This window comes from Echinops telfairi, unplaced genomic scaffold, assembly GCF_000313985.2.
Source record: "Echinops telfairi isolate 266 unplaced genomic scaffold, ASM31398v2 ScPeMD7_2573;HRSCAF=3158, whole genome shotgun sequence".
In the NCBI taxonomy this organism is placed as follows: domain Eukaryota; kingdom Metazoa; phylum Chordata; class Mammalia; order Afrosoricida; family Tenrecidae; genus Echinops; species Echinops telfairi.
In genome coordinates this window covers 4,243,300-4,302,878 of record NW_022106471.1, presented here as the reverse complement: position 1 = coordinate 4,302,878, position 59,579 = coordinate 4,243,300, and the positions used below count along the sequence as shown (strand labels likewise).

The 59,579-nt window shown below is 40.4% G+C and overlaps 1 protein-coding gene and 1 non-coding gene across 2 annotated transcripts; both read left to right on the top strand.

Annotated features, from left to right (window-relative positions):
* The first annotated feature begins 13,723 nt into the window (after positions 1–13,723).
* Positions 13,724–13,830, top strand: LOC115870910. The gene has a single exon (XR_004046990.1). It is a non-coding gene; the product is annotated as a U6 spliceosomal RNA (small nuclear RNA).
* Positions 13,831–22,260: 8,430 nt separating this feature from the next.
* ETAA1 (ETAA1 activator of ATR kinase) lies at positions 22,261–39,624 on the top strand. The gene is made up of 6 exons (XM_004710254.2): positions 22,261–22,459; positions 23,549–23,677; positions 24,157–24,233; positions 31,458–31,570; positions 31,778–33,807; positions 38,084–39,624. The coding sequence occupies exons 1-6, from the start codon at positions 22,261–22,263 to the stop codon at positions 38,200–38,202; spliced, it is 2,667 nt and encodes an 888-aa protein (XP_004710311.1). The 3' UTR covers positions 38,203–39,624.
* Positions 39,625–59,579: the final 19,955 nt, after the last annotated feature.

The window sequence follows — 59,579 nt, the reverse complement described above, 5'->3', positions numbered from 1 at the left end:
TCGCCTGCATCCTCCTCCTGCCACTGGCTCGTTTTTTCCAGTCTCTCCTCGGGCCTCTGCTCTTCCAGGCTCTCACTGGTCAGCAGTGCTCGGTTTCTCTCCAGGAGAAAAGTAGTAGGGAAAAAGAAGAGAAACCATTTTAAAAGGACACTCAATACTATTGATGACTTTTTATGCTGGTAATGAAAAGACCTAGTGAATACTTTCTCATAGGTAAACATTTCTTAAAGATTGATTTTTTTTTTAAATCAAGCTTTTTTACATTTGCAAGCCCTTCGTCTCCTGAACTTGTGAGTGTTAAGTAAAACAGATGCATACACAACACATACATACATGCAGTCATCTAAAGTTCCATTTGCTAAAATGCTGGACTATCCAGAGAAAGGGATTTCGTGTGATGCTAACTGCTGGCCTCTTCCCTTGTTGCTCACTGCTGTCAAGTGAGCCCAAACTCAGGGCAGCCTTGTCCCAGGATCAGTGGCAGATCAGACGGTCGTCATCCATAATGTTTTCACTGACAGCTTTTTGGAAGCAGACTATCAGTCAGCTCTTTATCCTAGTCTATCTTGGTCTGGAAGCTCCACTGAAAGCAAATGAACACCATAGGAACTTGCCTCCTTCCAGTAATGGGTGGGGGTTGGGGGTGGACAGGTAGGGGTGGTGGTAGTTACACACGAAGTGCATTGAAATCAACCCCAGGTCTTCCTGCATGAAAGACAAGTGTTGTACCACTAAATGATCACTGCTCTAACTCACCATTTTATGAGTGTCTAAACCATGTAACAAAATGTATTGCGTTCCTCATCAATAAAAATGTACCAAGATTCATCGAAAGACATAAAAAATGACCAGTGGAAGAAAAGGCTGGCCTCGCTACCTACATCAACGGTTCCGGTCCAATCGTTTTCCACACAACATCAGTTGTCAATTTAAATTCACACATAGTCTTATAAAGACACATTTTAACACAAGTATGGGATGTAAAAGTTATATATATATAATGAGCATGCCTTACACCGTGGATGTAATTTTAATTAAAGCTGGCATATTTCTGCTGCTGTGATTTGAAAGATTAACTAAGTTGGACAGGGTTTTAGATCTTTAACTACACCCAACCTGTTTGTGATTTTTGGCACTCTGCTTTTTAGGTGTGTTAAGATGATAATGTGCCAGTCATCCAAGCTGTCAAGCGCCTGCTATAATCTGTTGAAAGCCAGACTCATTTTCACTTAGATGAGCACCTCCCAAGAAGCCCTCACGCAAATACCTACAGTTTCAGGTGCTGCTCATCGCTTGTAAACCAAAATTTACAACCAGCCCAGAGTGATTTTCCCCTGAGTGTTGAAATAATTCTATAGAATAGATTAAAAGTGCATGGGCATTATTCTCAGGATAATTATAATGTGTCAAACACTCATAAGATAAAATGTTGGGTTTGTACATGTATACAGTTATATATTTTAGGACACTCTCCTGGAACAACTCAATTAACAGTATTTGGAAACAGTGATAAAAAGACACCCTCCATTTGGTGGGCAGGATAGTGTCACACACTGCTAGTGGGTCTGAACTGGTATACATTTCTGATGAGTAGCAGAGATATACATCAAAATAGTGTAATGTTTATATACTTTTAGCCAATAATTCCAGAGCGAGGGTCAACCTAGAAAAAGGAAAGGGATAAAGGTGGTGAAATCTCTTTATGGGCAGTGAGAAACGTATGCAAGACATGAAGTGAGAGAGAGTCGGAAGATCTGTTCCAGAACTGCTAATAGAGTCCCCCGGAACCGCTGCTATCAAGTTGATTCCGACTCATAAGAACTCCATTTGTGTCAGAGAAGAACAATGCTCCCCAGGATCTTAAGCAGCTGATATTTTAGAAGTAGATTGCCAGGCCTCTCTTCTGAGGTGCCGCAGGATGGACTCAGATGACCCAACATGTGCTCAGCAGTGGAGCACTTTCCCCATCTAGGCCACCCAAGGATGCACGCAAAACAGAACACACCTGCCTCTCACTTATCAGTTATTTTGTTAGCCGGCATGTTGCATTTAAGACAATTTTGGGGGGGGAAAATCAGGTGGTGCCTCTGAGGTCTAGTGCCTTCGTGAGGTTGCAATCTGGCTTCAGATGCAGTCCGCGAGTCACTGCAAACCAGATACGGGAGGCCCTGGCCACAACAAGGCCGCGCAGTGAAGTGGACAGTCAGCCTCAGGATGCTTTCTCCTGTCCATCTGCAGTGTCTCAGGCGAGCCACGAAGCTCGCAGGATGATGGCAGAATGATGCCAGGTCATGAGTGGGCCGGGAGAGACTGAGTGAGGCCGTGAAGGTGTTGCAGAGGTTGGTGAGTGGAAATGAAAGGGCAGGGAGGGTAGGGGGCTGTGGGGCTGAGGGGGGCCCTGCCCATGGCAGGTAGTTGGCAGTAAAGAGTGGTAGATGGCAGGGCTCAAGGAGCAGCAGACAGTGGGCTCCACCCAATCACCCCCAACACCTTTCTCAGACTCTGAGATGGTAGTGAAGGTGGAGGGAAAGGAGGCCTGAGATGTTCTGGGGCATCTGGCTTGTGTGTGTGTGATTAGGGAGTCGGAGGGGTAGACTCTGATGCCAGAGACAGGGATCATGGCCTCTCAACTCTTACTTAAGGCCAATTTTGCAAAACCACCTGGTCTTTGGAACCTAAACCTGTCATTGAGTGAGGAGTGGATGCAATAGATAACTGAACAGAAAGGCGAATGCAACAACTGAAACCTGTCTACCAAGAGCCGATGGTCACTTTTTCAGAACCCATGGATTGGGAAATCAGGAGTGTGATAGTTAGGTTTATTGTGCCAACTAGGTCAATAGGAAATGTGGGTGGAATTAATCAGGTGGGAACTTGATTGGAGAATGACCAAAATAAATAAAGACAGCCAGCCTCCCAGCTCTCTTTTGCTCCCTGGTGATCAGACCAGCATGCTGCTGCTTTAGCTCATTCTCTGCCTCATCTTGTGTGCTACACCACCTGAAGATCAAGCCAACCCATGGATTGTGTTGCTAGAGCAATGGTTCTCAACCTGTGGGTTGGGACCCCTTTGGGGGTCAAATGACCCTTTCACAGGGGTCACCCAATTCATAACAGTAGCAAAATTACAGTCATGAAGTCGCAACGAAAATAATTTTGTGGTTGGGGGAGGATGTCACCACAACATGAGGAACTGTATTAAAGGGTGGAGACCTTAGGAAGGTTGAGAACCACTGTGATAGAGTTTGAGGATCCTTCTAGACCTCCTTCACCACACTGCAGGTGCCTATATTGGCTGAGCTTGAAATTGGTGGATCCTGTCACCATGCTTAAGTTGCAGAGCCCACCAGGGTCTGCTTTACTAAACTCCCGAGCTACTGACTATTGCTCACCCACTCTGCTTCGGGCAGACTCTGCCTACTTTGCCTGAGGGAAGACTCCTCTGTCTGCTTCCTTGACCTTGGACCCGGCAGCCCACGTGAGTTGAAGGACTTCCAGTATAGTAACTGTTCCCAGAAAGTGAGTTGAACTGAGTCCTCTGTAACGCTGTGTGGACTAATTAGCTGTTTTATTCCTTTTCGCCGTATAAACCTATCCTCTTACATATACATAATCACAAGTGTCGGGGTCTGGTTTCTCTAGAGAACCCTGCCTAACACATGGAACAAACCCAAACAGCAGGCTAGGAAAAGAATCTACCATGAATTCACCACTGTAAATGGTGCCATTAGGCCACACTTGCTGTGGCAGCACGTAAGATCACACAACAAAGGCACATCATAATTTGTTGGAAGAAATGGCTCCATGAACATTCAAAACCACGCATCACAAACCTTTGAATCCCCAGGGATTTCTCCATTTTCACCAGCCCTAAAATAGCAACATTCGAAACAGAGACAGATGTGCGATTTCTGGGAGGTCTCATCATCACTTTTTGATCTGTTGCTATGGTTCCATGAGGAAGTAGCCACACGCTGTAACCATTGTCAGGATGCAGTAAACTTCGTTTTGACATCATTTGAAGTCAAATTTGTAAAATGGGAAGAAAGGCCACAGTTACACTGCACTGCCTTTGAACGCAGATTAAGTTATACCCGCGATAATAATTGTGATGGCATGGGTTACCAGTCCACATACACTTTAGAAGGCTGTGTTTAAAAGCAAATTTGTAATTTCCTGATTTTGATCCTTGTGCTGAGGTTATCCGAGGGGGTAACTTTGTTCTTAGAAATACAACTAAAACGTCTAAGTTTCCAGGGGTATTGTTATGTCTGAACTTCTCTCAAATGTTTCCACATTTTAATAGGATTGTTTGTCTGTGTTGGTGTGTGCCAGTGAGTCGATTCTGATCCAGAGTGACCCTATGTGACAGGGTAGACCTGCCTCCTGGGGTTTCCAAGGTTGTACTTGCGATGGGAGCGATCTGCTGATGGTTTGGAACTGCCGAGCTTGTGGATTGCAGCCCAGTGCATAACCATTCCGTCACGAGCAAAAGACAGGAGGCAAACCTCAGGAACAGATGGCAGGAAAAGGAATTGGGGGTGAGGGATGGGGGTAGCTGAGCAGGAGATACGTTGGCTGAGAATCATCTCGTCTCACACATGGGATGTGAGGATTGGACCTCTGACTGAGGATAAGACCAGCAGGTCATTCTCTGGAGATACATTTTAATCTGATATTCTTAAACGTGAATGGCTACCATGATTCTCAAGCAGGAAGGACACCTGAAACACAAAGAAATGTAAACATAAAAAACAAACAGAAGAACAGCGATTTGAAGGAACCAAAATTATGCATGGACAAAAAACTTGGGAAAGGGAGGAACAATAATCTTAGAATGATAAGAGCAATTAACAAGACAATTGGATCATTCAGAAACTATAAGGCAGATTATGGAAATTAAAGTACATATGAGAGCTTTAAAATGGTGGGAAAGCATACATTTCAGAACAAATAAACAAACACAACTCCATAAAATGCTAGAAAATAAAATTTAGGAAATCTCCCAGAAAGAAAATAAATAACTAAATAAGAGGAATCAAAAACAGTTGAGACAGAGGATGGAAAAAAGGAAGAAAGTTTGTGCATTTGATTTAAGTGATTTCTTAATTTCATTCCAAAATAAATGTACACGTCTTAGAAAGTCAAATTATACTAGAAGTCTTATAACAAAACAGCATACCACTTTTTCCGACGCTTACATGGTAGTTCCAGAAACAATTACTTTGACTTTTCAATATTTCTCTTGACATTTACCTAGCTAAGAAGTAAATATACTTAAGAATAACATGTGCATTTGTAATATTTAAATTTATCCATTTCTGGCATTCTCTAATCATTTCCTATTATGGTAGCTGAGCATTAAACTTTTTAATATCCCTGTCACCTCTGCTCCCTTCTCCATTATGTTAATTGTTAGATTAAATTAGTATTCAACTATGTTGTCAATGTAAATATAAGTCACAGATGAGCTTTGCATGAGGAGTAAATTCCCTTTTTAAATTATATTTTCCCTGAAATTAATTATTGCCATCTCTTTCTTTAATAAGTTATAATTTACACTCCACATAATGCATCCATTGTGTCCGTGTCTTCCACTTGTCTTGTTTGTCATGCTGTGGTGGCTTGTTTATTGCTGTGACCTGGATCCTATGCCACCGGTCCTTCCAAAGCCAGCAGGGTCACTCAAGGGAGGCAGGGCTCAGTGGAGCTTCCAGACAAAGAGAGTTGAGAAACCAAGCTATTAGAGCCCCATGGATCACAACAGAAACTTGTTCCATGCTCTTGCATTGAGGGCTGCCCATTTCTAGAGGGCAAACTGTTAGGGCCAACGACTGGAAGACCCTTGGTTGGTGAAACGGATGGGAGCAGTGGCTGTGTGCAGCTTCAGTGACAGACTTGAACATACTGGTGATTATGAGGATGAGATAGAACTGGACACATGGTGTTCTGTTCTGTATAAAGTTGCCATGAATTGGAACTTACTGGCCAGCAGGCAACCATCTAAGTGTCTAATTCAATGAAGTTCAGAGTTGGATGATCATCATGGCAATCTAGTTTGGGATCGTTTTCATTGCCTACCAATCTCCTGGTGCCTGTAAAGGAGAGAGAGCAGGCAATCCCTGCTCTCACTTCCAGTTGCAGACAACCGCCCATTCTGTTTACTCTATAAATTTGTGCTTTCTGGAAACATTTTATATGGTAAGTGGAATCATGCAATATACAGTCTTTTGTGCCTGGCGTCTTTCACTTGTCCTGTTTTGACTCATCTACATTATAGGTGGATCTGTACTTTGTTCTTTTTTATTGATGAATAGTATTCTAATTTATGGATACGCAACACTTTGTTAATCCATTTACCAAATGACATATTTATATTGTTTCCATATTGTGGCTTTATGAATACTTCTACTATCAACACGTGAATACAAATCTATATGACTTATGTATGCATGTATCTTGGCTAGGTACCGACGCATGGAATTGTACAGTACATTTCCTTTCCAGAAACTGCTAACCCCTTTCCAAAGGAGTTGTGTCATTTTCATTTCCATGAGAACACACAGGAGTTCTAGTTACTCCACAAACTTGCTTCTACTTCATGGTACCACTCTTTTTGTTCAAAGCCAGTCCATTGGGTTTATAGAAGTATCTCATTTTAATTTACGTCTCCCTAATGATTAATTGTGGAGTTGCCATCCATGAGTCAGAATCAACTTAATGACAAGTAACAACAATGACTAACAATTTTGAACATCTTTCAATGGGTTTATTAGACATGAGTATAATCTTTGAATAGATAGCTGTGCAAATCTGTTGCCACTGCATTAGCTTTTTATTGCTGCTATGACAAGTCACCACACCTTTAACATCTTAAAAACTACACACTATCTCACGGTGTCTGTAGTTCAGAAGGCTGGGTGAGCTCAGCTGGGTCTCCTTTGTAGGGTTTATGACTAAACTCAAGCTATTAGAGAAGTCATGTTCCCGACAGCGAAATCTAGAGAAGAATCCACTTCACGCACATTCAAAGTTACCGGTTACATTTAGCTTATTGTGATTTTAGGAATGAGTCCTACTGGCTCTCATCTGGGGTCACACTTGACTTCTAAAAGCTACCTGCTTCCTTCTTGTACTCTCTGCATGGTCCTCTCCAGCAACAGGTGTCAACTCCCTTTCAGACTGCAAATCTTTCTGACATCTCTGACCCTAGCTTTGAAGAGCTAGCAAGATTCGATTGAGACCGTCCAGATAATCCAGGTCCACTGCCAACAAGTGGATTCCCACTCGCAGTGACTCTATAGACAGGACAGAGCAGAACTGCCCCCCACAGGGTCTCCGAAGCTGTCATCTTTATAAAAGCAGATTGTCACATTTCCTCCCAAACGAAGCTAATGGCTTCAAAACATTGATCTTTCCATTAGAAATGGAATGCTTAAGCAATACACCACCAGGGTAAGCTCCTTACTAGAAGGCTTGTAACCTTAATTATGTCAGAAAAGGTCCTTCTGCAGTGTGGCCTGACATACTCAGAGTTCTAGGCAGTAAGTATGGATATCGTTGGGGGTAGTTTTGCCTACTAACTTCAATGTTCCATTGGACCATCTTGTTGTTGTTGTTAAGTGCCTCAGTCATAGTGACTCTCTGTACAACAGAGCGAAACACTGTCTGGTCGTGTGCCGCCCTCACACTCTTGCACCCCCTGTGTCAATCCATCTTGTTGGGGGTCTTCCTCTTTTCCCCTGAGCATGATGTCTTCCTCCAGAGACTTGTGTCTCCTGATAACACATCCAAAACACAGGAGACAAAGCTCATCATCCTTGCTATTACGGAGTATTCTGGTTGATTTTTTTCCCCAAGACAGGCTTGTTTATTCTGGCAGTTCAAGATCCTTTCAACAACACCATAATCCAAAGGCTCTCACGAGTCTGTGAGGCAATATTGTGGCGTGGACGCAGCACACCTTAGTCCTCAAAGGGGTGACTGCTCTTTAGCCCTGTGAATGGATATTATGCACATGTGCCCAAGTGCAATACATAATTCAATCTTTTGACTTGCTTCCATGAATGGCCACTGTGAATCCAAGTAAAATGTGCTCCTTCACACCTTCAAAATTTTCGTTTATCATGATGGTTTCTCTTAGTTCAGTTGTGAAGATTTGGGTTTTCTTTACATTGAGTCGTAATTCACACTGAAGGCTGTATTGTCTGATCTGTATCAGTAAGTGCTTCAGTTCTTCTGCACTTTCAGTAAGCAAGGTTGAGTCATCTACACATCGGAGGTTGTTAATGAGCCTTCCTCCAATCTTAATGTTATATTCTTCTTTATTTAGTTAAGCTTCTCAGATTATATTCTCAGCATACAGATTGAGTAAATCTGGTGAAAGTATACAATCTTGACATACTTTTTTCCTAATTCAAAACCACACATTATCTCCTTGTTCAGTTCAAACTTCTGCCCATTGATTGATATACAAGTTCTTCTTGAGCACAATTAAATGTTCTGGAATTTCCATTTTCCACAATGTTATCCATAAATTATTTTGAAAAGTTGTTTTATTAATGAGTTTTAGGAATTATTTTTATGTTCTGGATATGCCCTTTATCAGCTCCATCAGAGGGTTTCAAATTTTTCTGTAAAGAAACAGACAGTGAATGCTTAAAATTGTGGTGGTTACATAAGATCTGTATGTTACAGATTCATTTTGCAACAAACTTTTGAAATTTAAAAATAATTCCTAGCTAATACACTTTACTATCACCGCCACCCCCCAAAAAAGGCCACCAGGTATATTTGGCTTGTAGGCCATTGTTTGTTGAATCCAGTTATGCGTGATTTGCAAATATGTTCTTCAAATTTGTGGTTTGTCTGTTATATTTTCTTACTGATATCTTTTGAAGAGTGTAAAGGACAAGATTTAAAGTGGCCCTCATGATCCCTACATCCTAGTTCTGTCCCTTGTATGTAATCTTACCCCTTGAATATGGGCTGCTAACCTCAAGGTCGGCAGTTCAAAACCACCAGCTGCTCTGAGAAACAGGTGAAGTTGCCTGGTGTTATGAAGATATACAGTCTAGAAAACCCTACATAGGGCCCTTGGAAGTGGCAATCGATTCAATAGCAGTGAGTTGTCTTTCTTAAGATTTCTTCAGTGTGGTAGGGCCTGAGACCCCCTTCTAACGAATGAATTGCAGCAAAGTTGATTACGTATACATGGTTATAAAAGAATCCGTCACTCTTTTTGTTAGAGGCTTTCTCTTCTGCTAGAATCTCTTTCCCCACTTCTTGGATTTGAAGAAGAAAGTTACAATGATTCCTTCAGCCACAGGAAACTGAGTCCTGCCAATGACTAGTTAAGTGGGTATGTGGACCCTTCCCTACTGGAATCTTGCATATCTCCTCCTGGCCAATATCTAAACTGTAACCTTGAAAGATCCAACGCTCAGCAGTGGGCAAGATCTGCCCTGATTTCAGACTCGGTAAAACTGTGATAGACTAAATGTACATTGCTTTAAGCCACTGGTTTTTTTCTTGTAAATTTATTACATGACGTGTAAAATTAATACAAAGTTCATAGGTTTTATTTATATCCATTTTATTTCTTTTTTCTTTGGCAACATAACAAATTTTTGCTGAACTCAAAGTAACAAATGTTTTCCCTGTGTCTTCTTCTAGAAATTTTATAACTTTCATAGTTCTTACATTTAGATCTATCATCAATTTTTGAGTTAATTTATGGAAGGAAATCGAAATTTAATTTAATTTCTTTAATATGTGAAGATCAAATTTTCTCAGTATCATTCATTGAAAAACTCTCTTTTCTTCCATTGAACTGCTTTAGTACCTTTGCTGAAAATCAATTAAGTGTAAATATAAGGGCTTATTTCTGGATCCTTAATTCTATTTAATTGATCGATATGTCTATCCTACTCAGATGCTTCTTTGTCTCAATTTTTGTGATTGTTGTTAGATGCCACCAAGTTGGGTCCAACTCATAGCAACCCAATGGTCGCTGTGTTTGAGCGCATTGTTTTTGATAGCTTTTGATATACTGGTCAGGAATATATATATATATATATATAATCACTTTATAGAACAGAAACTTATTGTTTCACATTTATGGAGATACAATTCCATGTCAGGGTCTCAGCCTTCCCAGTTCCTTCTGGGGCTCTTCTGCCATCTGGTGTCAATGATCTTGGGCATCACTTTGTTTGTTGATGGATCCTCACATGGCATTTGCCATCTCCCTGTGTTCGCCTCTATGTCAATTCTGCCCTTTTAACGATACCATTAGAAGTGATTAAGAGCCACCCTCCTCCAGTGAGACCCCACGAAGACAGCAAAGGAAAACCCACATCTGGAGGTCCAGAGACTAGGACGTCCACATTTAGTTGTGTGGGACACAATTCAATCCATAACACACAACATCATAAAACGGGACAATGTTCTCTGTTTATTTCTATTCGCCATCTTTTATAAGATAGACATTACCTTTTCCGGAAAAGTGTGGGAAAATCATACAGCAAATGTCTGAGCCTGGAGATTCGCAGGACAAAGGTCTTGGATAGCCATTCAAATTTCTTGAAAGCTTGTATATTACTGTTTCTATGATCAGATAAAAAATGTCAACATGAATTTGTGCTTTCAGTGAAAGTTTACAGAGCAACCCAGTTTTCCATTCTACATGTCATCCACCTTTTGTTTCAAGGCCAGCAGTTTGAAACCATCCGCTGCTTCACAGGAAAGCTAAGACTTTCTACTCCCATAAAGAGTTACCGTCTGGAAAGCCCACAGGTCCTGTTCTACCCTGTCCTCTCGTGCCACCAGGGGTCAGAATCTACTCGATGGCACAGGTTGGTGCCACAGTGAGCTACACTTTGGGCTGCCAGTCCACAGGTCAGCTGTTCAAAGTGACCAGACACCCCACAGTGAGAAAGATGAGGCTTTCTGCTCCCATGAAGGTCTACAATCTCAGAAACCAGCAGGAGCACTTCTACATTTTACTCTGTCCTACGGCCGCTCTATCAGTTGTCATCTTCTGGTTTGGAGTCCTGCATGTGGCAGTGTGAATCACAGAGGTGTGAAAGTTTTAAGAAGTTTTTATTTTTTAATCGCTAAAATAAAAGAAACAGGTAAACATTCCAGACACACTTTTGGAGCATGTTAAGTTTAAACTTTGGTGACAGAGTGAGTAAATTCTAATTTAGAGCTTTAAAAAGAGTGGAGGATAAGCTTTAAAATCAGGCCGTCGCCCTGACACATAAGCTGATTAAATTCTGTTATGGCCAGGCTGGGGGTGTTTTTGCCCCATTTTTGTTGTGTTGTTTTTTTTTACTTCAAAATAAGATATGTGCAGTGGGCATAGGAATTTGTTCAGTTTTTATTTTAAACTCTAGTCCGGCCCTCCAACGGGTCTGGGGACAGTGAACTGGTCCCGTTTAAAAAGTTTGAGGCCCCCTGGAGATTCTAGAATTAGGAAAGTGATGGAGAAACTATCTCTGTTCTCAATTCATGCCTCCCAATAAGAATTGAGGGACAATAAAAATGTAAACCTTTAGTCTCAAGCCTGGTAACTTTTCTTTGCTTTAGTTCAGCATGTTTTGGATATAAGAGGCAGAGACTACTAACATCACCATAAAATCAAGCCACACCCACTGCCATTGTGTGGGGTCTGAGGCACAGTGGCCCTGGAGGACAGAGTCGAGGTGCTGCTTAGGGGTTCTGAGACTGTAAATGTTTATGGGATCACACAGCCTCGTGTTTCTGCCCTGGAATGGCTGGTGAGTATGAACTGCCCACATTGTGGCTAGCAGCCCAGTTTTTAAACCCCTACACCACCTTGACATGAGTATAAGGAATGTACGAAAAGAGAACATATTGAGAAATAATCTAAATCTCATGGAAACCCACAGACTGAGAATTCATTCACAATAGGACTGGGCTAATAGTTTCCTGAAGAACTGAATGGTTTAACTCAGTGGTTCTCAATCTTCCTAATGCTGCAACCCTTTAATATAGTTCCTCATGTTGTAGTGCCCCCCCAACCATAAAATAATTTCTGTTGCTACTTAATAACTGTTATTTTTCTACTGTTATGAATCGGGTGAACCCTGTGAAAGGGTCATTTAGCCACCAAAGGGGTCATGAACCACAGGTTGAGAACCACTGGTTTAAAGGTATAGGAAGCAACAGATGCTCATTACAGTGGTCCTCTGTCAGCATCACAGCCTAGCTTTGCTGTTTCTTTCTGTCCCACATTCAAGAGACATGCTCATAGTTCTAGGCTTCCCCTGGTTTGCACATGGCCCTCTAGGAAATTCTTCATTAAAATATCCAAGAGGGAATATGATTACCTGAATGGCTCATACATTGTCAGCCTATGCACTGGTGCCTAAAGTCAGGTGGCCGCATCCAGTCAAATCAGTTTACCTGACCAGAGACACCTGGTCAGCTAGCCAGTAAAGGCTCTGGGAGCAGCAACCTTGGAAAGGGATGGCCATTGTAGGTGGCTGCAATTATAAGTGCCAGAAGATCAGGACTGAGCAAAAGTTGGTATAGCCCTAACCTGGCTACATGTTGGGTTATAGTTAAGGAAGATAAGAGCAAAGCTGCAAAAGAATCTATACATTGTTTCCTGTTCATTGCATCCTGATAAAATCAGGGATGAAACTCTTTATACACAATTTAGCAATCGCTTTTTATGATTTTTTTTCTTAAAAGAAGGACTTCTCACAGTTAGCCATTGATCCAGCACACAGTAGCATCATAATATTAATGACTGGAGAGTGACTCTGTGGAAAGCAGATACCCCGTGTCACAGTTTCAGCCTAATTAACAGTGTGAGGCTTATGGACACGCTTTGCAAATCAATCAGGTAAGAATTTAACTCCAGCTCATTAAAACATTTTAGTCATATTAAATGTTACATCTATATATATATATTATTCAAAAAATAGAAAGGCTACATTTTGGAGTTTTGACTCCGTTTGCATTCTAATTAAAACCATTTAATCAAGAAGTTAATTTGCTGGAATTATTTTAGTAGTTACAGTCAGGAAGTTACACTGAATTTGAACCACTTTTAGAATTGTCACAAAATATGTAAAGTAACTTTATTATATTTTATTAAATCACTTTATTGGGGCTCGTACAACTCTTATCACAATCCATACATACATCCGTTGTCTTAAGCACATGTGCAAATGTAAAGTAACTTTCATGCTAAAAGGTATGATACTTTTCTACCCCATAAAGATCATAGATTAGAGCCATCCTGGGTGTGGCAAGCTAACAAGTCTGTTCTCTGTGCATTTGTTTTTACTTTTAATAGTGGTTACTTGGGTAAACACTATTAACCTGTGCATAACCTTGAGAAGAATGAGAATTCCAGAACACGTCATGGTGCTCCTTCGGAACTTGGACACGGGTCAAGAGGCAGTTGTGAGAACAGAACAAGGGAATATTGTATGGTTTAAAATCAGAAAAAGTGGGCATTAGGGTTGTATCCTCTCACCAAACATGTTCAATCTGTATTCTAAGCAAATCATCAGAGAAACTAGTGTGCTGCATCAGGATCGGAGGAAAGCTTAGTAACAATCTGTAATATACTGATGACCCAACCTTGCTTGCTAAAGGGAAGGAGGACTTGAAGCACTTGGTCATGGAGATCAAGGATTTTAGCCTCTGAATGGATTATAACTCAATGTAAGAAAGACCAAAAGTGCTCGCTTCGGCAGCACATTTACTAAAATTGGAACGATGCAGAGAAGAATAGCATGGCCCCTGCGCAAGGATGACACGCAAATTCGTGAAGCGTTCATATTTTTTTAAAAAAAGACCCAAATCCTCACAATTGGATCAGTAGGCAACACAATGGGGGAAAAGGTTGAAGTTTTCAAGGATTTTGTCTTATTTGGATCCACTATCAACGCTCATGGAAGCGGCAGTCAAGAGATCAAAAGACAAGCTGCATTAGGTAAATCTGCTGCACAAGAACTCTTCATAGGACTGAAGAGGAAGGATGTTACTTTGAGGCCTAAGGTGTGCCTGACCCAAGCCATGGTATTCTCCATTGCAATCACATGCATGTGAAAGTTGAACATTGAATAAGGAAGACTGTATAAGAATAGATGCTTTTGAACTATGGTGCTAGAGAAGAATACTGAAAGTACCATGAATTGCTAAATGGACAGACAGATCTGTATTGGAAGAAGTGTGACCATAGGTCTCCTTAGGGTCAAGGATGGCAAGACTTATATACTTTGGACATCTTGTCAGGACAGACTGGTCCCTGGAGAAGGAGATGGTGTTTGGTAAAGGGGAGGGGTGGTGCAAGAGGAAGGCCTTCGAGGGATGGATTGACACAATGGGGCTGCATCAATTGGCTCAGGCCTAGGAAGGACTGTAAGGATGGCGCAGGACTGGCAGTGTTTCGTTCCATTGTGCACAGGGTCCCTGTTGGGCGGGGCCAACTTGGTGGCACCAAAAACAGCAACGCGGGTTCTGTGGGATGTGGACAGCTTTGAGAAATAGTTATTTTATTTGCAGCATTAATCTCTTTTAAAGAATCACTTCCTCTTATCACTGAAAAGCACACTCACTGCCATTGAGTCAATACTGACTAAAGACACCATTAAATTTGGCAAACTCCTTTCACTATTTTCTGAGTATTTCTTAGGGGAGAAAGTGTGTGTTAGATAGCAAGGGGAGCATCTATTTAACAAACCGTTGTCATGGACACCTGACATTTTCTTTTTCCTTCTGAGATGCTTGGTGAGCTCTGTAACCCTGATATACACAGTTCAGCTATATAGTCTTCCTGCTATTTTAGACAAGGGTATACTCAAGCAATTCATATGAATTTTGAGATAAGTAGACTTACTTGTGTTCTAAGTATCCATAATTAATTATAAATATATAAAACTATGTAACTGATGGCTTAAAATCTGCATATGTAAGTTGAAAGCCATCCTAGCAAAGGCTAGTACGAGTGAAGAACTGCAGAGAAAGACCAGACTTACTTGTTTTTAATGTTGCTGTGAGGCACTGCGCACTCGGTTCTGACCCATACCAACCCGATGCACAACAGAATGAAACACTGTGGTCAAGAGTCATCTTGGCAATCATTACACTTGAGCCCACTGTTGCAGCCACTGCGTAAATCCATCTTCCTCTTTCTCGCTGTCCCTTGTCCGAAGTATGAGATAAAGTCTTGCATTGCTTGCTTCCAAGTGGCATTCCAGCTGTCCTTCTTACAATACAGTATTTTTGTTCTCCTGCCAGCCCACGGCACTTCCCATATGCTTTGCCAACACCACGATTCACCATGCAGCCATTTCCTTCGGTCTTCCGCGGTCATCATCCAGCAATCCCATGCATAAGAGGCCATTGAAAAGGCCATAAGTTGGGGAAGATACATCTTCTCCCCCAAAGTGCCATCTTGTTCGTTAACTCTTCAAAGAGGTTTTGTGCAGCAGATCTGCCTGATGCACTGTGTCTATTGATCATCATGCTCTTTGTAGAATTGAGGTTTGGGTTTCCTTTCCATTACGTTGCAATTCGCACTGAAGGCTGCAGTTTTTGATTTTTAGCAGCAAATGTTTTGAGTCCTCCTCACTTTCAGCAAGCAAAGTGTGTTATCTACATATCTCTGTTAATGAACCTACCTCGACTCCTGATGCTATAATTTTATTCCTATAGCTCAGCTGCTCAGCATGCAGTTTAAATAAGTGTAGTGAGGCGACGATGCAGCCCTGAGGTGCACCTTTAATGATTTTATACTGTAGAGAAATTCCTTGTTCTCTTTGCAGGACTACCTCCTGGTCCATGTATACGACATGCCCGAGCACAATGAAGTATTCTTGGATTCCTGTAGTTTGGTATGACCCATACTGTGACATGCCTTTGTATAGCTAATATAATGCAAGTAACCAGCTTTCTGTTATTCTTGGTTTTCAACTAAGGTCCATCCGATGTCAGCAATGATAGGCCTTGTGCTAAATCCTCTTCTGAATCCATCTTGGATTCCTGGTAGCTCCCCGTCAGTGTTCTACAGCAAACATTTAAAATTTAGCTTCAGGTAAACGTCACATGCATGTGATATTAATGAATTAATTCAATAATGTGTTTCAATTCTTTCACTTGAGATATCCTGAACATACAAGAGGGTACCCCCGCAAAATCTGAAAAAGTTCCACCCGGCATAGCATTCAAAGTACGCATTTCTCCCACTAGCGGAGCATTGAGCAACTAGCTCTGTTATGCACCCGGTGGCGTTGCCTGGGAAGGTTCTCTGATCACAGTGAATTTTGTCATAAAAGCAGTTTCACTCGAACCTCATTTTTTGTGATGGCTGATTTAAGAGAACAGTGTGCAGCTGTAAAATTTTGTTTCCTGCTTGGGAAAAATGTCACAGAAACTGTTGTGATGTTGAACACAGTTTACAAGGGCAGCACTATGGGAAAAACAAGTGTATGAGTGGTTTTCTCGTTTCAAAATAGGTGAAATGTTGATTGATGACAAACCTTGTTTTGGATGTCTCTCAACTTCCCAAACAGATAAAAATGTCCACAAAATTTGTGTACTTGTGCTCGAAGACCGACAACAGACCATTGAAGATATGGGGAAGTGATCTGGACTATCTTGGAGCTCTGTCCAGTATTTTAACAGAAGATTTGGGAATGAAAAGAATCGCTGTGAAATGTGTGCCTCAGGTTTTGACTGACCAGCAGAAAGAACTTCCACTGGAAACATGTGCTTTGAAAGAACAGCTCTGAAGTGACCCAGATTTTCTTTTCCAGGGTCATTACTGGTGAGGAGGCCTGGTGCTATTCTTACAACCCCCAAAGCAAACATCAATCAAGCCAGTGGAAGACTCTACTGTTACCTCACCCAAGAAAAGCTCATCAAGTAAAATCATATTTTACTTACCACCTCATAAATTAACAAAAAAACCGATGCTCACTTGTTTCTCTGCTGTGAGAGGGATAGTGCATTTGGAGTTCATTCCTCCAGGTCAGACTGTTAATCAAACTTTCTATTTAGAGGTTCTGAGAAGATTGTGAACAGTGTGTGACTAAAAAGGCCTGACTTGTGGCAGATGAGAGGCACACGACAATGCACCTCTCAGTGCGCCAGTTTCTGGCAAAAAAAACCCAGCATGCTTCCCTTGCCTCACACGCCCGATCTCACTCTGTGAGAAGTATTTTTGTTTCCTATAATTAAAGAAACATTGATTTGAAGACATAGAAGAGGTGAAGAAAAAAAAAAAATGAGGGAGGTGCTGTCAGCCATCCAAACAGCTGAGCTTGAAAAGCCTTTCCAAGAATTGAATCACAGTTTTGACAAATGTATTCAGTGTAATGGAGGGTACTTTCAAGGTTGTTTTGTAAAAAAGAAAAATTAAATACATAGTTTTGGGGAAAAATTCTGGTTGGGGAGGGGAGTACCCCATCTATTCTCCCTTTTTGTCTTTCAAACTCTAAGTATTCCCATATTTCATCTTAATAGTCTACCTTGTCTTCGTAAGCTGCCCTTTGAAAGTTTCTATTCAGTTCTTTTACTCCATCATTTTTCCATTTGATTTGATTAATTCTACCTTCAGGAACAAGTTTCAGAGTTGGTTCTGATATCCACTTTGGTGTTTTCTTTCTTTCCTGTCTTTTAATGGCCTTTAGGGGTTTCTCATGTATGGTGTTCTTGTTATCATCAGATTGTGTTTTCAATACATTAAATATGTTCCTTAGATGTTCTCTAAATTCAGGTGGGATACACAACCAAAGCTGTATTTTGGCTCTTGTGGAATTGTTGTAATTTTCTTCAGCTTTAACATGAATCTGTATATGAGCAACTGATAGTCTGTTCCACAGTCAGTTGCTGGACTGGTCTGAGCTGCTGCTATTACGCTTCCCCATCATCTCTTCCCACAGATAGTCAATTTGATTCCGGTTTATTCCGTCTTGCAAGGTCTGTATGTATAGTCCCTGTTTATGTGGTTGACAAATTTGCAATGAAGAAATTGCTGGTCTTGAAATATTCTATCTTCCAATCTCCAGTTTTGTTTCTATCACTGAGGCCATGTTTTTCTCATTATTGATCCTTCCTCTGTTTCCAACTTTAGCACTTCCGTACCAGTAATTGTCAATACATGTAGATTGCATATTTGATCAAATTCAGACTGAACTGGTAGAACTCTTCCATTTCTTCATAACGAACTTTAGTGACTGGTACATCAATTTGAAAAACAGGTGTAATGACTGGTCTTCCTTGGAGGCCTATAGGTTTTATCCTAGGACTTCACAGTAGATCTTGAAATGTTCTTTTTTATGAGGGGTATGATGCCATTCCTCTTGAATATTATTCCTGTGGTACAGTTAAGCATTATTATCATATTCAAAAGACCCACTAAGTCACATTGAGCTTCCTCATGCCTAGGATATCAATTTTGATTCATTCCATTTCATTTGGGACACTTTCCCAGTTCCTAGATTCATATTTCATAGATTACATGTTCAAATTAATAGATGTTTGCAGCTGTTACTTCTCATGTTAAGTAATGGCCCATCAGCAAATGAAGATCCCAAAAGCTTTATTCCACCATGTCATTAAGTCAGCCTGTACTTGAGTAGGTAGCTCTTGCCCAGTGGTATTTTGAGTGCCTTCTAATCCGAAGGGATAATCTGCTGGCATTTTATCTCACAATGTTTACTACTATGTATGTTTCAATGGCAGTCCCTCAAAGTGGGAAGCCTGTTTCTTCTTTGTAGTCTTGAAGTGCCACTGAGACTGGTTTACCGGGGGTAACCTAGCTGATATTTGAAATGCCAGTGACATAGCTTCCACCATTAGAGAAATACGCACACGACCTCCATAAGACAGACAGACAATTAGTAATTGATAATAGGTAGCAGAATTGCTAGAGCAGATCCTCATATTTCATTCTAGGAGGTTTGTCAACCAAACGGAAGAGGGAAGGCAGAATCAATGATAGAAATAAAAGTTTTTGGTAAAAAGAAAGGTTTGTGCCTTACATTAAAATTGTAAAATGCTTTTATTGATAAGCATGTACACAGAAATGTGCACAGAAAATGTATAGTTCTAAGAATCATCCCAATGTGAACATTCCTATAAGCAACTATTACAAAAAATAGACAAAGTCAACACTTTAAACATTTCTCTACCTACCTCTACTGTTTTCTAACCTCCCAAAGTAAACATTAGACTGGCTTTTAAGGCAACAACTTCCTTGATTATTTAAAAGTCACTACTTAAGCTGACATCTCTATATGCTACAGCTTAATTTTGCCAGTTGGCCTTTTTCGTTCAATTTTCTGTTTGAGATATTTATCTATGTGGGTGCATGGAGCTGTGTCGTCTTTCATTTTCATTGTGTGAATACACCTCACTCTACTTAACCAATATACTATTGAGTTATTTTGTTTGCAGCTGTTTGCGGGTAGTTTTGAATTTTATTGCGATCAACATTTTTAAAAATATGTTCTTCATACACAAGTCCCCATATGCCCACTTGGTGGCTGGATCAAAAAATCAAAAGTTATTTTCAAAACTGGTACTATCACAGTATACCAAGGGACTTCCAAAAGTTAAAAAAATATATAATTCTATGTTTTTTAAAGTCCATTTTTCCATGAACCCTTTGAAGTCCCCTGATACTCTTGTTAGCAGTAAATGAGGACTCCGATTGGCTTGCTTCCTGGATACCTGTATTGAGTCTTAAATTCAAAGTGTGTTAAAATGGTGGTTCAAATTCACTTTCTAGGAAACAAAGGAGGTTCAACAATTTTCTTCAATTTTGTTGGCCATGTATCAGCTGCTGTTGGATTCCCACTCATGGTAACCTTAAGTGTTTCAGAGGGGAATTGCTCTACAGGCTTTTTGTGTCTCTGCCCTTCCAAAACCAGTTTATCAAGTCTTTTTCCCAGGAGCCTCCTGGCAGGTTCGCAGTCCAACACTGAAGTGTAGGAAAGCTCATCCATTTTTCCTGTGAGTGGTCAGTCTTTTACATATTCTATATTTCTACCTTAATTCTATGCCCAATAACATCTTTCAATCTTTGGTTTATCTTTCATTCTCTTTAATGCTATCTTTGGGAGGCCATAGTTTTCTCATTATTAATTTTAATTTGGTTAAATTTGTTTTGTTTTACCTTTTTTAGTCTAGTTAAATATGTCATCATTTACATATTTTGTTAAAATAATTATACGATGTTTCACAATTAAATCAATGATTCCTCTTTGGGATCTGTTTGGAAGATATAGTTTGAGGTCAAGATCAAGTTTGGGGTTTGTTTGGGTCTTTTAATTTGTATTTTTGGCACTGTCGGTGCATGTTGGGTTTTTCAGCAGTTCCAGTCAACACACCACCCCGCCCCCCTCAGCTGCTTCAAAGGAGAAAGATGAGGCTACCTGCTCCCATAAAGACTTATTGCTTTGGGGAGCCTATATGAAGTCGCTAGGAGTCAGAACTGCCTGTATAGCACGGGATTTGCACATCACATTCACTAAGTATTATGTATTGCCCTCTGTTCAGGAGGGTCATCTTCATTGAAAATTAAATGCCCGCTACAGCAGAAGTCGAGTTCTTGAATTCTTTCTGCTTCTTTTGTCTATCCTTTCTTATTACACAAGACAAGCGACAGGAATATAGCATGGCAGGGGCCCCCCCTGCTTAGTTTGATCTTTAAGCAGCATACTCTTATAATAAGTCTCCACACTTGCTAAATCCCACTTCATTACTCTTCATGAGCTCTTCAAACCTATCCTGGATATTTTTGGTCCTTTGCATTTCCATATCAATTTTAAAGTGAATTTACCATGGTCCTAAAACTAAGCCAATAAACAAAAAAATCTTGGGATTTCTAATGAATATACATTGACTCTAGAGATTGGGAGAAAACTCACATTTGAATAATACTGAGTCTTCCAATTCATAAAAATGATACAAAATTCCATGTCATTAGATCTTTCTTTCATTTCATTACAATCTTTGTTCTAATTTATTCCTAGTTATTTGATGTAAGACTATCAGAGGTTCAAACCTATCAGCCGCTCAATGGGAAGAAGTAGAGGTTTTTATCAAGATTAAGAGCCTGGAACACCAAATGATTCCAGCTTGCTGTTGGTGCTATGAGTGCTTTCTGATTGGAGCAACCTGTGGACAACAGAACAAACACGGTCTGGTCCCGTGACAGCCTCACACCTGTTCTGTTTGAGCTCGTTTTCTGCAACCACTGTGTCAACTCATCTTCTTCAGGGCCTTTCTCATGTTCGACTGCTCCTCCATTTCACCAAGCATTGGCTTCTGTGCCCTGTTAACTTATTTTAATAGCGTATCCTTAATTTAAAAAAAGTATCTACATATACTATCTATGAAACAAATACTGTCTTCCTTCCTAATTCGTATCTCCTTGATTTATTGACAAGCACTAACTCCAACAATAATGCACATCTTCACACTGTGTACTTCCAGTTGTAAATTACATGATGCTAGTAAATCTAATTTCCAATTCAATTCGGGAAGACCTGGTGGCATATTGGTTTAAGAGTTGATTAGATTAACTGTAAGGTCTGTAGTTCGAATCCACCTGCAGCTCCACGGGAGAAAGGCGAGGCTTTGAGCTTCTGTAAGGGTTTACAGCCTAGGAAACTCACAGGGGCAAATGTACCACGGGTGCCCCAAGAATCAGAATCCACTGGATGGCAGAGAGCGGTGAATTCGATCATTTTTCCACCTCAGTGTGCTCTCACCATCAAAGGTGCTCTCAAGACCATAAGGCCCTCCCACTCCCAAAGCCAACAGCAATAACAACTCAAACATATTGTCCCCTAATCATTTTCCTTGCGAATCCATAGGAGTAGAACTGTCCCATAGTTTCTAAGGCTGTAAATCTGTTGGGGAAACAGATTGCCAGACCTTTCTACCTCAAAACGGTAGCGCGCTTTAATCCCTGAGCCACCAGAGTTTCGCTGGCCAGACTCCCAATTCCTACAAATCCTTGCTGCCCAGGGCTCACAGCTGAGCCCGACCCGCCCGCCGGCAGCGGAAGCGCGCAACTCCGGAACCCGGCACGCCCCGCCCTCGCCGCAGCGCAGCCAATCAGCAGCTCCCTCGAGCGCGGGGCGTGGCCGGCCAAGATGGCGGCGGCCGTTGGCGCGTAATTCCCTTCGCGGCGTTGCCGCGGTTCTTCGCCTGTGGCAAACGATGCAAGGAGAAGCGGCCGGCGGAGGGGGGCCGTAGGCGATGAGTCGGCGAAGGAAACGTGGGGACGGCCTGGGCCCGAAGGAAGAGTGCAGCTCGGCGGGGGCCGGGTCAGGGAAGCGGCGGCCGGGGTCGGCCCGCGGCTCGAGGCTCTGCCGGGTGGAAGAAGGGCCTGCGCCGCCCGGGCAGCGGCACGAGCGGCCTCCGGCAGCCGCCTCATGCCCTAAAAGTAACCCTGAGGGTGAGACGTCGGCCCCGCGGCCCAGCTCGCTCCGGGGAAACGTGGGGTGCGGGTGGGTGTGGAGCCTCAGGTGTTTTCTTTTCCCAGACTTGCCTGCCCCTCCCCCGAAAGGTCGAACAGCACCCACGGCCACTGCCCACACCTTTAGCCCCCGAGTCGGCCCGCGGTCGCCTGCGGGCTCATTGCCCACTACCATGTCCCCTCCCGCAGCCCTGAGGTCTACCTGTGTCGGGAGCGCCGGGACTTTGTAGGCCCTCCTTTTGAGCATGCGCATGGGTGCGTGAGCGGCCCTCGGCCCGCGGCTCCCCACTCCCCGCAGGGAATTCATTCTCTCCAAGCTGGTTTTCCCGACTTGCCTTCGCTTAGAACCCGGGCCCCCCGGGGAAAAAAAATAGTGATCATTCTTTCCTCTCTGTCTTGGTCTTGTCACACCTCTTTCTGAGCCGGAAATACCTGTGTTGACTCTCCCCTGGGAGGAAATTAAGGCCCCACCAATTTGGTTCCGGTCCACGTTCCATGTTTAAAAGCTTGTCCTTAGCCCTGGCTGGCACCGGAACGCACACAGAAGTTGTTTTCTGGGGCGACTTCTTAAAATGTGGCTTTTGCTACCACGTGTCTTTAATGCAGCTCCTGAAGGAACCCAAACAATTTTAGGTCGAGATGCAAAAGGGATAGTAGAAAAAGCTTCCCAAGCAATGAGTCACTAGTAAGTTTTGAAATGATTAGTATCAGTTCAGTCGGGGAAAGGGCTAAATAGACGTTCTGCGTAGTTTTCAGTGGTTGACATTTGACTTTTGCCTTACAAGTGACTCCCCAAAGTCTGCCAGACGTAGTAATAGTGAATGCAGTAGCTGGGTTATACCTGATTATCGATTCATAGCTATTTTCTGAAAATACTGGAAGTATTCATCCTTTAAAACCAAATGATGCACAGATTTTTATGTGACACATTTCTCGAAAGAAAATTTGATACTAGATTATACAAAGTAGTCCAGTCTAAGCTATTATTATTTGACTCGGGGGCTTTATGAACTGAAACGATAATTTCAAATGCAGTAATTATTTGAATCACTTTTTTTTTTTACATAGAGAAGTATGAAACACCAAAGAGAATGCAGAAAATGGATTTATTGCCATCCACCTTCAGTTCTCCTAATGATCCTGATGGCCTGAGTGATATCTTTTGGGATCAGAATTCTCCAATGACAAAGCAGTTAGGTAATTTGCTATTAAGGTTTTTACAAGGGTAACTATGTGACAAAGGATTAGGAATTAACCAAATTTTTAGTTGGCTAAAAGCATCTGGAACTTTGATACAGCAGATATATTTTGAGAATTTTAGTTTTTTATCAATATGATACTTGTAAAGAACCCAGGTGACCTAGTGGGTTATGTGTTGGGTTGCTAACTACAAGGTGGATAGTTCAAATCAACCTGCTGCCCCGCAGGAAAAAGATTGGGTAATCTCTTCCTATAAAAATTTATACAGTCTTGGAAGCCCTAAGGAGCAGTTCTCCTCTGTACTTTAGGATCTCTGAATTAACATTGACTGGCAGTGGGTTTCTGATTTATGATATTCCTATGATGTCACAAGTATGTAGTGATCTAACTAATCATGCTGATTAAAATCATGACAGCTAGTGTTTTTAAATGAAAGCTTTTGTTTACAATGTATAGACATGTCTTTGTTTTTTTAGGTAAAGGAAGAAAAAAACAGATATACACCACAGATAGTGATGAGATTTCGCATATTGTGAATTGTATAGCTCCTCAGGTAAATATAATTCGATTTTTTTTCTTCTATTTTTTTTAATAATCATTTTATTAGGGGCTCATACAACTCATCACAATCCATACATACATCATTTGTGTCCAGCACATTAGTACACCTTGAGTCTATTCTTGTGTGTGGTGTGAGGTAAGGGTCTTGCTTAATTTTTCTGCAGTTATGTATCCATTTTTTCTAGCACCATGAATTGAAGAGGGCATCTGCTTCCCATTTGATATTTTTGGGCCCCTTGTCAAAATCAGTTGTGTATATGCCGGTGATTTTATTTCTGGGTTTTCAATCCTTTTCTATTGGTCTGAATATCTATCGTTATACCAGTACCACGCTGTTTTGACCACTGTGGCTGTATAATAGGTGCTAGAGTCGGTTAAAGCAAGTCCTCCTACTTTGTCCTTCCTCTTGAGGAGTTCTCTACTAATTCTTGGTTTCTTCCAACACCATATGAAGTTGGTCATCTGTTTTTCCAACTCTTTGAAGAAAGTTGCTAGAAATTGGATTGGGATAGCATTGAACTTATATAGTGCCTTTGGTAGAATTGACATCTTTACAATACTGAGTCTGCCAATCCACGAGCATGGGATCTTCTTCCATTTGTTGAGGTCACCCTTGATTTCTTTCAATAGTGTTTTGTAGTTTTCCTCATACAGATCTTTTGTTTTTTGAGTCAGGTATATATCCCTAAATATTTCTATTTGTGTTTGGCTATTGTGAAGGGTACCCCCTATTTGATCCCCTCTTCTGTGTCCTTGTCTGATGTGTACTGTAGTAGTGCGATAGACTTCTGTTTGTTGATCTTGTAACCTGCCACTCTGCCATATTCCTCTATTGCCTCCAGTACTCCTCTTGTGGAACTTATAGGATTTTCCATATATAAAATCATATCATCTGCGAATAACAATAGTTTCACTTCTTCCTTTCCCAGGCGAATCCCTTTTATGTCCTTTCTTTGCCTTGTATTGTTAGCTAGGACCTCCATCATGATGTTAAATAGGAGTGGGGACAAGGGACATCCTTGTCTAGTCCCCTTTTTCAGAAGAATTGATCTCGTCTTTTCTCCATTGACTACCACATTGGCTGTTGGTTTTTCATATATAGCTTGTATTTTATTGAGGAACTTTCCTTCTTGAGTGTCTTAAACATGAATTGGTGTTGGATGTTGTCGAATGCTTTTACTGCATCTATTGATATTATCATGTGGTTTTTACATTTCTTCATTTCAATGTGACGAATAATACGGTCTTTCGTATGTTGAACCATCCTTGCATCCCTGGTATGAATCCCACTTGGTCATGGTGAGTTATTTGTTTTATATATTTTTGTATTCTCTTGACTAGTATTTTGTTAAGGATTTTTACATCGATATGCATTAGGGAAATTGGTCTGTAGTTCTCAATTCTTGTGGGATCCTTGCCTGGTTTAGATATCAGAGTTATACTAGCTTCATAGAAGGAATTTTGGAGTTTGACATCTTTTTCTATGTTCTGCAAGAGTTTGTGTAGGATTGGTGTCAGTTCTTCCTGAATGCTTGATAAAATTCACCCGTGAATCCATCTGGTCCTGGAGCCTTCTTGGTTTTTAATTCATTGATAGGCTTATCTATTTCTTCTACTGAAAAGGGTCTGTTGAGGTTTTTGATGGCCATTGGGGATAATCTGGAGAGGGATTGTTTTTCCAAGAATTCATCCATGGCTTCCAAGTTTTTTAATTCATTGGAGTACAGCCCTTCATAGTACTCTCTTTGGGAGGTTGGTGCTTCAGCTGGCTGCCTTTAGCCAACTGCCTTGAGGGGTTGTGTTTCACCTTTGTCCTGCTGGGGGATTCCCTCTCGCTTTCTATGGTTTGTGCTCTAGCCACCTTCAGGGCTCCTTAGGGGCTGTTTGCAGCTGTGCTCTGATAGAAAGTATTGGCCCCAGTGCAGGGAGCATATTTAGGGGATGTGTTGTGGATTGGGTGATCTTTTTCTGGCTAGGGGCACTTCCCTCAGGCAGGTGGGAGGGGGGCCGTAACTGGTGTGCAGATGCACCGATTGGAGCCCAAAGGGTGGGACAGAGTGAGCAGGGAGAAGGGAGCATGCAGTGAGAAAGCGCCCAAAGCTTGGGTTCCTATGCCGCAGCTGCAGAGTTCTGTCAGACTTGTGCCCTCTACCTGGCAAGCCTGAAGCGGTATGGCAGGATGGGGATCTCTGAGTGTGTGTGTGTGTGTGTGTGTGTGTGTGTGTGTGTGTGTGTGTGTGGGAGTGCACGGGTGTGAACGTGTATAGGGAGGTGGGTGGGGGGGTGGCCCAGGGAGGGGGCTGGCTGGCAGATCTGCAAGGAGTGCAGTGATGGAGCGCGCTCCTCTGGGCTGCGACCTCTGAGCGTGTGGGCAGGTCTTATTGGCGGTTTGCACGGAGCCCAGAGGCATGACCTCTGCCTGGCTGTGGTGCCTGGAGTGCGCCTGGCCTGCTGGACTGAATGGGGCCCGAATCTGCAGGGGTTGGGGGGGGGTGGGGTATGCTGGTTGGAACTACACTACACTACACTATCCGAGAGATCCTCTGAGTGGTCTTGGGAATCGAACAGACGAATTTGGTACCCCTACTCCACCCCCAACTCTCCCCACTCATCGATCTCCTCAGAGCTCCAACCGTGAGCTACCGGTCTGGTGGCCATCTTCCCAGGATCTCTATAATTAGGTTTATTGTTTCTAAGAAACAGTTTAAAGTATGCTACAAGGCCTTGTGTTGCTCATCTAAGTGAAAAATAACATTTTACTGTTTATCACTTTCTAAAAATTAGGCAGTAAAGATTACTTTTACCTTTGCTACTTCTGAAATGCATGTTTTAGAAAAAGAGCATAATATAGATCATAAAATTAGTAAAATACATTTTCCTAAGTACATATGTTGGTTTAACTTTTTGAGTGCATTTGACTTTGGTTTGTGTTTATTTTGTTGTTAATACATATGTATTAACTGTTCAGGTTACTGAAACAATAGGAAAAGACCGTTAATTAAATAGCTATTTTTTTGTTAAAATTTGCTTACTATGTATTTTACCTTTTCTATATTTAAGTGGTTTTTACTAATACTCATGGATTTATAAGATGATCAGGAAACACTTGTAAACATGGGAAGAACACTGGATATAGAGTTATTTCTGAATTTCTCCTTTGTTGGAGGACCTTTGTCAAGTCACATGAATGTTCAGAATCTCAATTCACTCAGGTATATATTAAAATTATTACCTATCTTGCTTTCCAATGTATTATGAGGATTAAAGCTGCAGTCTATGTTAAAATCAAGCAACTACCACAGTCAAAACAAATCTGTTGCTACTAGCTCTACATTCCATGTTCAGCATGTCATAGACACTCATTTTACATAGGGTTCATTAGTTAAATAGCATTTATGCCATAATACTACTTACGTTATAACTTAACAATAGATCTTCATTAATTGTGGGTTTCACATGAAAGAAGCAAATAAAATGTGTTTGGGCTGGCCAGCCTAAATAGTGATAGAAAGATAATGGAGTAAATTATTGGATCCTGTACATATATAGCCTGGAAATAATAACTCATATAAGAAATAGGAACAGTATGCGAGTGGTGGCTTGTACAAAACAAAAAATAAAGTGAAATTAGTTTGCTTTTCAGTGTTACCCTCTTCAGCTAAACGCTTGTAAAAGAGCTGAATTGTTTGGCAGTGTCAAGGTTTGTTTAAAAGCTTGTGATGTTCTCAAACTTGTTCTCAACATGAAATAGCTATTCTGTTTATTTTTAGGTGAGCTACTTTCTTTGTATTGTTATTTAATATTTTCAGAGGCGGTATATCTTTTTTAAATCGACACTTCCATTTTAATTGATAGCCACTTCACTTTTCTCAGTGACTGCTTATACAGTGTTGCTTGAATCTGATATCTTTGTATCACGTGTCTAAGACTTTGTGCCATATATACTTACGAATAAATGAAGCAGCACCTGGATTATAGTGGCAGATAAAGTTATGTAGTTTTTAATAGTGACATATAAGAAACAGGAACACTTGTAAATAAACAGCATGTGTACATACAGTGCATGTATGTATACAATTGGACATTACAAAACTATTGTGTTCTCTGAAAATTAAATAAATTAAAAATTCCTTGCTAAATGGCCAAGAGTTTATAATTAAATCACTAAGTATGTCATTTTCTTTAATTTCAAAATTGTGTTGAAACAGAAAGGGGAAAATATTACAAAGAACCTGAGAGGAAAATGACTCTCCATGAGTTTTTCACAAGGAGCACTGGAAGTGCTTTGGGCTAAGCATTGGTCTGCTAGCCAGGAGTTGTCAGTTTAAACCCACCAGCCGCTCTGCAGAAGGAAGATGAAGTTTCATCTTTTGTAAAGATGTAGTCTCAGAAACCCTTAGGAGTGGTTCTTCTCTTATGGGATAAAGGATCGGCATGAGTCAGAATCAACGCAGTGACAGTGGGTTTAAGTATTAACCAAGCTAACTAGGTACAACTTGGCATCGAGTACACTGGTGAATTGGCTGAAGATTTGAAGGTACTGAGTTGTAGGGTTCTTTTCACCTAAGTAAACTGATATTTTTGTTATTTTCTTACTGCACTAAATGCTGAGATATTTTAGGAATCCTTGCCTTCAAGTAATGGCGCCCTTTGGGTGAGTGGATTATATGTTGGACTGCTAACTGCAAGATCAAGGACTCAAACCCACCAGCTGCTGTGTAGGAGAAAGATGAGGTCATCTGCTGCCATGAAGATTTCCAGCCTCAGAAACCGTAGGGAGCAGTTATACTCTGTCCTATATGGGAACTATGCGTTAGAATTGACTCCCTTCCAGTCGCTTAGGCATTGGGCCCCTAACCTCAAGGTCAGCAGTTTGAAATCACCAGCGCCCCTGTGGGAGAAAGATGAGGCTGTCTACTCCTCTAAAGATTTAGTCTCAAAAGCCCACAGGGGCGGCTATTCTTTGCTTTACAGGGTCAGTGGGTCAGAATTGACTAGATGGCAGTGGGTTCGAATTTAAGAGCCTTCATATAAACAGCTTTGTGGTACAATGGGTTAAGGGTAAGGCTGCTGACTGACAGAAGAAAGATGTGGAACCTGCTGTAAAGATTTATAGCCTCTGAAGCCCTAGGGCACAGTTCTCTGTCTTACAGCTTCCATAAGTTGGAATAAACTCAATGGCAGAGGTTGGGTTTTGTTTGTTTTTAGTTTATTTGAGGTTGTGGTGGTGTCTGATTTTGCATTCAAGTAACCTATAGTGTAGGGATTAGGTTATTCATGTTTTGTGTAGTCTCTTCATTGTAGTTAACTAAGAAATAGTGTCTCCTATATGATTGGTTAGGCTGGTTTTTGTCAAGCTCAGTCTCTGATTTGTAGCATGGGCAAGTAAGCAGCAGAGCAAACTCAAACCCTCCTAGCCCTGCGGTGGCCTTTGTTTTGCTTGAACCTCTCCTGATTGAACTTGTTCTTCTGCTTTCTCCACTTATTTTTGTTCTTATCCCTATTTAATTCTTAGCATCTTTTTTTCCCCATGTTACAAAGTAAGCAGTTCCAGTTTTCTGGTTTTTATCTCTTCTCTATAATGTTTGTTTATTTGAGGTCATTTTATTGGGGACTCCTACAGCTCTTATAAGAATCTACATCAGATGTATCAACCATATTTGTAGATATGTTGCCATCATTATTTTTTAAACATTTACATTCTATTGAGCCCTTAGTATCAGCTCCTCTTTTTTCCCTCCCCCTCACCCTGGTGACCCCTTGATAAATTATAAACTATTATTTTATTTTCATATCTTACCCTGACCACTGTCTCCCTTTCCCCGTGGTTTCTGTTGTTCCTTCCCCTGGGGGTCGGCGTCTAGGTGGTTATGTATCCATCACTGCAAACATTTCCCTCTTCCTCCCCACCTTCCCCCTACCCTCCTGGTATAGCTACTCCCATTCCTGTTCCTGGTTTCCATGTGTCTTGAGCTCTTATCTCTATTATTTTTTTAAAAAGCACTTTATTGGGGGTTCATACAACTCTTATCACAATCCATACATCTATCCATTGTGCCAAGCACATTTGTACATTTGTTGCCATCATCATTCTCAAAACATGTTATTTCTACTTGAGCCTTTGGTATCAGATCCTCATTGTTTTCCCCTCCCTCCCTCATGAACCTTTGATAATTTAGAAATTATTATTTTTTCATGTCTTACACTGTGTGATGTCTCCCTTCACCCACTTTTCTTTTACCTCTTATCTATAACTATGTGCATGCTCCTGCTCCGGTCTAGTCCAAAGAGAAAGGCAGGACTGGGGTCATGATAATGTGGGTAGGGAAGCCTCAAGGAACCAGAGGAATAATTGTGTGTTGCTTCGGCACTGTACTACTCCCTGGTTGATTCATCCCTTCCAGTGACCCTTCTGTGAGGGGATGTCTCATTGTCTACAGATGGGTTTGGGGTCTCTTCTCCGATCCACCTCTTTCTCAACAATATGGGGTTTTGTTTGTTTGGGGTCTTTTGATACCTGTTACCCGATCTCATCGACACCTCATGATCGCACAGGCCGGTGTGCTTCTTCCGCGTGGGCTCGTTGCTTCTCTGCTACATGGTTGCTTGTTTAACTTCAAGCCTTTAAGACCCCAGATGCTATATATTTTGATAGCCGGGCACCATCCTTAGCATCAATTCTAACTCCTCATTCTTCTAACTCCTGACTTTAATTCCATGTAAGAGTTCTCAGTTCAGGTCAACAAGGATTGCTTACTGTAGATGGAGATTATAATGGGAAAAGAAAAAACGTGGGGGGTCAGATGATACAGATAATGTTCTACATGTATCCTTTTATTCTCAATTTGAATGAGTTATGAGTTAGTTTATTTATGAGACTAATGTTTATTTTCATGAAAATATTACAAAAATTGAAATAAATTAATCTGGGTGGTTTTTTTTGATAATGCATGTGCTTCTATTAAATATGTATTACATAAAGTTTAAATGTCTTTTAAAATAAGGAATGTTTAACTGAAGGTTTTTATACTTGCATAAATGATTTACTTCATGCAACTTCTTATTGCTATATCCCAATTTCTCTCTTTTTTTTCCTTTGTAGTTTATTTGGTGGCTAACTCTATCATAATTTATTGCTGTAGGACAATTTGAAAGTGGTTAAAATTTCTCTTTTTGGGGGGTGCTTTTGCACCTCTGTTTTTCCCATTTGCTACAGGATGAAAAACCTGTAACAGACTCTATGCTGGGTGTGTGGATTGGTGAAACTGCTATTCCTTGTACCCCAAGTGTAGCAAAAGGGAAATCGAGAGCAAAATACAGCTGCACTAAGTGAGTTCAAGCTTTTCTGAGATTCAATGAAGCAAGTATTTTTAATTAGCGGTCTATTTTGGTTTCTATAAATTTATTAAAATGACTAGTAAATTCCCTTTAGTTCTGACATGTTTTAGTATATCAAAATAGGTTAAGCAGAAGTTGAATATTTGTAATGATTTTTAAAAACATTTCTCAGTTACATCTTTTTTAAACATTTAATAGGTCAAAAACACAAAATCACGAAGAAGAACTTATGAAGTTGGCAAAAGAATTTGATAAAAATATGGAAGAACTAGATGTGATTCAAGAGCAAAATGAAAGGAATTGTGATTTTACCCAGATGATTTCAGAGACTTCAAATGATTATAAAGATAATGTACCAATACCATCATTATGTCATATACTTCCTGAAATAGATTCCGCTGTAATAGAAAAGCCAGTGAAGGAATTCACCCAAAAATCGAAGGAATACAATCAAAATAGCAGTCACAAGTTATTTGACCAAAATATTGAAGCAGCCTTGAATGCCATTTTTGATGGTTCCACTCAGAAATGTAGCGGGCAATTAAGTCAGGATCGGTCAGATGCTGTTTTGAGCATCACTAACACAACTTTTGGAAAGAAAAGTACCCTTAAAGAGGAGACAGTCATTACCAGTGAAACTGTGAACGCTGTACAACTGCAAAAGAAAACCTATGGGTCACTCTCTTTTGGAGCAGACACTCCCATAATGACAAAATCATGTGTGACTCCCTGCTCGAAAGAAATGGAAACGTTCAATAAGCTCCTTGATCCATTTGCTACCAGTGGTATGGAGGAGGACTGGGAAAACTTCCTCAGAAATGAACCCTTTGTGATGCCAACTGTGGAAACGCCAGAATTACTCCCCGTGCCTAATACTGCTCATGATGCTGCTCATAAAGATATTTATACTTTTAACTCTAAGAATCATAAAAGGAACTCAAGAACAGATACGTGTCTAGATGTCAGGCTAAGTAATTCAAACAGTTTACAAGGTCTTCCTTCAAAGATAACCAACCGAAAATTCATAGATGATGAAAACCCAAAAAAAATGCCATCTCCAAATGAGAAACCAAAGCAATTATCTACTGGAAATAAAGTGAAATTGGAGAGAGCATGCAATAAAATGACTATTGGAGATAAAATTCAAGGTTGTGCACTTGCCTCCTCAAGTGTTACAAAAATAAAGGAAGGCATTTATACTAAAGTTACTCCTGTAAATGCTTCTGGAAAAAAGGCTGCTTTGAACACAGGATATTTTAATGAACAAAAAAGTAAGCCAATTTCCAGTCAGTCTTTTAAGACATCTGCTAATCCAGATCTCTATGGACCTGTAACTTCAGCCAGCGAAACCAAATCCGACAGTAAGCTCAATCAGACAAATGCACCAAATTTAACTTCTTTCCTGGATGATTGGAACGATCCATCATTTGCCAATGAAATTATTAAATCATGCCATATATTAGAGAATACCTGGGAAACAGATGATGTAGATGATGATTTGTTGTATCAAGCATGTGATGATATTGAAAGACTATCCCAGCAACAAGACATTGGAAATGAAAGCAAATCAGAAAATACAACTGAGATGAATGAAAGTTCCAAATATGGAGCTAAAAACACATTTACTCCATCTAAGGGAAGCCATTTTGTGCAATCAAAGCATTGGAATCTGGACAGTGTTACAGTGCAAACATCATCCTCAGGAAATAGCTCACAAATGGATAAATCGATGAAGATGGAGAAAGGAGAAAGTTGTAGAAGTTCTCCAAGTAATTTAAGTGCTACAACAAAACTGGCTATGTACTCTAAGAACTCAGATGATGAGATCAAGAGCCCGCATGTCCATTGGAATAACACTGATATTCCAGTGAGAGTGAATCGCTCTACATTCGCTCTTGCAGGAAGTTCACATTTGAATGTGAGTTCCAGTCATATAAGTACAGGAATTCCTACTACTAATAAATTGATTTCTCACAGGACAGTAAAAAATGAAACACTGACTGATCATAACAAAACAACTAAATTTTCAAAGTATACATTCACTAAGTTGAAACGTTCTCAGACTCATTCTCAATTTAATAAAAATTGTACAGTACGAAGTACGTCTGATACCAAAATTATACAGAGTTTAGAGGAAAATAAAACACCACCCATCAACCCATTACATGAGGTTATTCAACAGCAGTCTTTCACAAAATTTTCTGAATCTGGAAAACAACCTTCAAAAGGTATGTATGAAATTGTTTTGTTTTAAAAGAATCATTTTTGAAATATTGGTTATTTTGAGTTTGAGTAAAGTAAAAGATAACGAACATTTTCAGTCTTTTCCTGCACTTAATGCAATGAGTGGTAAGTAGTAGGCATTCAATAAGTTCTGTTGATTGGCTTAGAATTACTTACTGAAAGGTTATACTTCTAGGTATATTTATGGCTGTCGTATTTTTAATGCTTTGTTTATTAAGCACCTCATTGCTTTAAGCCTTTACTTTTCTAATACCTACTTTTAGTAGAGAATCAAAATGAACAGTATTTGAAAATTTGTGGGCATAGGACATGATATAAAACTCAGTGTTACTTGAGATAAGAGTCTATCACAATAGACCTGGCAGTGTAGTGGTTATGCTTTGGGCTGCGGTCCTCATGGTACACGGTTTAAAACCACCAGCAGCTCCACGGGAGAAAGACTGGGCTCTTTACTCCCATCGACAGTTACCGTCTCAGAAACCCACAGAGGTTGTGAGTCAGCATTGACGCGATGGCAATGAGTTTGAGTTTGTAATCTATCGTCACTAATGTCTTCTCATTCCTCTCTCCCTCCCCAGTTCTGTATTAGGTCATGCATTCCAATGTCTGTCACTCAACATCTATCGTTCCACTACATCCGCTTCACTGTCTATTGTTGCCTCCCTTGTGTAAGCCAACATTTCTCCACTAAACAGTGGTTCTTTCACTTGTCCCTTTCGCTTCTGTTCTCACTGCAGGGTCAACTTTTAAAACAGGCAGGCAAACCGGGCCTTCCTCTGCTTACAACAGCCATGATAGGTCGCCTTTCTATTACATTTCAAATAAAGTATGGACATTCATGGTTCTACCCCCTGACCTGCCTGTCGTATTTCCTTCTAATTTTCCCTTTACCCACCTAAACCTCACCTACATCAACTGTCTTCCAACTCTTCCAAAAGAACTTAGACCATACCATTCTTCCCCAGCCCGGGATTCTTCCCTCCCCATTTTGTTCGGTGTGGCGTTCTTATCTTACTCTTTAGTCTCAGTTTCCATATTTCCATCTCACCAAGACCTTCCTTGACCAATGTTGCGATTAAATATCTATTTAATAATTTGTTATATGTCAATGCATACCTAGGCCTACTACAGCATCTGGCACTTAAATGATGCCAAATAAATATTTAAATGAGCATCATGTAATATGCAGAGAGTCTGTTATCCACTCACTGGTACTGTGACTTTTTTAAGGAAATAATATAGTTGGCATAATGACTTGTACACTTCTAGCCCAGTGCTTTCTCATAATCTGATGTCTTTGTCGATGCCACTGCTTTCCCCAGAAACTTGGTTCCCCTGCATGCATACCCCATTTGCTCTTTACGATCCAGCATGTTTCTAACTACTCAGAATGATTCAGACTCACTCACTCTGGATTTCTCCAATATCAAGTGCTTATTTTTGTTACAGCATGTACTATATAAGCTTGTAAAAAATCAAATTTCCTTTGAGGCTAAGGATTGCACTCATGTATTACTACGGCCCACAGGCCACATGTGGCCTGCCGAGGACATTTATCTGGCCCGCCGAGGTTTTTCCCCCTTTTGTTTTTTCATTTCAAAATAAGATATGTACAGTGTGCATAGGAATTTGTTCATAGCTTTTTTAAAATTATAGTCCAGCCCTCCAGCGGGTCTGAGGGACAATGAACTGGCCCCCTGTTTAAAAAGTTTGAGGACATCATAGCATGGGGTTTTCAGTTTTAACATTAGATTATTATAATTTAGAGTTGAGATGATATTTTTGTTGACATTACTGCTGCCACTTTCTTATTTAATTGAGCTTTTACAAAATCTATATGCTAGTTGTTACAATAATTGGAAGAAAAAAGTTAAATCTTCTATTTCTCCTCTCCTAGAATGATTTTTCAAGGGAAGTCACAGTGAAAAGTTTGATGTAGCATTTTAGTATTTTCCATGCCTATAAAAAATGTCTCTATAGATTTATTTAAATATATGGAATTATATACTATATACTGACAATTTTCACTTGTTTTTACATAATATAACTTTTTCATGTTGGTATATATAGATTCGTTTCTTCAGTCATCTTATTGAGGTTACTTGTAGGTCATTAAATGGAGGTGCCATAATTTAACTATTTCCCACTGATGAATGTTTAGGTTATTTGTAGTTTTTAGCAATCACAAATAATAAGTATCCTTCTGCAATTGTATTTATTTGCTTATTTGTAGTTAATATCAGAGAATGTTCCTAATTTTAAAGGCAATCAAGAAATTGCCTTCCAAAATAGTTGCAATTTAAAAAAAAGTTATATTGCAACAAACACAGAAAATATTTACTTACATCGTAGCCCATATTAGATACTTTGAAGCTTTAAAACTTGCCAACCTAGTAAGAGTTGTACATATTGAAATGAGTATATTGTAGCTAATTGAACCTGCTCCCATTTCAGTCCAGACTAAATGGCTCTGGAGTATTCGAATTTTCCTCAAATGCCAATTTACTGTCATCTTGCTTCATTTAGATTTTGAGATTAGAAAATGTGAGGCCTATTAATTTGCTTGCCCTATCTATGGTTTCTTTCATTTCCATAGAAAGTTGGTAATTAGTGTTTTCATCTCTTTAAAAAAATGATACTGGGATTGAATCAGGATTGCATAGTATCTGTAGATTGCTTTGGGTAGTATTTGGCTTATCCATAAGCATGCAATATGTAGACTTCCATTTGTGTGAGGTTCTTTTGATTTCTTGTAGTAATGTTTTTTAGTTTTCTTTGTATCCGTGTTTTGTGTCTCTGGCTATCTGTATTCCAGGTATTGAATCTTTTGGATGACTGCTGTAAGTATGTTCTGGATTTCCTTTTCATATTTCTCTGTGTACTTTGAGCCTATAATACCTTGTCACATTGCTGACTCTTTAAATTAGTTCCTGTAATTTTGACGTTGAGTTTTGGGCATTGTATACATATAGGACATTCGATACAATACAGAATGAAGTAGTGCCAAAGAACATCCTCGCCTGATTTCTGATTTCCATTCACAAAGAGAATGCTTTTAGTCTCTCTAAGACTAATACTGACCATTAGTTTGGTATCTATACCCTTAATTAGGTTTATGAATTTCCCTTCTGTTATTATTTTGTTGACTATTTTTAGCAGAAGTGAGTTGGGGTTTGACAACTTTTTTTTCTGCTTACATTGACTGACTGTATGAATTTTTCTTTGCTTTATTTATATGGTGGAGTTCATTAATTGCTTTTCTGTCATTGATCCATTGTTGCATACCTACTATAATTGCGTCATTGCAACACAAGTGGCAGAATTTAAACTTAATGGCGTGAGAAATTTTACTCTATAGAGTTTTGAGGCTTTCATTGTAGTCATTAAGGAAGTCTTATAAAGAAAAATGTCGATACAAAGTTAAAGTAACTTCTAGTACAGAACCGTAGGAGTGCTCAGGGTTAGGCTTTGGGCTGCTAACACCAAAATTAGTGATTCATATCCATCAGCTGCTCCTTGAAAGAAAAATGCAGCTTTCTTCACTGGTAAAGATGGATCGCCCCAGATAGCCTACATCAGATGTCTGAGTTGGAATTGACTCAATGTTAGCGGATTTTTTCTTTAATAAAAGCACACGATTTGAGGTATTGCTATCCAGTGTACTTTGATATGCTATATTGTTACCACTTTTAGCATAAAAGATACATAATTTCAAAAACCCTCGTTTGTTTTGTGAATGTATTCATTCATAGCTTATATAAATTAGACTCTAGTTTTATTTGGTAGGTGGGTAATCAACATATAGATTTTAATCAAATGAATTTTATTTCAGAGGAAAAGGAAACATCAGTAGAAACAGATCAATCTGTTGTTTTTTTATGACCTACAGCACTCTATACACACACACACACACATCCTTTTTTGTTTTTCTGGGAATCTTACTTTTGGTAAGTTGGTGTGATCTAATAACTGAACTATTTTGACGAATCTAGGTACTGAAGAAGCCATCATGTTTGGTGTATCAGAGGGGCAGCAAAGGAGGGAGGAAGGCCCTCCAGGAGATGTTGATGCTGGTTACAGCGCGTGGCTCAAGAATAACAACAATTGTGAGGCTGGCACAGGGCTGTGCAGGGTTTCATTCTGTTGTACATTGGGTCGCTGTACGTTGGCTCCCAGCAACAACAATAAACATGCGTAGCTTGACTCCACGACAAATAAATCTAATGTGTATATAACTCATTCCTACTTTTCAATTTTCAGAGGAAGAAGAGAAAAATAGAAAGTATTCTCCTGAAGAAATTCAGAAAAAGAGACAAGAGGCATTGGTTCGAAGAATGGCCAGAGCACGAGCAACTTCCCTAAATGCCGCTTCCACTTGATTTCTCTAATGAAATATTGGTTGGAAGATATAACAAAGACTGTTAATAACTATCTGTGATAGGACAAAATGTTTTTCTCAATTTCTCTGTGAGAAAGTTAGTGCTGAATTATAAAGCTTAGAGTTCTACTTTACAAGGTATTTAATCAATCAATGTTTATAATAGTCAATAGTCAGATATAAGTGAAAGGAATTACTTGTAAGTTTTTGAAATCCATGAAAATCAGCCACTATGTACTAGAATTTACAGATGGCAGTGATTTTATTTTTAAATACTAAGATTGCAGAGGGGCCACAGAAGGTATGCCGTTTAGATACTTCTTTATCGTAACAGTCTTTTCCTAATAGCTTACTAATGGACACTCCTTTCCATAACGGTTCTTGTTTTAGTTTTTGTACATTGATGCATTTCTGAAGTTTAATTAATGCTACCATGGATGGTGGAAAATAAGGACTTAATCAGTGATAACAAAATTACTTATTTAGTATTTTAATATTTGTGTGATATATTTTGAAAATCTTCCAACATTTTTTTGGGAAAATACTCATTTAAGACAACTAGTTTAGAGAAGAGGAAATAGATTGCCTTTATAAGTAATATGTCATTAACATTCAGAACTTTGCATTTTTCTCTTTAATTAGTTTACTGACTTTACTAAATTTTTTTTCTCTATTTCCCCTCTTCCCGATGCCCATTTTCCTAAACAGAAAAATTTTGTTACTCCAAATGACTTTGGAAGAAAATTATAAATGGGAAATACTTATTCTATCGTGGTGTTTACCACTATTCAGGTACCTTATTTTGTTAATCTTTTTTATTTTTCTATGAATATGTAATAACTTCAATAAATAGAGGAAATATTTTAGGTAAGAAAATGAACTGAGACCCTTTTATCTTTACCTAAAATTTATCTTTCCTGTCTTGTCCATTCATTAATACCCAGCCTCATAAGTTTCCATTTCTTTGAAACTGTTACCTGAACATCTATCTGGATTTCTTCTCTGTAATTTTGATGGTATTTATTCTTTATATGAAGGCGCCTTCAAAATATTTGAGGAAAAAGATAATAGAATTATTCCACGAACATTTTGAAACGTGTTATTTATAGGGCAATCTATGTGTTGTTATATGTTGTTTAGTTAGTTATAATTGTCTTATAAATAGTAGTGTTTCTAAAAGTTGTCACGTGGTATCTGATTATTCTGCTGTGCTCTCATACAACCTGTACTGTTAATTATGCAATCGTTTCCTTACCAGTGGTAACCTTTTTCTTTAAAAGGAAACTTGATTATCTAGCATGTTGCATAGTGAATGGCGGAGTCCTGTGGTGCAGTGGTTTTTGTTTCACATGAGGTGTAAGCCAGACTGAAAGCTGTAGTCTTTGAATCCTATTCAATTTCAGTAAATATCATCTGCATACCAGCTTATAATGAGTTTTCTTCTAATCCTGATGCCAAGTTCTTATGGTGCAACATTTTGAGTGCAGGTGACAATAATGATGATACCAGATAATTCTTATGTTCTTTTAATTCCTATATTCTACAAGATGGACAGAAATGCAGACCTCGTGAAGTCGGTCTTCCAGTTTTCTTGGTGTGGATATGTGAGTGCCTTCCGCACTCCAGTTTCCACAAACTGGAAACATTTGTTGATGTTCCCCCAGTACCTGGGGCTTGTGTCATAGGCTGGGTTCTCCAGAGAAGCAAAAACAGTCACACACATGCGCACGCATACACCCGTCGAATATACACACACATACTAGAAACTGACAGCACGGAAATGGCTCACTCAGCTTTCAAAGTGCGTTAAGTTCAGTCCCAAGTTGAGGACGGTTCTGAATCCATGAGTAAGATGTTAATGGGAAGTTTTTTCCTGACTCAGATATTCTCGGGGACACAGGAACTCAAGATCTGCAGGAGAAGCACTTGTAGGCTTGTGCCTACAAAAGAGAAAGAGTCCAAGGTTGGCAGAGTGCCGATGGCTTCTGGGTATGGCAGGCCATTAGCTCAAGTCTGGAGAACCAGAGGTCAGTGAGACATACAGGACGCAGATCCAAAGAAAAAAGTTTTTTCCACAAGGTCTACTTATATATTAAATAGGAGACACCCTGTTGAAACTTCCTTTTAATTGCACCAGGGCTGTGACCTGAGTAACGGAGGTTGTTTTCCATTAAACTGATTGGCAGGTCACTGCAGATCCCATTATGGGGTAGATTACACCATGTTAGGTCACATGGGAGCTTACTAGGATTTAACTGCCCAGTAATCCTGAGCAGAAAACTGCCTTAATTGAGAATTCTGGTCCAGCCCAGGTGACAGAGCACTGCCTATCACCCCTTGTCTTTTTCCAATGCCTTCCGTACAGGTTGGACTTCTGTTCCACTGGTTCTTGATTATATGCTACCTCCGGAAGCAGTTGAATGTCATCAATTTGGTTACGTGACTTTTTGCTGCTCCTCTTGATGCGTCTTCTGATACTTTGTCCATAAACCCAAAACCCACTGCCATTAAGTTGATTCTGATTGATAGCAACCCTATATAGGACTTCTGAAACTCAATCTTTACAGGAGCAGAGAACATCATTCGTCTGCTGAGGAGTAGGTAGTAGGTTTGAACCACTGATGTAGTGGTTAACAGCTCAACACTTAACCCATTACACCACCAGGATTCCTTTCAGTTGATTGGAACAAGGCTGTAATCTGAATTAGGATGTTGCATCCCACCTTAATCTTTTTATACGTGATTGCTCATAGCAGGTCTCTATGGAGGTGACTACATTATGTTAGATCACATCTCAGATGATTCCAAACCTTGGAGTCAATACTGACAACACCCCATAGGACAGGGTAAACTGCTCTTGGGGGTTTCTGAGACTATAACTCTGCACAAGAATAGGAAGCCTCATGTTTCCCATAGGCAGGAGGGAATGAGTGAGGAGGAGTATTGGATGCAGTTAATCAGCCTGGCTGTCAACTAGAGGAACTATTCTATAGCCCTAAGGGCGGTTCAGGGTGGTTAAGGAAGGAGCACCTTCCAAGCCAGGGTAGCCTCTGACAGCCCGCTTTCTCAGGACTGCTTTCTGCCACTCAGCTGAGGGAGAACTCAAGCCCCCAGGAGTGTGGTGGTGATGGCCAGTAGCCAGTGCCTGCGGTGTGAACCGCAAATGTAACTGCGTGCTGGGTGAGAATAGAGGCTGGTCACTCCTCTGGTCACCAGAAGGCTGGGGAACAAGAGGGTTTCCACCTTTCTCGTTATCAGCCAATTATATCTCAAAGCTGTCTTAAAAACAGTTGATGGCCGGGTAGAATTTGAAACCAATGAATTTTAATATTTTGGCGTATTAAAATCAGTTGTTCTATATCTTTTTGAAAAATCATCTTACTGAGGAATCTTACAGCTTTAATAACAATCTATACATTAATATTTTTAACCCATGTGTGAAATATCATAATGTAATGGTCACTTGGAAAATACTGATTCACTGAGCTCTGGTTGTGCAGTGGGTAAAGTCAGTGGTTCAAACAGCTATGTGTGAGAAAGATGTGGCAATCAGTCTACTTCTGTAAAGATTATAGTCTTGAAAGCCCACAGAGCAATTCTCCTCCTTCACACAAGTTCGCCCAGAGTTGGGATGAACTCGAGGTGTACAGAACTTCTATACTGGCACATTTTATTAAGCAGTCAGTTTTTTTTGCTACTTAAAGGCAGATGTGGTGAAGCTATCATATATATGGTGGCTACTGCCAGTTTTCAAAAATTCTTTTTGCTTGAAAGTTTGAACTTTATCATTAACCAAAAAAGAACTTCCATTGCTTTCTTTGAAGTGACAGGCTAACTTTGTTAAATTTTGAGAAAATATCTGCCACATAGCTACGTTTGAATTTATCATTCTTTTTTTTTTTTTTTAGGCAGTGAGTGACTGAGACAGTGATTGAGTGAGTTAGAGAGTGAGACCATGAGCAAGTGAGGGAGTGAGTGAGAGTGAGTCAATAAGTGAGTTAGTGAGAGTGAGGCAGTGAGACAGTGAGCGTACCAGTGAGTGAGAGAGTGTGTCAGTGAATGAGAGTGAGGCAGTGAGTTAATGAGCTAGTGATTCAGTAAGAGAGTGAGCGAGTGAAGGAGTGAGTGAGAGAGAGACAGGGAGCCAGTGAGAGAGGGTCTGTTAATGAGAGTGAGACTGAGTGAGAGAGACAGAGTGAGAGTGAGGCAGTGAATGGGAGACAGAGAAACAGGGAGTGAGTGAGTCAGTGAGACAGTGAGCGAGTGAGACAGGGAAAGTGAGTGAGAGAGTGAGCCAATGAGCTAGTGAGGCAGTGCATGAGTTAGATATTGAGTGACTGAGATGGAGAGAGTGTGTCAGTGAGTGAGAGTGAGACAGTGAGCCAGGGAGTGAGTTAGACATTGAGAGTGGGACAGGGAGCGAGTGAGCCAGTGAGTGAGTGAGTCAGGTCAGTGAATGAGCGTGAGACGGAGTGAGTTAGACAGTGAGCAAGTGAGTGTGTCAGTGAATGTGAGAGAGAGGGAGAGTGAGCCAGTGAGTTAGGCAGTGAGTGACTGAGACAGAGAGAGTGAGCCAGTGAATGAGAGTGAGCTAGTGAGAGAGAGGGAGACAAGGAGAGAGTAAGGGAGTGAGAGAGAGTGAGTTAGACAGTGAGACGGAGTGAGTGAAGCAGTGAGAGAGTGTGTCAGTGAGAGGGAGTGAGAGACCATGAGCAGGACAGAGAGTGAGCAAGTGAGACAGGGAGCTAGTGAGACAGTGAGTGAGACAGGGAGGCAGTAAGTGAGACAATGAATGAGAGAGAGGGAGTCAGACAGTGGGACAGGGAGTGAGTTAGAGAGAGACTGTGAGTGTGTCAGTGAATGAGAGTGAGGCAGTGAGAGAGACAGAGGGAGACAGTGAGCAAGTGAGACTGAGTGTGAGAGTAAGCCAGTGAGACAGGGATACAGTAAGAGTGAGAGTGTCAGTGAATGAGAGTGAGACAGGGAGTGACAGAGACAATAAGCTAGTGACCAAGTGAGTGAGCAAGTGAGTCAATGAGCTAGTGAGACAGTAAGAGTGAGCGAGGCAGTGAGCAAGTGAGACAGAGAGTGAGTCAGAGAGAGAGAGTCAGTGAGCAAGTAAGAGGGAGAGGGAGTGGGACAGGGAGCCTGGAGGACGAAGGGAAGGTGGGGTAGAAAGGGGGAACCAATTACAAGAATCTAAGTACTGCCTCCCTGGGGGATGGGCAGTAGAGAAGAGGGCGGAGGGAAACATCGGACAGGGTAACTTATGACAAAACTATAATAATTTATGATCTATGAGGGAGGGGGAGAATGAGCAACTGATAATTAGGGGCTAGAGTGGGAGGCAAATGTTTTGAGAATGAGGAGGGCAACAAATATGCATATGTGCTTGACACAATGGATGTATGTGGTGTGGATTGTGATGAGAATTGTACGAGCCCCCAATAAAATAATTTAAACAAAAAAAGACAAGGGGCTTGCAGAAATCCTGGTGCCTTCTAACAGCTAATTTAAAGTTTTCTGTGCATGTCCTCTATGAATGAATAAATTCTATGAAGCTAGGATAACACTGATACATAAAGTGGGCAAGGATTCCACAAGAATTGGGAACTACAGACTGATAGCTCTAATGACTCATCCACCTCTGGGTCTTTGGACTTGAGCTAACAGCTTGCCATATAGCCTACCTTGTATTCATTTGCCTTTGCATCCACCGGCCTATCGCAATCCTGCCAACTTTATCTTCATCAGCTCCAACACAAATTGTCAGGAGACACCTCCATAGACTTAGAAGTTGATAGAATTTGGACTTGCTCACTTCTACCCCATGTGAACAATTTTCTTGGCGAAGATTTATATAGAGAGCGTCATAGATAGGCTCCACTGGTTTTGTTTCTTTGAAGAACCCAGTTATAATACCAGGTAACACCTTCTATTTGAGAGTCCCTGGTTTACACTCTCAACTGCTAATGGGAACACTGAAAAATATTTTCCTTTGGGGGCATGAAGACTATAGGTATTTCTTCTCAATATGAACAAAGGTAATATTCTTTGAGTGTTAAAAATATTAGAAATGATCACATAATTTATGCTGTAATTTAAGGTGTAATAAACCATATCATCTAGAAGTATTAGATTTTACAACAATTTTCATAAGATAAAATGCCTATGTAATTTTAATCAATTAATACATATATAAAAAACTTAGAATTTCAAAATCTAACATATCCAGTATTTCATCCAGCTAAAACAGGATTATGCAGAAATTACCAATCATTTAAAGTAAATTCTAAATTCAATTAGGACTTGTTGTGTTTGCTTAAGTCCTCATTTTCAGTTCTCTGCTGATACAATTCTTGATGCGAGCAGAGCAATCACTGATTTGCTTCCATGTAAATATAACTCCACATACATTCAGACCATTTCAATATATAGATTTTGATTTATCTTGAAGTGGAAGCTTTGGTTTTTACTCTTACAGCTCTCATTTACTCTAATCAGTCCTCAAAATTAGTTTATTTTTGTAAATACACAATTAAAAATCCCTTTGATGTCATATCAAGAAGATATGGTAGCTATGCAAGTGATTTTAGTAGTTTATTTTATAATTTATTTGTTATATTTACTGTATCAACACTACAGTTATACTTTACCTCATCAAAAACCTAGGAAATATGTGTGAAAAATGGACTAAAAATAAAGCGGTAAAAAAAAAGGTAAGGTAATCAAGCGGCCATCAAGCTCAGAAGCAACAAAGCCCACATGGAAGAAGCACACCAGCCTGTGTGATCACGAGGTGTCGAAGGGATCAGGTATAAGGCATCATCAGAACAAAAAATCTTACCATAGTGAATGATGGGGGGAGTGCGGAGTGGAGACCCAAAGCCCATTAGTAGGCCACTGGAGATCCCCTTGCAGAGGGGTCTCGGGGAGGAGATGAGCCAGTCAGGGTGTGATGTAACAACAATGAGAAATACAACTTTCCTCTAGTTCCTAAATGTTTCCTCCCCGCTCTCACTACCATGACTCAAATTCGACCTTGCAAGTCTGGCTAGACCAGAGGATGTACACTGGTACAGATAGGAACTGAAAATACAGGGAATCCAGGACGGATGATCCCTACAGGACCAGTGGTGTGAGTGGCGAAACAGGGAGGGTGGAGGGAGAGTGGGTAGGAAAGAGGGAACTGATTACAAGGAACTATATGTGACCTCCTCCCTGGGGGACGGACAATAGAAAAGTGGGTGAAGGGAGACATCGGACAGGGCAAGAATATGACAAGATACCAATTTATAAACTATCAAGGGCTCATGAGGGAGGGGAAAAATGAGGACGTGATGCTGAGGGTTTGAGTGGAGAGAAAATGTTTTGAGAATGATATACAAATGCGCTTTACACAATTGATGTGTGTATGGATTGCGATAACAGTTGTATGAGCCCCTAATAAAAGGTTTTTAAAAAGAAAAAAGGTGCCACATTTAAAAACTATGTATCTTGGAACAAGTGGTCCAAAATTGATGGCAAGGAGGGTGTAAGATGCCTGGTGTGGTCAAGTACAATGTAACCTAGAGAAATTACTAAAAGCTGAATGAAGATGGAACATGATTGTGAGGAAAGTAAAAAGAAATAGTAAAGGACTAGGAGGCAAAGGACATTTATAGAGGTCTAAAACAGGCATGTGCATATGTATGTATATTTATATGTTAAGTATTAAGGTAGCAGACGGACATTGAGTCTCTACCTAAGTACTCCCTCAATGCAAGAACACTTTTCTAATAACCTGGCATTTTGTGATGCTCATCTTTCCGACATGATCTCTGAAGACAAAATAGGTGCATAAGCAAATATGGTGAAGAAAGCTGATGGTGTCCGGCTATCAAAAGGTATAGCATCTGGGGTCTTAAAGACTGGAAGATAAGTGACCATCTAGTGGAGAAGCAACAAAGCCCACATGGAAGAAGCACACCAGCCTGTGTGATCATGAGGTGTTGATGGCATCGATATCAGGCATCAAAGACCCAGAGCAAGAAAACATTGATGTGAATGAGGGGGGGAAACCCAAAGTCCATCTGTAGACAATTGGACATACCCTCACAGAAGGGTCACAAGGAAGAGATAAGCCAGCCAGGGTGCAGTATGCACCAATGAAACAAACTTTCCTCTAGTTCTCTAATGCCGTCCCCTCACTATCATGACCCCAATTCTACCTTACAAAGCCAGCTAGACAAGAACATGCACACTGATACAGGTAAGAGCTTGAAACAGGGAATCCAGGGCAGATAAAGCCCTCAGGACCAATAATGAGCGTATTGGTACCAAGAGGGGAGAGAAAGGAGGAACTGATCACAGCAATTGACATATAGCCCCTTCCCAGGGATATGAACAGAAAAGTGGATAGACACAGCGGTTGGCGTAAGACATGAAAAAAATAATCAAGTGTTCCTGAGGGAAGGAGGCGGGGATTGGGGAAATGAGCTGGTACCAAGGGCTCAAGTAGAAAATGTTTTGAAAATGATGGCATCATGTGTACAAATATGCTTAATGCAATAGATGTATGGAATGTTATATGAGCTGTAAGAGCCCCCAATAAAATGATCTTTAAAAAACCTTTGTATCTAAATCCACTATCTATAGCTTTAGCTATATCATGTAAGTGCACTTCAGCAGGACATTGCTGGGCACATTTAAATATATTCTAGCTGCCTCATGACACCATTTGAATTGATTAATGTTGGGTTTTTATCTTTCAATAGTCCATTTTAAAGCCTTTCCCAGATATATTCAACTGTCCCTCTGTGAGGGTAAGACAAATAGCATGGTACCAGGGTTCCACTCCATGCATGTGTGGGCCAATATGTCTAAACATGTCTCATCAGTGGGTGGCTGCATACAAGTTTTTTCAGAAATACACTTACCTTAACTTCATTGACAAAAGCCTAAATATGAACATTTTTGTGTGCTGCTGGTCAAACTCCTAGTGACCTTATTTTTAATATGCATGTGGCTAAGCATGTAAAGTGCTGTTAAGTATATAGACCTGAAAGTACAGCAGCTACTCACAGATGATACATAGATTAATGATAAATAAGTAGGTAGATGATAATCATTGAGTTGAAGCCAATTCATTTCAACCTTATGTATAACATATAGTCATGTATAAATTTGTATAGTTTAATTTTTCTGAGGTAATGATAGGCACTAGGAAGGGTTTTTTTGTTGTTTTACAATAACAAATCTCTGTTTTACTTTTTGCACACACAAAGACAAAACTCTTCCTGCAAATATAAGGAGGCATCAAAAAGTTTGTGGGAAAAAAATGGATTTAAAAGATAATGAAATTTTAAAGCCCATTCATATAGCGAATTAGTATAATAATATTTGTTCCATTTCCCCTTTCTGGTTCTCCAAAGCAAACCAGGTCTTAGAGAATTCCTGCATCATCTACACAAGTCCAATTTCTGCTGTTGGAAACAAAGGATTTTTTTTTCACCTCCGAGAATACTTTCAGAAATGCACTTGACTAACCCGTTCCAAAATCTGAAGCCAGGACGTGCTTTTCCCCTTTCCTCCAGATAGAGCCCTGTTTGATCTTCACGCTTGTGGGAACCCTATATGTTACTTTGTAACTTATCGTTTGATTCTGACTTTGGCCAAAGAAAGCATTTGTGTTATTACATCTTCTCTCTGTTGCTTTGGGCAATTTCTAAGAAGCAAATAGAAAAAAAATATTGACTTTAAAACATCAACTTCATTTCTGATGCCAGCAAAATGTGTCATTTTTCAGCAATATCGCCAATGTTATCAAGGCTGTCTCCATTGGTGTGTTTCAAGTTACAGAGATTTTTATAACATAATTCAAAAATATACTTTTAAAACAACTCCATTTGCATTTCCATTTGTTTTGCTTATTTAAGACACTCTTATTAATTATATCTGTGATTTCTCCCTTTTGAGTCAGAATTGTTTACTTTTAGGAAAGATGGTCCACATTCAGTGCCTTCGAGTCAATTCCAGCTCAGCCACCTATACAGCGTTTCTGAGGCTGGAAAGCTTTATGGAAGCAGATAGCCTCATCTTCCACTTGTGGAGTGGCTGGTGGGTTTGAACCTCTGACTTTAACGCTAATACTCCAACACTTATCCGACAGCACCACCAGAGCGCCTTAGGCAATATGGTTCAAAAACAACAAGCTCCCTACCATTGAGTCAATACTGGCTCACAACCCTACATGGGTCCTCAAACTTTTTAAACGGGGCCAGTTCACCGTCCCTCCGACCCGTTGGAGGGGCAGACTATAGTTTAATTAAAAAAACATTATGAACAAATTCCTATGTGCATTGCACATATCTTAATTTTGAAGTAAAAAGGGGCGGGGGGCAAAAACACCCGGCGGGCCAGATAAATGTCCTCGGTGGGCCGCATGTGGCCTGCGGGCTATAGTTTGAGGACCCCTGCTTATAGATGATATGGTAATTAAGTTTAATTGCAAGATATCATAAGTAAAATCTCCACAGCAGGATTGGGGAACCTTTTTTCTGCCAAGGGCCATTTGGATATTTACAGCATTACCTGTGGGCCTTATTGGTCAATCATTTAATGAACTGTGATGATTATTAATCCTACTGTGATGATTAGAATTGCTTCTCATTTGGTGTGCTATTAGCTGGTATTGATGATTTGTGGGCCTTCTATGACCCAAGGACCAGATATTTCCCAGTTTCCCAGCCCTGCTCTCAGCTCCAAGCTCGCTGCCATCTACTCAATGGCGACTCATAGAAACCCCATAGGACAGGGTAGCTCCTGTGAGGTTCTGAGATGGTAACTCTTCCTGGGAGTACAAAGCCTCGTCTTTCTCCCACCGAGCAGTTGCATCCAGTTTTCAACTGCTGACCTTGCGGACCACAATCCAAAGCCCAACCACTAGGCCACCAGGACTGCTTACCGCTGCTCTGCTTTTCCATTGATAGTCACACATCAGTATTCTTGGAACTCTACAGTGATCATAATATTTCTAAACAACAATTACATGAATAAGTGGACAATTGAATGACTGCACTTGCTTGTAGTAGTTTTACTAGTGACTGTATTGCTCTATCTTGTATATCCTTATCTTTAACTTATATGGGCAGCAATGTTTGGACAATTTACAGCCTATGTTTTATTTCGTAAAATTTAACGAGAATCAGAATGAAAATGCTACAAGTAATCTTAGAGGAATATATCATAGAAACTTTTTTTAATTAAGCCCTCTGCATCTTGTAATCAAAAGACTCTGGCCCACCATCAACATGAAAAGAAACTAGAGTCTGGCGTGAAGGTAGAGGTCAAGGTAGGACACAAGTTAGATGTCACTGAGTACTGTTTATTTTCAGTTACAAGGCAGAGACGGTGTTAGACACTTTATGGTTTGGGGAAAATTTTTAGTTGCCTTGCTTATATGGTAAGTAAGGAAACTTCTTGGTCTGCTTTGTTTTGGGTTTACTATTAAGTACTACTTTCAGGGCTCGATAAGTCTGCATTCTGTTATCTATTCCTCAAGAACATCAATGAGAAGCTAAATTACCAGATTGTCTTGAAGTATGAAAAATTTAGCTTTCTCCAGTAGACTAACAGCCCTGTGATTTTGTAATTGCTATTGGTCTGATCTATATATGCTGGATAAGGAACCTCTCAGGAATACTTTACAGTGCCAAGATGTGGAGAAAAGCTTAGTTCTAGCTGAATCTCATTCAGTCCCCAAAAGGGACGTTTTATGCTATAAGATGCTGATTGGTTCTGGTGTAGACCTGAGATAAGTACTTGATGTAAAAAAAAAAAAAAATGTAATGGAACAAAACTGCAATTGAGAATCATTGCCCTAAACTTTAGGCTCTGCCTTGAATTTGGTAATGTTTTCTTAAAAGTCTCTTCCACCCAACAGCACTTTCATCTCATCAAACAAATTAGTTGAAATTAGGGGAGAGGAATTAGAAAGATGAAAGAACTAAGACTTTCTAATAGCACTAAATTAGCATTTGAAAACAGCTGATTTGAACAAAAAATCTTACCATAGTGAATGATGGGGGAGTGCGGAGTGGAGACCCAAAGCCCATTAGTAGGCCACTGGAGACCCCCTTGCAGAAGGGTCTCGGGGAGGAGACGAGCCAGTCGGGGTGATGTTGCAATGATGAAAACTACAACTTTTCTCTAGTTCCTAAATGTTTCCTCCCCGCTCCCACTATCATGACACGAATTCTACCTTGCAAGTCTGGCTGGACCAGAGGAGGTACACTGGTACAGATAGGAACTGGAAATACAGGGAACCCAGGGCGGATGAGCCCTACAGGACCAGTGGTGTGAGTGGTGATACTGGAAGGGTAGAGGGAGAGTGGGTTGGAAAGAGGGAACCGATTACAAGGACCTATATGTGACCTCCTCCCTGGGGGACAGACAACCGAAAAGTAGGTGAAGGGAGACGTCGGACAGAGCAAGATATGACAAAATAATAATTTATAAATTATCAAAGGCTCATGAGGGAGGCGGGAGCGGGGAAGGAGGGGAAAAATGAGGACCAGTGGCTTAGGTGGAGAGAAAATGTTTTGAGAATGATGAGGGCAATGAATGTACAAATGCGCTTTACACAATTGATGTATGTATGGATTGTGATAAGAGTTGTATGAGCCCCTAATAAAATGATTTTTTTTAAAAAGAAAACAGCTGATTTTTCTTATGACATCATAGAATTTCACTTCCTTTTTATAGATCAAGCTATAGAACCCATGTTTTTTGGGGAAACAATTGTATTATTGTTTGCTGCTATTTAGTAAGTTCTGACTCATACTGACCCTGTGCACAACGGAAGTAAACACTGCGTGGCTTTGCCTCAAACTTGTCTCTATGCTTGAGCCTATCGTGGCAGCCACTGTGTCAATCCATCTTTCTGAGGGCCTTCCTCTTTGTCACCACCTCTCCACTTTGTCAAGCATGATGTCCTTCTCCGAGGACCGGTATCTCCTGACAACACGTCCGAAGTATGTAAGATGAAGCCTTTCCATTCTTACCTCTCAGGAGTACGCTGACTGTACTGCTTCCAAGATTGATTTGTCTGTTCGTTTAGTGGTCCTTGGTACTTTGAATATTGTACAATTCAATATTGTCTTCCAGCACAAGTCAAATGTGTTTCTTCTTATTCTTCAATTCCATAAACAACGTCCCACTTTCACATTCATATGAAGCAATTGAAAACAGCAGGCCCATCTTAGTCCTCAAAGGAACTTCTTTGCTTTTCAACACTGTAAAGAGGTCTTGTGCAGCAGATTTACCCAATGCCATGTGTCGTTTGATCTCTAAGTTGCTCATGGAGCGCACTGATTGCGGGCCCAAGCAAAATGAAATCCTTGATAGCTTTTCTTCTCTTATCCAATGTTACCTATTGGTCTATTTGTATGGATTTTGGTCCTCTTACCATTCGTCATAATCCATACTGAAGGCTGAAATCCTTGAGGTTCATCAGCAAGTGCTTCCAGTCCTCCTCACTTTCAGCAATCAAAGTTGTATCATCTGAATATTTTAAGTTGTTAATAAGCCTTCCTTCAATTTTGATACCACATTCTTCTTCATATAACTTGACTCTTCTGATGATTTGCTCAGCGTAACGTTTGAACACATATGGTGATAGGCTACAACCATGATGTACACCTTTCCTGATTTTAAACCATGTACTATTCTCTTGTTCTTTTGTATTGTATTTATTCCACCCTTTTCAGGGTTGTAAGTGAACTTGTTCAAACCGAAACCAAACTCATTGCTGTCAAATCAATTCTGACTTAGAGTAACCCAATGGGGCAGGTAGAACTGCTGTTGTGGATTTCCAAAACTGTAAATCATGACGGTCAACATAAACTCTTTACAACTCAATGTTGGAAACACATGGGGGCAGTCCTCTGAAACTGTACTTCTTTATAGTCAATATAAATGCTTTACAACTCAATGTAAATCAGACCAGAATCCTCCCAACGGGACCAATTGCTAACATCATAATAAATGGAGAAAAGATTGAAGCTGTCCAAGCTTTTGTCTTGCTAGCATCCACAATCAATGCTCGTCAAAGCAGCAGTGAAAAGACCGACCACCACATTGCACTGGGTGAATCTACTGCACGAGAACTCTTTGAAGTTCCTGGTCTGTTCTGAAAAGCCAGGAGGTTACTTGGAAGACTGGTAAGGTCCACCTGACTCAAGCTTGATACTTTCAATTGCCTCATATGAATGTTGGACATTGACTGAAACAGACCTAAAAAGAATCAATGCATTTGAATTATGGTGCTGGTGAAGAATATTGAATCTACCATGTATTGTCTAAAGAATAAGCAAATGATCCTTAGAGGCAAGCACAGCGAGACTTGGTCTTACATACTTTGGACATGTCGTCATGAGAGGCCAGTCCCTGGAGAAGGACATGATGCTAAATAAAGCAAATGGGCAAGGCAAGAAGGAAGGGCCTTAACAAGACGGATCAACAGGTGACTGCAACAACAGGCTTGGACACAGAAACACTTGTGAGGAGGGTGCAAGACCAGGACGTGTTGGGTTCTGTTGTACTCAGGGCCGCCCTGAATCCGAATGGACACACGGGCACCTAACAACCACAGAACAATTCTTTACAGCACGAGAAAGCCTCATCTTTCCCCCAGGGCACAGGTGATGGTTTCAAGCTGCTGAATTTGTGATTCGCAGCCCAATGAGTGACCCATGCTGTCAAATCAGTTCTGACTCCGAAATCCTATAGACGGCAGAACAGAACACTGCCCCAGCACCATCACAGTCCTTGCTGTGCAGCCACGGTCTCAGTCCGTCTTACCAGGGGGCCCCCTTCAGTCCTGGACCATCCGCACAACTGCTATGTCTGAGCCCAGGTTGCAGCCTCTGTGAGGGTCTTCCTCTTTCTTGAGGACCTGCTTTACACAGTCTGGTGTCTTTCTCAAGGAACTAGTTAGTTCCTCCTGATAATATGTCCAGAGTATGTGAGACGAAGTTCACTCAATGGCACTTAAGAATAACACAACAAACATTTTTCTGTTATTCTCTCTTTGCAGCCCAAATCCGTCAGATATGATCAATGATGTTCCTTATTCCATGTCCTCTTCTGAATCTGGCTTGAATTTCCATCAGTCACCAATTGATGTACTACCCTAACCAGTTTTAATTTATCTTCAGCATAATTTTACCTGCACATGATATTAATGATATTGTTTGGAAGATTTCCACATTCCATTGAATTGACCTTCTTTGGAAACATTGTGCTATAGATCGCGTCGGGTCACTTGACCGGGTAACTGCCTTTGAAATTTCTTGGCATAAATGAGTGAGTGCTTTGTTTTGTTTAAGCATTTCAATTGGTATTGTCAGTTCCTCCAAAAAAGAAGGGGGAAAAAAGCCATACTCACTGATGGAGTCACTGACTCAACAACTCTGTAGGAAGGAAGGACAGGGTGGAACTGCCCCTGTGAGTTTTCTAGGGCCTTGTTTTTGGTCAATGCCTTCAGTGTAGCTTGGACTTCCTTCAGTTTCATGGACTTAATCATATACTCCCTGCTGATAAGGTTAGACATTGACCACTTCTTTTTGGTACAGTTATGCTTTGCTTCCTGAGATCTTCTATTGATGTTTTCTGCCTTGATCAGTTCCCACACCCCACAGGACCTTTCAATATTTCAACTGTAGACTCCTTTTGTACCACCTCCCTCCCCCAGGTCTTTTATCTTGAGAGATTCCATGCATGGCTTTTTCATTTGGTCTTTTCATCTCCTGGGACCACCCTGTGAAGTTTCCTATTCAATTATTTGACTTCATCATTTCTTCCATTTGCTTCACCTACTTTATATTCAAGAGCAAATAATTTCTGATATGTCAGTCTGGGTAGACTTGAGAAACAAACTCATAGACACTAATATGTATATAGGAAAGAACTTTATATACAAGAGAAATTGAATATTGAGAAAACATCCCAGCCTAATCCAGATCAAGTCCATAAGTCCAATATTAGCCTGTATGTTCAATACCAGTCTATAAAGCCTTCTTCAGACTCATGAAACACATGCAATGACGCTGAATTCAGGAAGATCACAGGCCAGTGAGTGGGAAGTCTTGTGGATCCAGCACCATTGTAAGCATCTCAATGCTGGCAGGGGTCTCCACATAGCTTCCCCAGCTCAGGGCACTAGCATAGTTCCATGTGTCTTGTCAGCTGCAATATCTCCCAGGGAGTAAGCAGAGAGAGTGTGTGTCACCTGCCTCCAAGGAGGAAATACAGGAGTTCCCAGAATCCTTAGGAGAAGCCATGCACACATACAGGCCTCATTCGCTGTATCCTGTTTGACAGGCTAGACTCCACCCCTACATTCTTAATCTTCAAATTGACACCAGATTAGGTAACTACCACAGGTATCTACTTTGTTTTTTCTCCCATCTTTTAAATATCCTTTTGGTTACTTTATGTAGGATGTAATCCCACAATTCATCTGCTCTTCAGTCATGAGTGTCCAGTGTATCAAATCTATTTTTGAGATGGTCTCTAAATTCAAGTGGGATAGTGTGTTAGTCCGGGTAGACTAGAGAAACAAATCCAGAGACACTCATATGTATATAAGAAAGAACTTTATATACAAATGTAATGGTATATTAAGAACACATCTCAGTCCAATCCAGATCAAGTCCATAAGTTCGATATTACCCCATATGTCGATATTAGTCTATAAATTCCTCTTTAGACTCACACAGCCATGCAATGATGCCAAATGCAGGCAGATCACAAGCCAGTCGGTGGAAAGTCTTGTGGAAGCATCTCAGTGCTGGCATGGGTCTCTATTTGGCTCTTCCAGCTCCAGTGTTCTGGTGGCCATCAGCGTGGCCTCCAGTGAACTATTTATTTCCTTGGCACCTCCAAATGAGGTCATTAAGCTGCGACCTGATTGACACACTAAACTCCACCCCTTCATTGATAAGTCTCAAATTGACACCAGATTATGTAACTACCACAGATATTAAATTGCATTTTTTACTCTTATGAAACTGATCTAATTTTCCTGTTTTAATTTGAACTTACATGAGCAATTGAAGTCTCAACTATAGTTGACCCCTGGCCAGCTTTCGAATAATAGTAATGAACTCTTCCATTCTCTCGCCATAGTTGTGGTTGATTTGATTCCTATGTATTTCATTCATCAAAGTCCATGTGTATCATCAACATTTGTGTAATTGAAAAATACATTTTCATCGGTGAAGCTGTTGATCTTGGAAAATTCTACCATGTGATTTTCCATGTTATTTCTATCATGAAAGCCATATTTTCTAGCTACTGATTATTCTTTTTTCCAACTTTCACATTCCAATCACTGGCAGTTATCAACGTAGTTTAATTGAATGTTTGGCCAATTTGAGACTGCAGAAGTTGTCAAAAATATTCAATCTTTGCATCGCTGGCATTAGTTGATGTGTAAATTTGAAAGACAGTTTTATGTATATTAGTGTGTATGTCTTATCATATTATGAATTTTGGCCTATCATTGATAGAATTATATGTCAGGATAGATGTTGAAATGTCCTTTTGGACAATGAATGTGGTGCTGTTCCTCCTTAATGTGACAATTGGCCATAGTTTGATTTTCTGATTCAAAAAAGCCAATACAAATTCATGTCTCCTAGATCTTTCCCTAGCTGAGAGCCCTTCAGGGTACTTTCCCAAAATATTCCCATTCAATAAGCTTACTCTTACTATTCAAACTTAAAAAAAAGTCCTTAAAACTAATTGATGCTAAGATATTGATCTTCAAGTGTTACATTTCAGTTTTGATAATTCTCAGATTTCCTTATTTAATCTTAAATTTATTAATGAATGTTCTGACAGTATGTTAGCCAGTATTCCACTGTTATCCATAGATTTTCACTAGCCAGTTTTTTCAATAGCAGCTCCCTCTTCCATTGGTATTAGTCTCCATTTGTATGGTCCGCCATGGGGGAAACTTGCCTACCATGGTAACCCTGAGGATATTTCAAGTCCTGGTGGCAGAGCTTCTAGTATCACAGCAACACACAACCCACCACAATGGATCAAACTGACAGACCAGTTGTGGTGGATGCGGTTAGTAAGGAAGAGATTTAAGAACTTCAATTGAAATCTACTTTTCCTCTCTTGGCATCCTAAATGACTGGATTAAATATATGTTCACGTTATAAACTTCTATTTTCTTTATTAGAAAGGGGTTTATGAACTGTAGTTATAGTTATTTCAATCATGCTTCTTGAGTAATTATTTATTAGTTGCATGTAGTGACTTAATTTTTTATTAGATATAATAATTATACATTTTGGAAAAGTATTTTTACACTTATCTAGTATAGTCCACAGGAAAAAAACCCTGAATGTATAATAAAGGTAGATTCATTAATAGGAATATGGATACTTAATCAGTGTCCCAATTCTATAAATTAAAAGAACTACATAACAAAGCAAATGTATTATCTAGTGAACCATTAGCATGAGGAGCAATAAACCATTATTCAAAATAGGCTCATTTTAATTGTATGACCAAGATAGGAAGCATTGTAGACAAAGGGCTGCCCATTAGGATCATGTGGGAAGCACTTAAATAAGCACCAACGTCCACCTGGAAATATAGCGAATAGAACCTGGCTTCAGTGTTTTTTAAAGTCTCCTCAGGTGAGGAGAAAACAGTATGGGGCCCCACCTGACCTCATTTTGCTATAGCAGGGAGAAGGAGAAGCAGACGCCATTACCTGTCCAAGGCCGACTGACACAGAGGCTGGGCATGCCTCCGCCCTCCACTGTTCCTTAATTTATTCTGACACAACTCTTCTTCCCATGGCACGCTAATTCTCTATTAGGTTCAATAATCTGTTCCAATGGCCACACAAAACTCAGATAATACTCACAATTATGAGGGTCTAGTAGGGAAGTTAACAGGTTACCAAACCCAGGATCAGAAAACATTAAGGATGTAGCTATTGGTCCACACTCAGCAGCTACATCTTTCTCTGGTCTTCAGTCTCTCATTGACTTGGTGCTTTGGCCTCTGGCTCCGTGGGCCAAGAAGCTACCTGCTGTCTGTCTCACTGCCTCAAGGTCTTGCTACGGCTCCTCTGCTGCCCCTGTCTCTGATAGCTCTTTTATTCTGACTCATGATCTCCATGCTGCACGCTCTGCTGCCTTTGCCACTGCAGACAAGGGCTGCCTACTTGCTCCACTAGAGGCTGATCTTTCTTGATGGTCCCAGGATTCTCTTTATTCTTGCTTCAGAGATGGCTTTCTTTTTTTACACAGAAGGAGGATGAAAACTGACCACTCCTTGAGTTAGTATCCAATGCAGCTTATTTACAAGGTCCTACCTAATCATTTACAAGGAGCTCGAATGTGGTATAGTGATGATACATTGGGCTGCTGCATACAAAGTTAGCAGTTCAAAACCACCAGGTGCTCCACTGGAGAAAGAAGTGGCTTCCTAATCCCATAGAAAATTACAGTCTCTGAAACCCACAAGGGTACTTCTACTCTGTCCCATAGGGTTGCTATGACTTAGACTGGATTCTATAGCAATGAGCTTGGTTTGACTTTGATCCAATCATTTGGTGGAGTTAGAGACAAGCCATGTTTAAGTATGGTAATTTCACTTCACCAGAGTTAAATCTCAGTTAATTCCCCAGGTTGTAACCTAACATAATATAATAAACTCAATGATGGGATCTGCTATGAGCAGCCAAGAAGTTGCACGAAGATTAAAGTGGAATGCAACCCTTCCTGAAGCCACAGACCTGATGTAATTGAAAGGATGATTCCTTAGGGGTGTGATCTCTTATAAGTAGAGACTGAAAAGATTTGCTTGCATTGTGCTGGCTCTGGATCCTACACTGGCTCTTCAGCCTCAGGTTTCTGGCCTTGAACCAGTGACCTGCCATCTTGCCTGCCAATCCTGCGAGCTATCGGTGGCCTGTCATCTGACCTGTCAACCTTGGCTTAATTCATTTTTCCAGTCACAAGCCTAGGATGCTGACCTTGGATTCACTTACTTCTGCAGTGTATGGTATTCCTGACAATCCTGGGTTTATCAGCTCCCAAAGATATGCCAGTCAGAGGAAGCCTCCAGCTTAACATCTGACCAGTGAGATTGGATTGTACTAGACTTACTCCCTTGTACAACTGTATAAACCGTTTTCTTGCTATAAACTATTTCTTCACATACATATACAACTGTCCCTGGTTTTTCTTCTCCAGAGAACTCAGCTGGATGAAAATAAAGATTAAAGAAAGGTTCCATAAAAAGATAAGACTCAGTCTGGGCTTATTACTGTGATAATCATCTTGGTTTCAGTGAGACATCTCCTGTTACGTACATCTTGTGTCTTACACTTTGGCCATTTGCTCGCTCACTCATGCTCTCTCTCTTTCTTTCTCTCTGATTAGGGGAATCCAGGCTCCATGTTGTTAGAACACTAGGGCAGCTTACAGAGTGTGTCATGTGGGAAGAAATGGAGGCCCTAGTCCATAGTCAACCAGAGTTGGGCTCTGCTAATAGTCAGGTGAGTGACCTTAGAGAAGCACACTTCCACCTTCCAAAAAGTTTTGAGATGACTTTGCCTCTGCTGGTCGCCTAACTGCAATCTCATGAGAGACTGAGATAGAATAACCATAGGTCCCCAGATTTATTTGACTTACTGCATGGCCTCTTTTCAGGAAAAAAAAAAATGTACTCAGCACCATTGTCCATTGCAAACTTTTGTATTATAGTCCACAATCCAGAATAACGTGTAAGTATCTACTGTTGCAGGCCCCTTGAATTGTTCCCGGGCCACGCCACACCTAGAAGGCACTATCCCCCCCTGTGGGAAACACTGATCTAGACCAAGAATAGAAGATGCAATGTTAGGAAGAAGACAATGGACAAAGGGAACAAATAGCACAGAAGTGGTTTGTTGTAATATGCTAGCTGGAGTGAGGGTATGTTTGCTAGAAAGTGTGTGTGTGTGTGTGTGTGTGTGTGTGTGTGTGTGTGTGTGTGAGAGAGAGAGAGAGAGAGAGAGAGAGACTGCATGCATAGGGAGGGTACAGATTATTGAGAATATTGAAAAAATTCTAAATACCTAATTTAGAAGCAGTAGTGCGTCCTTAATTACTTGCCCCTTCTGTAGTTTCAGAAACTTACTAAAAGCATAATAATTCAAATTCAGAAGAGAAAAACAATGTGTTGCTTATAAATTAGCTTGAGAAAAGCTAGACCATTATTTTGTGTAAAGAAAGTTGAACATGGTTCTTAAAAAGATGTTTACCCCATGCCAGCTATGTGGACAACAGCCCCTCCCCCCAGAAGAAGCTACTTGAGAGGACG

Excerpts from the sequence above, each read along its gene's own strand:
- ETAA1 (XM_004710254.2), top strand. The coding sequence starts at position 22,261 with ATGAGTCGGCGAAGGAAACGTGGGGACGGCCTGGGCCCGAAGGAAGAG. Across the intron at positions 23,678-24,156 it reads TCCAATGACAAAGCAGTTAG|GTAAAGGAAGAAAAAAACAG; the intron begins GTAATTTGCTAT and ends TTGTTTTTTTAG. Across the intron at positions 33,808-38,083 it reads TGGAAAACAACCTTCAAAAG|AGGAAGAAGAGAAAAATAGA; the intron begins GTATGTATGAAA and ends TTCAATTTTCAG.